General features: G+C 42.0%; 2 protein-coding genes across 3 annotated transcripts; both read right to left on the reverse strand.

Annotated features, from left to right (window-relative positions):
• Positions 1-2,701: 2,701 nt before the first annotated feature.
• tspan17 (tetraspanin 17) lies at positions 2,702-26,055 on the reverse strand. The gene is made up of 8 exons (XM_028415751.1): positions 25,453-26,055; positions 9,735-9,785; positions 8,141-8,287; positions 7,220-7,390; positions 6,668-6,793; positions 6,355-6,402; positions 4,774-4,890; positions 2,702-4,568 (listed from the first exon to the last, which is right to left on the reverse strand). The coding sequence occupies exons 1-8, from the start codon at positions 25,537-25,539 to the stop codon at positions 4,503-4,505; spliced, it is 813 nt and encodes a 270-aa protein (XP_028271552.1). The 5' UTR covers positions 25,540-26,055; the 3' UTR covers positions 2,702-4,502.
• An 883-nt stretch (positions 26,056-26,938) lies between these two features.
• synpo (synaptopodin) lies at positions 26,939-42,498 on the reverse strand. Of its 2 annotated transcripts, XM_028415678.1 has the most exons (4): positions 42,369-42,498; positions 37,556-38,628; positions 31,455-33,526; positions 26,939-29,846 (listed from the first exon to the last, which is right to left on the reverse strand). In XM_028415678.1, exons 2-4 carry the CDS (start codon positions 37,722-37,724, stop codon positions 28,569-28,571), a joined length of 3,519 nt encoding a protein of 1,172 aa, XP_028271479.1. In that variant the 5' UTR covers positions 37,725-38,628; positions 42,369-42,498; the 3' UTR covers positions 26,939-28,568. The 2 variants fall into 2 exon arrangements, 1 of the variants encoding a protein (XP_028271479.1); XR_003671328.1 differs by lacking the exons at positions 26,939-29,846; positions 37,556-38,628; positions 42,369-42,498 and adding an exon at positions 35,771-35,955 and having other exon boundaries at positions 33,391-33,526.
• Between the last annotated feature and the right edge of the window lie 17,538 nt (positions 42,499-60,036).

Raw genomic sequence — 60,036 nt, forward strand, 5'->3', positions numbered from 1 at the left:
ACCTCCATGCAGAGTCTGACCTCACATCAGTCCAGCACTGTGTTCATCAAATGTAACAAGTAACTACAAACACTGTAGAAATGTAGTGGAGTAGAAAGTACAGATAGCAGCTGCAGAATGGAATGGAGTAAAAGTATAAAGTATGCACTATTATTTTTAATTAAGTAAAGTATAAATACAATTACTTAAGTACAGTAACAAAGTACACATACTTAGTTACTTTCCACCACTGGCTATAAGTGTTTACATGGTCTTTTCTTCACATGAATTAGCTGGAAGGCTGCAGCAGCAGTGTCTGCACTCTGTCACTGTATGTCTCCCTCTGTTGGCCTAAGTCCTCAGTAATTATCTCAATTAAAGCGTTTTAAAACAGAAAACTTTACAATTTAGTAAGATCTGACATTTACATCACTGCTAATTTATGCAGATTGCACAAGCATGCTTGAGATAGATAGATAGATAGATAGATAGATAGATAGATAGATAGATAGACTTCAGTGATTGATTAAAAACCACAAACAATGCTGTTCTCATTAATCCTTTAATATATGAAAGAGGCATGTTCAAACAGACTATACAGTGTAACAGACCATGTCCCACAGTTTTTCATTTACAACAGTTCTTTACATGGTTACTCCCTCAGAGCAGCCATGAATAAAGTCAAGGAGTGGATAGATAATATGGTTTTGTTTGTCAACAAACCATTTTTTTGCTGCCCTTCTGAACAAAGATATCTATAGTGGTTCCTGTGTGGCTTCACTGATCACTACCTGTGTCCATAAGTGTGAGCTGAACTGTCAAAAGCTTCAATTTTATTTTTTTAAAAAAGCCTTTTTTATTATTATTTTCCTCTCACACTTCATGAAATGTCACAACCTGGTATGAAAACATCAGTACTAATTGCTATTAATATGCTCTCAAATGAGTCAATTATGCTGCTTGTCTGTGCTCTGATGTCCACACATGATGAGGTAAGACTTAAAATGTTTGATAAAAGAAAAAAGAAAAAAAAAGAAACCATTATCCATCTTGAAAGCTTAGAAAGACTTGCAGGATAGATTATCTGCCACAATTACAGGCATTTGTAGAAACAAATCAATTATCCAAGCTCGACAGACTTTTTAATGATATTTAGGAATCAGCCACATGTACAGCTACTGAACTTATACTTATAAAAAAAGATGCATTGTTGTAATGGTAACAAAATATTGTGATTGCATATTCAATGTCTTGTAGGTCTGCACCCACACATACACACACACTCTGGGAAACAGAAGAAATGGAATGCTCACCTGTTTTCATGCTCACTAACACATGTTTGGGAAAAAAAATGTAAAAAAAACCAACATCATCTAAGATGTCACTAACTCTGTATTCACATTCCTAAACTTCATTTTAGTGTGGTGCATTGCACTGCATAAGGGTAAAGGGACTTTAGAGAACTGAATGCAGTTGGAGCGTTAGGTCCATGCTGATAAAGACGTGTACATTCATGGTATGCATAAGGCTCCTCCTTGGGAATGATTTAAGTGCCCACGGGGGAAAGCAGAGAAATTAACAAGGTGTTTCATGATGCAAGGCCATCACGATAAAGGACAAAGCATAATTAGCAACATTCTCTCACTCCTACTTTCCCTACATTAAAGGAGCACAAAAGCAGAATTACAGAAGCCGTTAGAGCAAACACACTCCGGTGGGTCACCTCTGTAGTGTCTGCATATTAAAGTCCTGCCAGGAGGCTACTGCAAATGATTATGGCGTTATTATCCTTATTACCAAGGTGACTGATTATTGGCACTTCTGTCCAAACTTAGCAGTGGCAGCAGAGAGAGGAGAGTGCTCGCAGCAGAACTGGCACTCTTACTCTCCATCTGCCAAATCCTAAAAGGCAGCAGCCCTCCATTCTACTAACACAGAATTGCCTTACATGCAGGGGGAAAGGTGTGTTAAAGACCCTGAGCAAACATTTCCAATTAAGAGAGATAAAAAAAAAACACTTCAAAGAGTTGTTAATCTTTGTCATTTGCTAATTAATCATGCATTAGCTGCTTTAACCCACATGTCAGGAGATTAAACTTGAAAGGTGTGGAGAGAAAAAGCCACACTGGTTTGTTTCATCCCGATCTCCTAGGTTGGAGTGGGACAGATTGATTTACAACAGTTTGTGAAATGAAAGAAGCCCACACACATTTAGAATAAAAAGAAAAAGAAAAACATGCCACATCAAGGACATGTTGCAACTTTTGAGGGAGGATTTACATAACTGTACGTTTTTATCTTGTAAACAGCTCTATGATATTTACTGGAGGCTCTTACTCACTGATTACACCTAAAGTGCTGAAATAGATGAGCTTCTCCAATGGAAACACGTCCATTAAACTGAGAGAAGTCATTAAGGCTGCGTCGAACCGGTACAGAGGCATTGTGCTCCACTCGTGCATTTGTGACAGCTAAATTCAAATGGGTGTTTTTTTTTTCTTTTTCGTGTGTGTTTTCAAAGAGCCCAGTGTTTAAAAATACATCAAAATGGCTGGCTCTAAAAGAAGAGCACTCAGATCAGGTAGTTTTTGAAGAGGGAGTGTGTGGGCTGAAGCAACATGTGACATGTACACATGGCAGACAATCATAAGGTGCTGTTACCGAATGAACTACTATTTATATTCTACAGACGGACTCGGTGGAGCAGGAAAAGTTTTGGTGCACTTCGTGTATAAATATATATATATATATATATATATATATATATATGGACCTGTGTGCTGTAAAGTGAACCTAGTTTCATCAACTGCATTCACCACAATGATGGATGAAAAGAAAAAACAAAGGGCGACGTAAAACTGCATATAATGTAAACTTTAGAAGCAACACATCAGTTGACCATGGTTTTTCGAATGCCATCATGTGAGACTTTTTTGTTAGCTATCTGTACTACATATTAATATCTATTAAAAGTCAAAGCAGCATCCATGTTATATTGAGACAGTTGCTAATATTAAAAACAGCGTCTATTTACTATTCTATTTAAAAACCGATCCAAACCGAAGACACGACATTTAATTAAAGATAAAAGTGATACTGTAACATTTTTAGTTTGACTTCTCAGTTCAACTGGCACTTCCCACATAAAAGGACAATAAATTACAATTTGGTTTTTTATATTGTAGCCACACAAAAACCTTGGCAGTTAGCTCGTGGCCAGCTGATATTATTTGGTCTCCATTTTGACTGCTAACATCAATATGAAGGTATTTTGCAATTGACTGGATGGTTTAAAAGAGGTAAAGCAGGTGCCTGGTGAAGTCAAAGGATGAATGTGCATCTATAAGGGAAGGAGGAAAAATAAAAGGATGACAACAGACAGCTGCAGAAATATTATAAGACAGATGTGGTAACATAAGTCAAGTAAAAAGGCCCCAAACCAGCAATCCCATGTGCCTAAGGGATGCTCCAAGATAAACAATAATCTCTATCATAAAACCCTTTTTTTCCCCTGTCTATAGCACAACCTACGGTCCTATCCACATCAGGCCATTCCGTGTAATACAATACAACATCCTTCAGTGAATCAACAGATAATACAATCACTACAGAGTGACTCTCTAGAAACTGTCACTGTTTTCTGCGTTACATTAGTCTATCATAAACTTATGATATAAATCTATCTAAATTCAACAGACATGGATGGGAAAAATAGATATACTTTTACACCAGTGGCAGAAAGCCAGGCCCTGAGGTATTGGTGGGGAGCAGGCAGGATGCAGAAATTCTATGTAAAGAACAGGAAAAAAAACTGTCACTGTAAAATAATGGCACTTTGAACATTTCAAATGAAAATGATATCTCCTGAAATGACTTGCAGATGCGGACATGACCAGCCAGTATTCTGAGTTTTTTTTTTTCAGTGGTCATAAAAGGTCACGATGGAGAAAAATGACACAGAGGAGGACAGGTCTTTGTTAGCCAGCTGGCCGGCCAGCCACCATCCTCTGGATCAGGAAGTGGGGATAAGCACGTTCAAGATGTCTGTTTTTTTTTGGAGGAGCTGGACAAAGGCTCTGTGACAACATGACGCTTGATGTAAAAACAGAGACATCTTGCCACTTTTTTTTAGTTTTTTTTCTTTTCACAGTTACTTTCATTCATGGCTTTCATTCTCCCAGTTTCAAAGGAGTCCTTGTGCAACCGCGTGCCATAAATACATTTTTTCCCAAAATGTCTCTCAGAAGAAATACAAAAGAAGAGAATCTAATTGTGAAGTAGGCAGGACTCTCCTTGGTTTATTTCGGTTAGATCCCACCTGAACAGTAAACAATGTTTTGACTGTTTGGTTTGTGTGGATCATTGTTATTAAAAGTCTTCCAGTCTGTAGTGTGTATGTGCTGCTTAGCTCAGAGGCAAAGTAGAGTTGTTGGCTCTCCGTCTTCAGCAGGACGGAACTATGTGTGTTTGTGTGCGCTCAGTTGACCTGGCAAGGCCTGAGGGGTGGGGTTTCAACTCTCCTGTCACCAGTTGGCTTTAACGGCTTTGACGTCGCTCACCAGATTCTGAGCAAGGCAGATACCAAAAATCTGGGGAAAAAACATTCACACAGGATGGAACAGAGGTTATGCTGACAGAAGACGAGTTTACAGTTAAATCTGCTGTATTGCAGGGTTTGTTTGATGTTTTCACCACTAGATGGCAGTGATGACATAAAATCAGAACCCAGACGACCTGAAAGGCTTACCGAAGGATTCCAGCATTTTCAATAAAAACAATCAAATGACATATTACCTGTAAAAGTGCAATTCCAACAAAGATTCCAGCTACAATGATCAAGTTGTCTTGAAGCCACTTCTCAAACTGTCCCACACAGCCCTTGGTATAGATATATTTCTGTCGATCCAGCTCCTGTTTAAAAAAATAAAAAATGAATAGACATTTCTATGATAAAATTATCACCCCTCAGACAACACTGACCTTCTGGAGCTTTTAAACAATCACCTGAACTCTGACCTATGACTACATCGCGTGTTGCCTCCTTTACTGAACTGTGAGTGTCAAGACATTCTGGTGAATATCAGGGCATATATTTAGTTCCAAAGAGAACACTGTTCGGACTGAGCAAACAGGGAGAATCTGTTTCCTGTTACCGGACAGATGGCTGTCAGATTCAGCTGATGATGTACGTCCATTCACAGAGGGATATAAAGAAGGTGTAATTTACTGCGGCAGTGACACTAAAAACGCCTTAAGAATGGGGCTATCTCTACAATGCTTTCTTTGTTTCTCTTGACAAGACAAGTCAAGCAGGCAAAGCCTTTGTTCTTTTGCAAGACCTAAAAACTAGCGTACAACCAATGAGAGGTATAGAGATCCCCATGGTAGCCAATAAAAAAGCAGGAAACAGCATGTTGTTCAGGCTGTGAACTTCCTCTGAAGTTATTTCAGCCCTCAGCCTTTGTTGTTGTTCTTCTGTCCTCCCCTTGTCTCCTGCCCTTCCTCTTCCCCAGCCTGCGCTCCACAGACAAGCTACACAGGAACTTACTGCACATCTCTGATAGTTCAAAAATCTCAGTGGTCGGGGCGTTAGCATGAGAAAATTAATTCATACAACCTCAGTGGCAGGTGGTTCACTGTAGTGCAGTTCGCCTAGCAACAGCAATGTTTCTGACTGCAGTGCAGTGAGTTGTAACCACCACACCCACACACAGAGGAAAAGGCAACGGACTGGCATAACCCACTGAGTCGCCAATTACAGAGTGTAGTAAGGCTGCTCTCTAGGCTATAACTGGAACCTAATTATCCCTGTTAGGAGAACAATCTGTTATTAAGGCAGGAGGCATGCAGAGCAGTCTGTGTGCAACTTAACCCTGTATGTTCCCTGTATCAGGTATCTGTTTTTAGATACATGTTATACATGGAAGAATTTTAAATATGCCTTCTTCCTGACAATTCCTGTAAAGATAGAATAAATCTTGATGTGCTTGAGACAGTAATCAATCCCAAGACAACTGAGCTTGACTGCCACTCTACCCTAACACTGCATAGATTTCAAAGGGTTTGCAGGTTGTCAGTCAATTCGCCCTCAGGATATTCCACTCAGTTGCTCACTTAAACCAGAAAGACAGGCACTCCCTGCCTTGTTCCACTTCTGGGTGCTCCTGTGTTCTCTTTTGAATAAAAACTGGCTGAGTATCATATTGTTATTTGACTAAATAAATTGTCAATTTATCCGAAAGTCTTTAATACAATATTAATTCTCAGACAACCAGGCCCCAGAAGGAGATCAAGGAAGGTAACAAATAAAGTGCTGAGAAAACAGACAGCTCAAGAGATTCACGAGCGAAAAAGGCATAGCTTAGAGATACCAACCCCTTGAAGACGAACATCGTAACCACACTGTGTGTTGATGACATCCTCCTGCAAAAAAGAACACACAAAAATAGAAATCAGTGACTAGTCAGAGGGGTTGAAATGCTGGCAAATGAATATATGAAAGAAAAACTTCAGAGATCATTCATTCAGTCATTTTTCTTTCTCTTTAATCATCTTTTTGAGCTGACTCCATCCTACCTACATTCAGACATTGTGACACATACCCACAGTTACATGGCTCCAGGATTATAAATTCAAATGAAGGTCTGTGATTATGCACAGTTATTCATATTGTTAATGAGTGACTCACTGCAGGGTCTTTGACACAGCAGGAGAAGGGGACTCCACAGCGCTCCCTACTCGGATTCTTGTCAGTGCAGTTGAAGTAGATGTTCAGGTTCCAGTCGTCAGGGCCATGGGCTCCACAGCATGACCACTGTGACAGCAGCAACAACATGGAAGAGATTAAATGACCCTCACTAACAGGTGACTCTGGCTAGCAGATAGATATCCTCCCTCTGATTCTGTGTTAACTCAGGTCAGCTTGAGTGGTTACCCAGCTCACTGCAGTGAGTAGAGAGGGTGAGTAAGACAGCAGATCTAATCGCCTTTAAAATATGTCATGACAGAGCCCAGTGTTCACACACACAAACCAATTATCTAAACTGGTTCATTCATATAATTGGATAAGCACGGGAGGAAATACAATCACAAGATTTACAACTGCAGAGGCTGACACCTCTTTGCCCAGAACAAGAGTGACTCAGATCAATTACATTTCTTGAGAAGGGAGTGACTTCTTACAGCAAGGATCTTTTTAGTAATAGTAACCAACAGCGTCAGTCAGTGGTTGTGGACTCACATATTCCTGGGCAAAGTCAATGAGATTCTGCAAGTCAATGTCATCACGATAAGCCTTGACGTTATTGTTGATGAAAAAGTTAAGCTGGTCTTTGATCCAGTCCTTAAAGACGAAGGCAAGGATCCCCGCAGTCAGCTCCAAGAAGAAGATCAAACCCAAGAACACAGAGAACTGCAAAGTACATAACACACACAAACAAACACAAGACAATACGCCTGTCAGTTCAAACAGAGAATTTAGGCGGACCCAAGAAATATTTTTCCTGCTAGTGTTTTTAAAAAAAAAATCAAAAAGAAAAGCTCTGATGTATTGTGCCTGTGCACGGCAGGTCTGGTTGTAGGGTCTGATGATTGATTTGCTAAGTGAGAGTGTGGCAACAAAAACCGCAGTCCCATGGGTACCGTTATATCATCCCTTTACAGTAAATGTAGGGGGAGACAAGGCTGATGATAAATGCACAAAAGCCACATTAGCTCCTCACTCTGATGCCTGACTTACTGCTGCTAATGGACATCTGTGAGAGTTAATAGCCACTCACATCACAGCCAACAACAAGGTAAATTTGTCTCTGTCACATGTTACATGTTCTTCCTGTGTGTCCTAAAATGGCTGTGATGTTGCTTTGGCCCTTAGAAACATTTCAGCCTCTTTTGATCAAAATCAAACATAAGAAAATATTTCTCAACAAAGAAAAATGCTTTAGTGGATTAGGAGCCATGTCTCTGATCAGTACTTGCTGATGAATTAGGACTTGGTCGGTGATGAGATAACACATTTATGCCATGTAACCATTTGGCTCAGATGAGTCAAAGTAACACCTGCTATGCTGACAGCTTCAGTTCTGCTGTGAGCTGTAGATTTAATGTGGGTGTGAAGTGGTTCAAATGGTGTCAGTATTCAGAAAGTCAGGAGCTGGCTTACAAATTTAAGCAGGAAGGTGTTCTCTCTGAGTGCTCCAATACAGCCAGCAAAGCCCAGGACGAACATGACCCCTCCTACAACGATGAAGAGCCACACAGGGTCAAAGCCCCCTAGATCTGTGATGGATGATAGATTGGACAGCACACCCTGAAGTGAAAGGAAGACAGACAAAAGATGGGTTAACATTTGTACTACAATACTTAGTATAAATTCTCAGCAAAAATATCACTCTAAAACAAACCACATAGCTCATCTGTGACAAAGGAAAAAGTGAACATTTCCAACTGGCTCAGAGATGCAGAGGTTCAGCAAGGTTTACTATATAGAAATACTGTTATTTCATCAGATTTCTATCAGGTGTGCAGCTGTCTCAATAAGAGTTTTCTCCCAATTTATGTACAGCACTCTGGCAATTCTCTGTTAAGCCTATAAAACCAGTCATGTTTACCAGGAAAGGCAAAGTTCAGAGCCTCCTGAAAACATTCACAAACAGACATCTGTTCTTGCTCTCTGTGTATCCTGCCCTATAGCCCCACAGCCACAGTGTGGCCAGCATGTTCTTCTGTCAGTTTGTAGTGCTCATCATGACTTACATTGACAGAGAGTTCAAGAAAAGCCAAATATATTCATATTTTAAACTTTGATGCCACACAGTGGGCTCACTTAAAGTCACAAAATAGAATATATATATTACATGAGATACACAAAAACAAAAAAGCTGCACAAAAACCTTCAAATATCACGTGTGTTCTGGATTGTTCTTCTCTTTTCTTTCAATGTCCACAATTGAAATACTTACTCCTAAAGCTGATCACCCATACTGTTGATCTCCCTCTGAGCAAGAAGAAAACCTAGCTACAGAGGCAAAACTGCATTCTGATGTTTTTATGGAACTGGTGCATTATAAACTTCCTCCATTTGAATGTTAGCATGGGGCTCTAAAGCTGTAATGCAGTCTGGCTGCACGAAGTGGGTTTGAAACTAATCATCTTAGTCACTGAGACCCAAACTCACTATTACGCCTTTCCAGCAGCTGCTATTCATCATTCAGCCTAATCCCTTTAAATTATTCATGCTGTTCCACAAAGGTACTCGGGTGCAAGCCTATTTGCACTGAGTTCATGACCAGACGTTATTAATCAGTACACGCTGCCACATTGGTGCAGCATTTACTGAACTGACTGGTACACTTTCTGGCTAATTAATGAACAAATTGACTGTTAATTCAATTGGAGATAGTTTTGTTGCACATGAGAGGTTATTGTCCACACCTGTCTTTTGTAGTCTGTACAGTATGGACAATAAACAAAGACTGGTTTCCATGCACATGGACATGAGGTCATTCAGCTGCTGATGGGTGTGTTACAGAAGTATGTCATTTTAAACTTATCACTCATTTTGAGCACATCTTGTTATTTACCCATAGGACAAACATTGTGACCATTAGATTAGAAGATTTTTTCTCAGGGAAACATAATACTGGAGCTGTGACAGCATAACCCTAACCCTAGAACATACTTCCAGCTAATTACAGCTGGGATATTTGACTGTCATATACTTCAGCATGTGTTTGCACGAGTGTGTTTATACGTACCTTCTCCGCCCATGCCCACAGGCCTATGCCCAAGAATGCCGCTCCTAGTAACTGTAAAACAAAGCAAACAGAAGACAGGATGTGAAATGAAGGGTTTTTTTTTAACCACTTTCATTGGGGCAGGTGGCTAAAATATTTCACTTGATGCAGCATGTATAGGGTTCCAGGTATATCAGGGCTCTAGACTAACTTTTTGCACTGGTTGCACCGGTGCGCCTAACCTTTTTTTCTTGGGTGCACCGGCACAAAAGTTAGGTGCACCGCATCACACAGCCGTGTGATCAGGCCTTAAATTGACACCTATCCTAATGCAGAAGTTCTTTTCATCTTCTCTCATCATCTGCAGCTACATCCACTGTTTACCTGACGGCCTCGCAGGGCTGTAGCCAAAGTTTTAGAAATACTGAGGTCCAAAAATTGATCTCTAGGAAATATGAACGGGCTTAATAATGACATATCATCCTAAACTGACTTTGGACCTTGTTTAATGAACACAGGTAAATAAAAATAAATAAATACATGTACTGAGAGTACTCATTCAAATTATGGACAAACCAGCCAACAGGTCTGCCTGTCAGAAATCCATAATGAAGATTTAAAGTTACAGCACTCTTCAGTTCCCCGTTTGCTTTCTCTCTGTATTTTCTGGCTGTCGCTCCTCACTTATCTATCTGGCAATGGGAATTGAAAATTATTTAAATTATATACACCTTCATTTATTTAATAGTTGTGATTGAGATATATGTTTAGTTTTCTTCAACACGTTTCTAATGCAGCTACAGTATCTCTTCTCTCATCTTCCTCACCTCTCTTCCTCAGTGCCTCACTCTTCTCTCTTTCTAAAGCTGAGCTCCAGCTGACAGACTTTTCATTCTGTCTGTTACAGTTTAGCTGTATGCAGATATCATACTGGCAGACAATGCTCCACTATAGCAGGATAATAACAATACTTTTTAAATGGGCGTTCATCATGTAAACCATGTACTATTACTGCTTAAAACCAGCTGACTGTGGTCAGTCGGAGTGACTCAGCCTTCATGGATGAACCACGCAGGTCAGATGATACTGTCCGTCAGACCTGTTGTTCAGTCTGTTATAATACTACGAGCACGTCACGCCCCCTCCCTGAACATGACCGGCTCGTTATCGTCACTCATTCAGGTCAACAGCAAATTAGCAAAACCCGCATAGTAGCAACAAATCCTCCTCCTCCGCTGTATGTTCACTTAAACTGCGGTTTCTGCAGCGAAACGTCTTTAAACCCTGTCTGTCTGTGTGTGTGTGCGTGCTGCAGTCAGAGGGCCGTATGAATTTTGCACACACGTTTTAAAAAGTCCGGGCCGAAACGAACTTTGTTCTCGTCACCTTGGGAACACGAACAGATCTCTCCGTTATCGTGCAGTATGGAACAAGCTTTATCACACAGCATCCGCTCTGCGCAGCATATGTCCGCGTTCTTCTTCTGAATTTTCGGTCCCAGCTGACCGCAGCAGACACGTTTTCAAAGATACACACACGGAGGTCCCGCCCTTCACTGTCTCTGATTGGTTTAGACCACGATATGGGCCCGATGTGTGTCTGTTGTTGGAGACTTTTGAGAGTCGCGGAGAATGTATCTCCCTCTTACAGCTGGTCGTACCAGTGCGACCTCTGATATTTTTTGGTTGCACCTTTGAGAAATTAGGTCGCATGTGCGCCCAAAATGGTCGCACTCTAGAGCCCTGTATATGGTGCACTATAACAAAAGTGTTTCAAACCTATTGGTTGGTTGTTGGTACTAATTGTAATGTACCGTAGTCCCAACCGCCTCTAAAGTGCATTAAAAAGACAGAAGAAAGCTAGAGGAGTGTAAATAAACAGGAATGCCATCTTCTTCTATCAGCACTACTCTGGGTGTGGTATTGTTCATTTAATCCATGACATCATCTTTTTTTCAATAGCACTTTGCAGACATTACACACAGGGGAAAAGCTCAGACAATAAATACACAATGCTAACAAGGACTTTTCTAATCGTTTTGTGCGTTCACGAACCTATTACCCATGAAAAGAGGCTTCACTGAACAAAATGCCATTTAGTGCCTTAAAACAAAACCAACGTCTCAGAATGTCTTTTAACTTGCTGTGGGAAGGTTACTACTGCAGGATATAGACGTTACACTGGGATGCTTAAAAGGATGAAGGATCTGATACTCTGAGAGTTAAGAAAAATCCCTCTGGTGTTAGCCTATCATCCCAGAGAAGGATGAATGCTGGACTTGCAGTTTAAATATACCAAAAAAGCCTTGTGATGGCCACAATGCTAAAATTCAGACAAAAAAAAAACAAAGACCACAATTCAGACAAAAACAAAAGCAAAGCTTTGGGTTTTTACATATCTGACTGCATGTCAGAAAATTCATCTATTTCTGGTTGTGTGACAAAATGTCATTCATAAGAGATTTAGAGTGATAATGAACTTAACTGAGGCACACTATAATGGTTGAGCCTGAAATATAATAGCGCCATTGAATTTGTAAATCATTTTGTTGAGAAGCTGATTAAATCAGGGAGAACAGGTAAACTGATGGCAACCCATTACTGCACACAGGCCAACAACAAGACCAACAACGTGACAGCAAGCCGGCGCACAGCATTTAGCAGCTGACTAAATAATCCATGCAGATTAAAAACAACTCATTTTACACCATCAAGCTACTATATTCACTACCTCTAATACCCCAGATCACTCTTGCACTGCTGAACGTATTCACTGATTTAATGCAATATAAAGTAAGTTATACTGCAGTCTGCACACTGTGTTACTGTGTTTACAATCACCACAAATAAAATGGTGCTATGCCATTTCAATACAATGAATGACAAATGACAAAAAGTGTGAGTCTACTATTGAACACAGTCTAGGGCACTTGTTGCAAATATTGTTGTTTAGTGTGATTAAAAACTGAATGACTATGTAACTTTTGTAAAATTTACTTCAATCACACATGCTGGAACCAAGAGTAGGATGGTTACTTAAATACTATTGCATCAAAAATGTAAACACAATAAAAAAAAACATGTCTACTTCTGCTCTTCCCTTCGCCTCTGGTCTGCTCTCACATTGTGCTGAGCATTTAGGGCTGAGTACACTAACTTGATTTTTTTTGTATTGAGGATAAGCACTCTCACATAGCACAATAGAGCTGATGATTTTATTTAGCTTTTTTATATTTTTACTCATTGTTTTGTGCACAGCGATACACAATCATCTTACATTCCTTTCAATCAGTGGCAACAGCCTTTAGACACCCAAACATTCTTGAACTAAAATGTGCACTAATGAACTACTAATAGACGATGCTTGTTGCTTAATGTTAACATCATGGCTTTGAGGTCTGTGTTCGGGCATAAGCTCATCGACTAGTGGACCATACCTGAGCACACCTTTTCAAGCAGGCTTATTTTACATTAGGAGAACACTCTTGAGCACAGCAAATTATGGCTTCTGGTTAAACTGGTTCCATAATGTGTTTCTCCAAAATCTAAATTAAGTCAGAATGAGTCACATACTTCACTCTTTTAAACATAGACATAAAAATATGAACATACCAAAATGATGAGGCCTCGTCTTTCACACTGTTTCAGCACTTCAGTAGTGTGACATAAAAATGAGTGCAATGTGCTGACAAAAAAAGGCAGGTAGGAACATGACTGCTTGCTTGTAAATATCTATGCAAATCATGCATATTTCCATTCCATTCACACTCAATGGGGAACCTTTAAGCTGTGTTTGTTAGCAGTTAAGTTGACAGTGTTACACAGGACAAACAGTTGTCTAACTGTATTTTCAAGCTGCAAAATAAAATTATGTCTGGATGTTATTACATCAAGTGTCACCAGTCCTTGTGGGACAGAACAGCACCTGTTTGTGTTATATAACGGAGTGACTTTTTGGCTGCATTTTGTGGCTGTGGCTATTTTCTTATTCAAAATCTGGAACCTTTTAAGGACAAAGCCAAAGAATGACTCTCCTTGGGAGAACCGGAACGTTAAACAGAAGGTACGCCTTCATTCCTAACACAATGAAGCAGCCTGGCATGTATTACAGTTGCCTATAGCGTTACAAATATCAGGAGCAAGTCGTCCACAATAGATTCACAAAATAGTACAAATTTGAACACTCAGTAAAATCCGGCAATGATAGAAGGAAAGGAATGTGATGCCCTTATGTGTAGCTAGTGTCCTTAGGAAAGTTGCATCAATCTGCACCACCCATCACCATCATCTAGTTACATCCTTGGAATAGATTTAGAATTTGTCCCTATTAGAGAAGAAGAAAAATAAGATTTCGGTAGGAACATTAGTAGAATTTAGTACTGCGTCTTCATGGGGTGTGCATTAGGGCAACTATTTTGATACTCGAATACTCGCCAATTATTTTTGTGATTATTCAAGTACTCGGATCACACGTAATAAATCGTATATATATCTATATATCTATATATAGACATATATATATCTAAAACAGTATATATCTAAAAGTATATATCTATATCATATATCAGTAAAATCTATATAAGTATATATCTAAAACCAAAATCACAAATTCAAAAGTACTTCTAAAACATAAACTCATTCCTTTGTTTATTGAATACACTTTTGCAGAGCTTAGACCTACATTTGCTTTTCAGTAAGAACAGAAAGGTGTGAACACACTATGTAATTACATGATAATATTCTGAGAATTTCTATGATGTATTCTTACTTCACTTACTAAATCTTATCTGCCAACCACTACCCACATGGGACAATATGTTTTGGCTTGGTGTGATTTGACTGAATGCGTACATTGAAAAAGAACTGAACTAAACTTTGTACAGTGCTTGAATATTTCTTTTTTATCTGATTTTTCCACAGTGTAATGTGGGCAGCCAGTGTCAAATTCAGGTCAGTCTGTGGCAGTGAAACACACTTCCTGTGCTCAGATTTGTCAACACTCCTCTGAGAAAAAAAATTCTTCCAATAATCTTTTTTTATAGATTTCTTTTTATTTCCCAGTGCTGATTCTTTATTTGTTCTGGCCTTTACTTTGCATTTGTTTGTTTAGGAGCAAGACATTTGTTTGGATCACAGCCCATACCTGCAGCAGAGCACACTAAGATGTGCGTCCCAGAGCGAGGGTTTCCTCTCCATGTGGACAGAGAGATTATCAACACTTGAGAAGATGCCTCTGTAAGCCGGCTGATCCCATTAACCTCAACTAACTAGCAGACAAATCGAGCTCCTCATTTCCTGGACTCACACACACACAAATGCGGAGCGTATATGTTACGGCCCCCGGGCCGTTTGTATGATTTGTGGATTGTATGTGTGAACCTAATGAATGGACACTGAACAGGCTGAGCTGGAGCTGCATGGATTGGGGGGCTGAAGACCTGACGCTGCGTGATTGGGTTGCTCCTCAACCAATCACCAGGCTGCACTTCAGGAAGCCCATTGAAAAGGCGACGGAAACGACACACCGACGGGAAAAGACTTGGAGCCCTGTTTGGCATGAGTTCTCTCCCCCTCTCTCTCTCTGGCATAGCTTATTCGATTGCTTGCTTGTTGTGTGGAACAGTAAGAACTGGTTAATTGAGTTCGCCTCATTTGTACGTTCATTTGCAACTTGTTTTGTGGAAACCGCTTCTGTGTGAATCCTTTTGGTACGCGGTCCCTTTTTGTTTCGGTAGTAAGAAAGTCTTAGTATGTAATTCCAACCTCGTGGTTGTGATTTTTCGTTCTGGTACTATTTGTGTTAGTTTATCCGTATAAAAAAGTGTTGCATTGTATTTATTTTACCTTCCACCGGCCGATTATTTAGTGGCCTGTTTTATTCCACCTGTTACCGTAATCAGGTGTGTTCTTTTGTTTGTTCTTTTGTTTGATTTACCTTATACGGCTTTGACAGGGTTCCTGTCCACTTTTCGTTTCCTTTTGTATTGTAAATTATTGTAATGTGTTAAATTCTTGGTTATTATAATCACTTGCTGAATAATCAGTAAACAACTTTAAACCAATCTCTTTGTCCTGATTGGTCAATGTTCTCAACCCTCTCTCCCCTAGCGGAGGGTTGTAACAAATGGGGGCTCGTCCGTTTTGGATCATATGAATTACCTGGTTGTTTTCTGATTAAACAGTGGTGTGATTATTAGTTGAGTGAGTGCAGTTGCTTCCGCTTGTGTGTGCAAACTAGAATGGCGTCAGAGGAAATTGCTCATTTCCTTAGCGCTCCTTCTGTAGAGCAATTGGAAACATTTAAGAAGGAGAACTTGATCAAAATTGCTGCAGTTCTTAATATCACGCACCCTAAACAAATAATAAAGCGTGATATAAAAGGTTTGATTATAAACAAATTGGTGGAATTGAGACTCCTTCTGCCGGCGCAGGGTGAGCCTGTGGCCGAGACCGTCATGTCTGCACAGCAGAGTGACGAGGCTGGTAGCTGTGAGCAGGTGGCAGACGCTGCTGCTACCCCGAATGCTGCCCCGGTGAGCGGTAAGGTGGAGGTGAGTTATACTCCCTTCACGATTCCTCGTTTTGACCCTCACTCCCCAGAAAGCAGTGTGAGTTCCCGTGTACAAGCCCGGCTAAAAATGCGCCTGGCTAGGCTGCAGCTGGAGGCTCAACAGAAAACAGAGGAACGGCACTTTGAACTGGAGTTGAGGAGGATGCAAGTCGAGGCTGACAAAGCTGTGCGGCTGCGCCAAGTCGAGGTGGAAGCTCAGAACTGGGCGGTGTTGCCCGCGCCAGCCATTGATTCGGGTATGTCTCTTCCCATTCACCCTCCTACTGCATTTGATATAACCAAGTATATTGCTTTAGTGCCTGCCTTCAGAGAAGCTGAGGTAGACTGCTACTTTTCTACCTTTGAACGAATTGCTGTTGGATTACAGTGGCCGGAAGAATTTTGGACGCTCCTGCTGCAATGCAAATTAAATGGCAAAGCACAGGAAGTTGTGACTGCACTCTCTCTGAACGACAGTATGAATTACAAGGTTGTCAAAGCTGCTGTGCTAAAAGCTTATGAACTAGTGCCAGAGGCATACAGACAAAAATTCCGAAATCACAGACATGTTCTTACACAATCGTATTTAGAATTTGCCAGAGAGAAGAGTTCACTTTTCGATAGGTGGTGTGCCTCAGCAGATGTACATGATTTTGCCTCTGTGAGAGAGTTAATACTGCTTGAGGAGTTTAAGCGTTGTTTGCCTGAACGTATTGTTGTGTATATTAACGAACAGAAAGCAAATACACTCGCTGCCGCTGCTATGTTAGCAGAAGAGTTTAAACTTACTCACAAGTATTCCGCTGCTGAGTCTGATAGGCCCCGCACTGCCGGTGCCTCGTTTAGCTACAAAAAGCCACATTCTGATAAAGAAGTAAGAGAATGTTTCTATTGTCACCAAGTAGGGCATGTGATTGCAAACTGTTTAACGCTCAAACGAAAAGAGCGCACAACTCAGTCGCAGCATGTGAAAGCGGTTTCACTCATAACTAGAGCTCCGATTGCTGAGGAACCAAATTCTGATGGACGGCCTGATGCTTGTTTCAAGCCATTTTTGATGGATGGTTTTGTGTCACTTACTGGATCCCCGGAGGATCAGCATCCGGTACGCATACTCCGCGACACGGGAGGTTCTCAATCTTTGATTATCGCAGGTTGTCTAGCTTTCTCTAAATTGTCGGCCGCTGGCTACAGCGCCGTCATTCAGGGGGTTGAAATGAAATACGTGCCCCGAGCAGTGCATTTCGTGCATCTGAAGTCGGATTTAATTTCAGGAAAATTCCCTGTTGCAGTTTGTCCTGCACTCCCCGTGAAGGGAGTAACGATGCTCCTGTGTAATGACATTGCGGGAGGGAAGGTAATGCCTAGTCTAGAAATTCTAGATTCTCCTGTGGTTACTGAAGATAAATCGAATGAAACTCCAGATGACACGTTTCCAGTATGTGCAATTACTCGAGCTCAAGCTCGTAGAAGTGATAATGAAATCATATTGGGGGATGATTTGTTTGCTACCCTTGTCACTAATGATGTCTCTGAGCAGGTGGGAGAGACTCCGGAGGAGGTGGGACAGACCGACACACGTGCAGTCTCCGCTCCAAAGCACACTTCTCCTCCTGGTTCTTTTCCCCCTGTAAATCGTACTAAATTGTGGGAAGCTCAAAAGGCGGATTCAACACTACGTGAGTGTTTCTCCAAGGTGGTGAGTGACGACAATGTAAACAGTGACACTCCGACATTCTACATTGAAAACGAAATTCTGATGCGTAGATGGTGCAACTCGGTGGAAGCAGATTGGAATGCTGTCCACCAAATTGTCGTTCCAACCACGTACAGAGCACAAATTCTGTCCCTGGCTCATGAAAGCCCGTGGTCCGGACATTTGGGAATAAATAAAACGTATCAGCTAATTCTACGCCACTTCTTTTGGCCAGGCTTAAAGGGGGATGTCACCCGATATTGTCGCCGCTGCCACACTTGCCAAATTATGGGAAAACCAAATCAGAAAATTCCTGTCGCTCCTCTCCATCCAATTCCTGCACTGGGGGAGCCGTTCGAAAAAGTAATTATTGATTGTGTAGGCCCTTTACCACGCACACGCAGTGGAAACCAGTATCTACTTACTGTTATGTGCGCTGCCACCAGATTTCCCGAGGCTTTTCCTTTACGGAAAATCACCTCTAGCTCTGTTGCGAAAGCGTTAACGAAATTCTTTACTACATTTGGGCTACCGAAAACAATACAATCGGATCAAGGCGCCAACTTCACTTCCAAACTATTCAAGCAGGTACTTAACATGTTACACGTTCAACACATAACTTCTAGCCCGTATCACCCAGAGTCACAGGGTGCGTTAGAGCGCTGGCATCAGACGTTAAAGGCCATGCTGAGGAAATTCTGTTTTGAATCAGAGAAAAACTGGGATGAGGGAGTTCCCTTTGCTGTGTTCGCCGCACGGGAGGCGGTTCAGGAGTCACTAGGGTTTAGTCCAGCTGAGTTGATTTTTGGACACAACCTTCGCAGTCCACTTAAGGTATTACAGGAAAAGTTCCTGTCTGTGTCTGTTTCTCCCACGAATGCCGCAGACTATGTAAAACGACTCCGTGCTCATTTGTGTCGTGCACGCACACTGGCACACCAGTCACTTTCCTCTTCGCAAGAAAAGATGAAAATGAGATTTGATCGTTCGGCTGTATCACGAAACTTTAAAATTGGAGATAAAGTCTTAGCCCTGTTACCTTTTCCAGGCTCTGCGCTGTCTGCACGTTTTAGCGGGCCACATGAGGTGCTGGAACGCCTCTCTGAAACAACCTATGTTATTGGCACACCCGATCGCCGCAAGAAAACTCGAGTCTGTCACATCAACATGTTAAAGGAGTATCAGTGTAGTGAAACAGAGAGGAACCAAAACGATTCTCCCGTATCACCTGTATGCAGTGCCATCTTAGCACCCATAGAAGAATGTACTAAAGATTGTCCTTCAGTGCATATCGCTCCAACTACGGCTCGTCTTAAAAATTCCGCTGTCATAGCAACGCTACCGGACCACCTTAAATATCTCCCTGACGTTCAACGTGATGACGTAATAGGACTCATTCATAAATTTCCTGCTATAGTCAGTGATGTTCTCTCGTGTACCACGGTCATTGAACATGACATAGATGTCAGCAATGCAAAGCCTATAAAGCAGCATCCGTACCGTGCGAATCCAGTAAAACGACAAATGATGAAATCAGAAACCAATTATTTATTGGAAAATGGATTGGCTGTTCCCAGCTACAGTCCTTGGAGTTCTCCTTGCCTCCTGGAAATTAAACCGGACGGAACTCCCCGATTCATCACCGATTATCGAAAAGTAAATGCTGTAACAGTAGCTGACGCTTACCCATTACCTCGTATAGAGGATTGTGTGGATACTATTGGCACTTCGGCATTTGTGACAAAACTAGATTTGTTAAAAGGGTATTGGCAGGTGCCTCTCACCAAGCGTGCCTCTGAGATCTCGGCGTTCGTGACGCCTGACAATTTCCTACAGTATACAGTGATGGCATTTGGAATGTGCAATGCCCCAGCCACCTTCCAACGGCTCATTAACACCGTTCTGTGTGATCTTCCCAACTGTACTGCGTATTTAGATGATCTTGTTGTACACAGCTCCACTTGGGAAGAGCATATGCGTTTGTTAGAACAGGTGTTTACTCGATTGGCTTCTGCCTCACTCACATTAAATCTTGCTAAATGTGAATTCGGAAAAGCTACAGTCACCTATCTAGGAAGACAGGTTGGCCGAGGACAAGTTAAGCCGATTGACGCTAAGGTGGGGGCAATTCTTCATTTCCCTGCCCCGGAATCTAGAAAAGCTCTTCGCAGATTCCTCGGAATGGTAGGATACTATAGAAATTTCTGTAAGAATTTCTCTGCTGTGGTTTATCCACTAACTTGTTTGCTTAGCCCCAAGGTTGAATACCGATGGAGTTCAGAGTGTCAAACTGCCTTTGAAAGCGTGAAAGCTCTCCTTTGCAGTCCACCTGTTTTGGCCGCGCCGGATTATACACGTCCTTTCAAGATGGAAGTGGACGCCAGCGCTACGGCAGCTGGTGCGGTACTCCTCCAGGAGGATACTGACGGAGTAGATCGAGTTGTGAGTTACTATTCTCGTAAATTCTGCAAACATCAGTTGAACTATTCCACCATAGAGAAAGAAGCTCTAGCACTTTTATTAGCACTCCAACATTTTGAGGTATATGTCGGATCTAGCTCTGAACCTGTGTTAGTGTATACGGATCATAACCCTCTGGTTTTCCTTAGTCGCATGTATAATCACAACCAGCGGCTGATGAGATGGGCGACCATTGTGCAGGGTTATCATCTAAAAATTGCACATAAAAAGGGGAAAGAAAATGTCTTAGCCGATGCGCTGTCCCGTGTGTAAAATTGTTTACACCGGAATGGGCTTCCCTCTTAAGGGGGGGGGGTGTTACGGCCCCCGGGCCGTTTGTATGATTTGTGGATTGTATGTGTGAACCTAATGAATGGACACTGAACAGGCTGAGCTGGAGCTGCATGGATTGGGGGACTGAAGACCTGACGCTGCGTGATTGGGTTGCTCCTCAACCAATCACCAGGCTGCACTTCAGGAAGCCCATTGAAAAGGCGACGGAAACGACACACCGACGGGAAAAGACTTGGAGCCCTGTTTGGCATGAGTTCTCTCCCCCTCTCTCTCTCTGGCATAGCTTATTCGATTGCTTGCTTGTTGTGTGGAACAGTAAGAACTGGTTAATTGAGTTCGCCTCATTTGTACGTTCATTTGCAACTTGTTTTGTGGAAACCGCTTCTGTGTGAATCCTTTTGGTACGCGGTCCCTTTTTGTTTCGGTAGTAAGAAAGTCTTAGTATGTAATTCCAACCTCGTGGTTGTGATTTTTCGTTCTGGTACTATTTGTGTTAGTTTATCCGTATAAAAAAGTGTTGCATTGTATTTATTTTACCTTCCACCGGCCGATTATTTAGTGGCCTGTTTTATTCCACCTGTTACCGTAATCAGGTGTGTTCTTTTGTTTGTTCTTTTGTTTGATTTACCTTATACGGCTTTGACAGGGTTCCTGTCCACTTTTCGTTTCCTTTTGTATTGTAAATTATTGTAATGTGTTAAATTCTTGGTTATTATAATCACTTGCTGAATAATCAGTAAACAACTTTAAACCAATCTCTTTGTCCTGATTGGTCAATGTTCTCAACCCTCTCTCCCCTAGCGGAGGGTTGTAACAGTATAGATTTGTTCAAGCGTAACTGCCCTTTCCATGACTCCCTGAACAAAGCCTGATATCTAACGTGTCCGGCCGTGTGAATGCAGCCTTTCTTTATAATATGATATCAACAGCAGTGCCAACAGGGTGGACAAACACTTAAGCTTGTCTCACTGCACAACACTTCCATTCATTTTGCACTTTTTCTTCATACTACAATCAACGGATTAGCTTAAAACAAAACTCTGAAGTCATTCTCTACAATCTGACATCTGACTAGAGGACACTATGAGGGAGAGAATATTCTGTACTGTTCATGTCTATTAAATGATAGAGCTAAAAGATAAATTACATTTCATCACTAATGAGAAGTGGACAGAGCCTGCCTGGTCAAAGTTCATTTTATCTGTTTAACACAGGAGTGGAAAAATAGCTGCTATTTTGGCTCTTCTGCACTTAAATTTGGAGATTCTTTTAAGGTAGATCAACTTAAAAAAGGAGGTGTTTGCCAGAGTTTCCAACTAACAATACGGCTATTGGGAACATGCCAATTCACACATCATCTGTATATGTGAAGACAATACCAAAACAAAAACTGAATTTCCCCTTGGGGATTAATAAAGTATCTATCTATTTAACAACTAAAGCAAAAACTCGACTCCTTTCCTATTACCAGCAGACAGCCTATTAGTTGTTTTACCTTCCAAACGTATTTGCCTAAAGAACACCTACACCTACTGTAAGGCTGAGCAATAGGGTTAAAAAATAAAATCTAAGATTTGTTTTTTTCACATGAACCCCGATTTGCGATTATTGATTTCTTTCTGCTTACCTATACAACACATTTTCAAAAATGTTCTCCCAATGTAGGCTGGTGTTTAGCGGGTGACGGCTGCATGCCTCTGTTTGAGGTGCTAAAATAATCAAAGCAACATCTTGAAATTATGGGCAACTAGTCAAGTCTGTGTTTCATGGATAGGCTGTGGGCATCAAGGGTTTAATGTTAATTAGTCCATCTTTTGGACTTATGTTAGCAGACAGAACGACCCAGAGCACCAGCATCATGATTGAAGGACATTATATAAACACAGTGCGCAGCGAGACACGTTCACTCTTCAACCACATCCAGTCTCTCAGTCTGGCGTCAGACTACAGTCCTCTGTCTCTTGGCCCGCAGCATTCAGCTGCCTGTCGAGCTTGTTGACATGGCCCAAAAACTTGTGGTTTTTTTTTTGGGCCACTCCTTCAATTATTCATGCTACTACATACACACAAAAACACACAGTGACGCAGTGACGCGAACAGGAAAGAGTGAGTATAACATAACAATAGGATTAACACTGTAATTAAACCAGGATTAAAATAATCACAATTCTGTTTTCATCTTTACAACATGTATAGTGCCATCTTGTCTTAGAGGATATGGTAATGTCTGTTGGTGTGGAAGTACAACAGTAGCTAGCAATACCATGACAACTTTGACCGTGACTACCAAACTAAAAACAATACAAGAGAGGCCACTTAAATTTTGCCATGGATGTAGTACTAAATTTTTCAGTCAACAACATGGAAACATTGCCAACTTTCATGCTTTGTCTCTTAAGAAGTGAGAAGTTCGTTGGCAAGTAGCAGTGAAACAAGAGAACCCTCCTGTTAGCAGCAATGCTAGTCCAATGCGGCTCCCTTTGGGTTTGACTTCTACTAAGGCTGGGTGTACAGACTGTGTGACTATCAACTGGTAATGTAGATAGCTGTGGTCACTGTTAACAAATTAGGACAATATCAAAGATTGAGCACATTAGAGCTTCTGATCATAAAAGAAAAGTGTGCGGTTGACCTCAAAGGCACACTTAGCTATAAACTGTGTCTCAATTCAGGCGACCCATCTTACAAAGCACATAGTCTAGTCTATAGCAATCATGATGGGTGTAGATCCACTGTATTTTAGTTCTGTCTGCTAGTGAGCCATCACAAAAAATAGCAACCATAATAACATTGAATATCTGCAAACATACATCTTCCATTCAACTAGATGCATACTGCTGTTTGTACTATACAGCTGTCCACCTGTGAAGCCATTACTCCCTGTACATTTTACTGCCAAATGTAAACAGACATTTGGTGCAGTAGCTGGCTAATAACACTCTGCCTGAATCCAACCAACTCAGCAACTTGGTTACAGCCTAACAAGCTTTTAATTACAGCATGCAGAGCTTCCAAACATTTCAGCAGCTCAGGCAGAAAATGTGATTAATTAAGTGGATGCGAGGAATGTGTCTATTCTAGGGACTAGAGAAGGTGTGTTGTTTCTGGGTGAGAATGTCTGGCTGTCAACAGCAAGCTCCGGCGCTGGAGGAATTCACTGAGAACAGAAGCACTAGGGTGTATTGCTCCATTTTGTCCACAATATTTATGGCTTTACAAGCATTTTGTCTCAATTTAGGCAGCATTTTCAAGCCTGACAAGATCACTATAGGAAAGACAAATGGGTTGATTTGTGCAGACTAAATCCCATCTCTCTCCATTTCAGCAATGCACTAGCTTGTCTGTCAAATCCAGTTCCACAGCACACAGACAAGAGCAGAACATCTTCTAGTGATTATTAACGGAAACAGCCAGCGAGCTGGAACTTGTTCCATGGTCTCACAGAGAGCGATACAGGACTGTGAGCTGGGCCTCAGTGTCAAACAGCATGAAAGGACACAATATGAGTCAGACAACACTAAAGCCCTATGACTCAATATTTCCTGGTTCATCACTGACTCCACCAACTGAATTACAAAGTGTTTTTTATTGTAAAAAGCATTGCTCCTCTTGCCTTACAAATCTCTACTCCCTCCTCAATACAAGATAACAGAGATACGGTGTATTCAAAAACATTTTGAGGAGGAGTGTTAAGGAATGAGCAGATGGTGACGAACACTGTAGGAATGGAAACAGAGCCTGTTGCATGTACATCTCATGTACCTGAGGATAGAACAAGCATATGACAGAAGAGAAAACAAGAGAATCACACCCACTACCCACCACCAGGGCCTTTGTTTTCGACCCCCTCTTTGTGTGTTTGTGGGTGTGCGAGTGAAGACAAACAATGCTGTCCCGCAGAGCCCGAGTACTATAGACGTGGAGGGAGTAAAAAGGGGGGTGCTTGAAAAGAGAGGGCTGGGTGGTATTCAGGCCTTACAGCCTGCTCCTTCTAAATGTGTGTGGGAAGACCCTCTGAGGCGCACAGACACGCCATTCCTTCACCCACAGACACTATACCACACCAGGCACACAGAGGCCGTGCAGACTGCACAGACTGAGGAGGGCGGGGTGAGGGAGGCTGAACAGAGGAACTTTTCAGAGGAGGGATAAAGATGGAGGGGGTGTCGAGACGTGGGATCACTTGCCAATGCACCAACAATACAGATGTCGTTTCTCAAACTCAACTCAATGGTTCCAGCACTTACGACTGTGTCAGAAGCAAGATCTACTTCATCTATTGTCAGAGATTTCTTCACTTTTCAAGAGAATTTTAAAGTTGCCAGCTGCTAATAAACAAAAATGAATTTGACTAATTTAACAGCTGATAACTTTCTGTTATTTAACAGGCGATCAAAAATAAGTAGAGGTATGCAAAAAGAAGTTACTGTTGTTTTAAGATCAATTCAAAGCCCACACGCTCATTAAACAGCAATTATGTTTTCATCTAAACAAATTGTAGTAACAAGCTTTTGTGTTGTTCAAAACAAACATCACACCAGGCGACAACAGAAGCTGAATTAAACAAAGTCCCAGTTTCTTTATTTAAATAAAGCGAAATTATGACTCCAGTTAAAATGCCACTGGTGCTAACCTCAAGCTAACTTCAACAGAATATTTACTTCAACTTAAGACACATTAGACTAGGTTTTTCTGATTATATTGAGAGGCCGTCGGTACGACGCATGAATAATTACTTACCCAGAATATGATGTTGAATCCGAATAAGAAGTATTTCACGCAGCAGCTGACTTCTGCTCCTTTTAAATGCTGGTGTTTTCTACTCATTCTTCCAAGGATTGTGGTGGCTAACTGGGAAGCTAGTTAACTGCTACTACGGTTGATACTTCACAGGCTTAGTCAAAACAGTTTCTGAACAGCAAAAATAAACGTTAGCTGGCTCCATTAAGCTAAACAACACCGCGGTTACTCGGCAGACATATGATTAAATGAAACATATGTCACTAATTATCCGTTCCTCGCTTTAACGGTTAGCTTGCTAGGCCAGCTAGCATGCAACTTCTAGAGTTAGCATTAGCAGCTAACAACAACAAATCCTTGGAGACTTGGTAACTAAGGCACAGACATCTGCAGCTCTGTCGATATTCAGATTGCCTGGCGGTTTTTTCTCTCTCTCAGCACACACCAGGAGATCGAGATGAAGCTGGTGTGGCCTCTCAGCTAAACCTCTCTAATGTTGTTATCTCTGTGGCTGCATCGTCGCTTGCAGTCTTCATCCTTGTTGTTTTGTGCTGTAAAACAAGCCCCTGCTGTCAAAAGACAAAATCACTGCTGCCTTCCGCCCTCTTCACCTCAAGAGCGGCCTCTTGTGTCTCAAAGAAGGGTTTCATGGTACCTTTCTGAATCAAAGGGCGATCAAGTAACTAAGCATCCTAACTTGCCCTCAGCATGAGAATACTACTTAATGGATTCAGTAGGAAATGTCAAGGTTTATCATTTAATTCACAAAAAATGGAGCATAACCATTAAGAGAAATAAACAATTACACAATAAATTACAAAATACAAAAAAAATGTTTTTATTGCTGCTTGTAATATTGCAAACTGTATTGAAAAAAAGAACATGGACCAATAAATGTGCAGAATAAATGTAATGTTTAGAAACAGGAAGTGGAATTAAAAGTCCAGTGACGCTGTGCCATTTGAACTTCTGTGTGAAGTCCTACAGATGGCAGTCTATGAACCTGCTTTAGTTCTCTTTTTGTACCTCCGGGTGCTGCCAGGAACCTTAAAAATCACCATAAAAACATGTTGTATGCTGTACTGACAATGAAAACAACACGAGGCTGTAAAACCCAGGAGAAGAAACCCTCGGCTGCAGTGGTTGATCTCACAGAAGTTTGAACGCAGCAGCAGTTAAAACATTAAAGCTGGTCTTCTGCTTTAAAACGGCACACATCTAAAACTGCCTCACGATATGCCGACTACATTTTCATACAGTTTTAATGACGGGGCTGTTGAAGTGCTTTTAAGAGCCACATGGAATGTGCGTGTTTAGGTGGCTTTGTGTAGTACTCATTTCATCCTATGTGTGTGTCTGTGTATCATTGTTTCTGCATCTAGCGACTCACTTCATGTCATTTAGAAAACAAACTAATTAGGTAATTACTACTTCAGCTTACATTATGTTAAATTTCATTGGCAGCAATACACAAACAAAAACAATATTTAAATTGGTGTGTCATCAAACTTTATTTTGTTCTAATTCAGTCAGAAGGCATACAGCTGTGAAATGACATGAGTTGTTGTTAATTAAAGGCTGGCATGCAGTCATAAAGCCAAAAAAAATAAGAAAACAAAAGTGTTTTCAAACTCAGACGATTATTCTCTGTGTTTGAGACTGAGTCTGTGCAGCGGTGACCCTGCAGGTTGAAACCAATCCACGACAGCGATAGGCTTAATCCTGCTGAAGGAGCGAGGTCATCATGAAGCAGGAGTGCCTGTCACTCAAAGGACACGCCGAGTAAATGTTTAGAAATGTGCTGATGCTTTTGGCCGGCGTGTCGGGGAACGAAGGAATGATGCGTTGTGTCCCGGTGCAAAGGGATGATAAACACTAACACTTGCTGCTAAATGCCATTATCATGTCAACATGTTACATTACAGTGGTGAGGAACACCTCAAGTTTGTTTTTTATTTAAAAAAAAAGGTCTCAGCCCTTGCAATGGAATGAACAGAAGTGCAAATCAAGTACAAACAGAAACTTTAGAAGTTAAAGAGACGACATTATTTTAGTTTTATATGTATTTGACATACATATCATTCCTCTGCTATTCTTCTCAGAAACACTTCACGACATACAATATTCATCTGGCCTTGCACCTCCTCCCTTCACATAATCTGTTCCACATGAAAGACCTTACCGATACAAAAAAAATCACCACTGTCTGTGGTCAGCAAAAACAAGTGTTTGATTGATCATGTGTATCAATGCCCTGTCTCTCTTCCATATATCTCTTCATATCCAACACTTATTCTGTCAGTCTACATAAAGCTTACATTCATTTTTAGCAAATTCAGTACATAGAGCAGCATATATATATATATATATATACACACACTGTGTTAAACTGATTATTGCACTGCCATAATGATGCATAATGATTAAAACTGATATTTTCACATGACTGTGCTTTTGTCATGTGATGCATTTTAACCAGTACTCTACAGTAAGTCAAGAGTCATCAGTTCATCTCAAACGTGTATATTTTTCATGAGGCTTTGAGCTGCTATTTGTCCACCTAGATTGTTTTGCTGCGAGCTGATGACACAATATCTCAAAAATGCGCATCAAAACAATCCAGCTGGATAACAACACTGCAGGTCCAAGGAAAGACAAGAATATCTGATTTTGGGGTGAACTGACACACTCAATGTAATCATTCAAGAACCAAAGCTCTGTCCATTGAGATAAATATTTACATAATACTTTTGTCCACGTGTCCCTTCTATGCCTTGGAATGTATACGCCTTTTTCCATTTTGGCTTAAAACAGACCAACAAATATGATGATTTATGAGTTACATTTAAAACTGATATCCCTCTAAACACTGTTTAACTGTTGACTCTGTTTGGTGTAAGAAACATTATATATAAAGTGAATTAATATATCTTTGGAGATTTTACACTTTTGGTTGATACAAAGCGTACAAGCCATAACAACTGTGTTTAGTAAAAAGCTTGTTCTTGTCAGTTCATAATATGAGTGTGAGTCATATAAAGTACTAAAAGTGCCTCGATACACCGTTGTCTAGGATCAATGACACCAGTCCAATATTAACAAGTTATTTAACATCCTTACAGGTCAGTGGACACAGTGCTCCTCTTCACCCTCAGGCTGCCACCCCAGCCACGAGGACAGGTGTTGTAGGACTGCAGTCCAGGCGACCGGAGGCCTGAGTCTTCAGACTCAACAGAGGCATCAGAGTCGGTCAGGGAGCGAGTGTTGTAGAGCCTCACAGGTGAGCAGATTCTCTGAGTTGGAGTGGGAGGAGGACTGGTAAATGTGGGTGACTGGGCCCCCAGAGCCCGTGACTGGAAAGGGCTGATGGGTGGTTTGTGACAGTCGTAACCATGATGGGAGTTCCCCATAGGTGAGATGGGGAGGCTGTGACCGCTCAGTGCACCAGGGGAGGGGCTGTTTTTACGTTTGGCTGCATTGATGATATTCTTGGCCAGGAGGCGATGGTTCGCTTTAGAGTCTGGGTTACTGACTGTAGGGGACATGCAGCGATTGTCTTTGGGCAGGGAAACAGGAGAGCTGGCGGAGGATGTGTACAGAGGTTTAGGGGCAGGGAAGGACAAACTGCTGTGAAGGAGTGCAGGAGACTGAGAGCGTGAGCCCCATGAAGGAGAGATTGGAGATGTGGCAGTAGATGTTTGGGAGGGTCTGAAGGCACTGGAGGACTGGGTGTTCTGGCCTACCAATGGTGATTGGCATCTTGATCCCCACGGAGAAGTAGTTGTAGAAGTTCGGGAAGGTCTGGGTGTGGAAATAGAGGAAGACTGGGTATTCTGGTTTACTGCTGGTGACTGGCATCTTGATCCCCATGGAGGAGAGCAGGGAGATGCAACTGTAGATGTTTGGAGAGGTCTGGATATAGAAAAGCAGGGAGCAGTGGAAGACTTGTTATTCTGGCTCACTACTGGGGACTGGCATCTTGCACTCCAAGGTGGGGACACAGGAGAAGTCGTTGTTGTGGTTTGAGAAGGTCTGAAAGCAGGAGTGGAGGAGGACTGGCTGACCATTGGGGACTGGCATCTTGAACTCCAAGGAGGAGAACATGGGGAGATGGCTGTGGATGTTTGGGAGGGCCTGGAGGTGGAACTGGAGGCAACAGTGGAAAATTTGAGATTCTGACTTGCCAGAGGGGACTGGCATCTTGTACTGCTTGGTGAGCACACAGGGGACGTGACTGAGCGGATGGAGCTGGAAGAGGGGTTTGTTTGGAGGCTGGAGGTCCAGGTTCCAGCAGCCGGGCCATCAGGGCTGCTGAAACGCCTGGTAAGGCTAGGTGTCCTGGTTGGTGTGGTTGTCTCAGTAGGAACGTCAGAAAGGCTGGACTCCTTTGGTGTCTGTTTGACAACAAGAAATAACAAGTTTTACTCTTGGAACCTAAATACAGCATAAATTTATATATTCATAAAATGATAGAAAAGTAGCAGAGTGCTTGTACTACTACAGCATAAATAATCCTTATTAAGTATTTTTATTATCTGGATTTGACTAAATGCTTTATTCATAAACACAGTGTCGACAAAATAAAGTTTATATAGTTAGTGCATCAGCAGCATTCAGGTCATCTCTGTGTGTCTAGGCATGTTTCTTCAGTACACATTGGCCCAGTGTTTAGTGTCTCTCTCAGGTTACTGTCATCTGCCCTCCTGAGGTGGTTAACCTTTGCAGGGATATGAAGTTACTCGACTGAAGCAAGGTTTGCATTTCATCTTATGCCCTTACCAATTAGGAACTAACTACCTCTACTCAGGATGATAATGAAGGCTTATAAACTGGACTGCAAGCAGTTACAGTCTTATAAGATAAATGTTAGCGGCCATATTTCTGACATTCAGGGTTTGGACCCACGTCAAATGTAGTACCATTTGTCTGAATGTATAAATGCCTCAAGACCTTCAAGGCTAAGCGTCTGCACACAGACACATAACTCAAATACTTTACATGCACAGTGTAGTGTAAGATATAGTGAAATGAAAAGCTTAACTAATTATTAGTGTGTTTAAAGGCTCAGAGTGATTGCACGAAAAAGGAGGGAAAGTAAAACAACAGTTTAATTACAGGCTTAAGGAAGCCAGTAAAGGAAGATGTCAGGAAACAAGGAAAAAAGAGAAGAAAGAGGGTGTTAGCATAAAGCTTTAATCAGGGAAAGAAAGATTCAGTCTTACACAAAACATCAGTTATAACAGAGAAGAAAAGAAGTGATTTATGAAATGAAATAAAGCCAAACTCTGCAGACAGAAACAACAGTGACTGAAGATGGAATTAACGCTTTAAGTTAAGAACACAGTATATATATCTACATATAGGTCCATGATATAAAACAGGATTCAGCCTGCAAATCTGATACACAGAAGAATCCAAGCACACACCATATATTTAGGTAGAGCATGCAGGGAGGCAGAGTGAATTACCCCTGAAGACATAAAGACATAAAAGGAGTCCTCTTACTGCAACTTCCATGTCAGTGAGCAGCATTAAATTGCAAATCCTAGATCATAAAGCAGATGCTAGACCATCTGTTAAAGTGCTTTGTGAAGCAGCATCACCCTGGTGGTTGCCCAGTGGAAAAAAGCGTGAGGTTGTTTCTCATCAGATTTTAAAACGTACTGAAAATAAAAGCCTGTGAGTGCTGATGTGCTTAGAGTCTCTGGGACTGGCAGCTGATTTTGATTACACAGGGGCACAGTTTTAGTTTTCTACAAATAATTACTGCCGTTTGGATTGTATTACTGTGGGAAATAATCCATTATATATCCACTGAAGAATTAGGATGCGTTTAGAGAAAATGTTAAGAGAAACGTAAAAAAAGATTCCGCCCCGCTAGACCTCAGAGGTTTAACAACATGTGCAGTGACTGTCATTTTCTGTTTAAAATTCAGTTTCAGTTTTGCAGCCATCCTCTTTGGCATAAACATTTTCTAAAAATACAGAGAGGGTCTCCACACCTGTGGTGTAATCCCTGCCTTCTTGGCAGAGAATGTGGGCCTCGGTGCCTGCGCTCCTGACCTGGGAGAGGATACCCGCTCTGGAGAAAAGGCAGACACAGGAGACGTGATCCCTGAATACCCAGGGGCAGGATTTGATGGGCACTCCGGTCCTCCTGTGGGGCTGAGAGGCAGCCGAGGAGACATACATTGGGTACTGAAGTGAGAGGGAGGACTGTTAGGTAAGGAAATCTGTCTGGAGAAATGTTGAGTGGAGGTCAGGTTCCTGGCCTGCGGTGCCCCTCTGGGTAGGGTACAAATTGGGTCTTTGACTGGATTAAAAGTAAAGAGAGAGGAGTTGATCTGGTAGGGCCGGTGCCTTGACAAGTCCATCTCTATTTTGGAGCACCCATTCTCTAAGGGAGGGGGCTCTGGAACCGGCTCTGGTGCTGGGGCTTTAGGCTTTGGTTTTTGCTTAACTGCTTGTTGGGCCTTCAGAGTTTGTGAAAGCTGAGCGCTCATGTCGGAGTTCTTAGCGATGGCTTTAACCCTCCCAGGCATGTTTGATGGGTAAACCCAAGATGGTGGCAGAGACATTGTAGGAGAAGGAGACCTCATCTGGCCTGGATTTTGATTCTCAACAACATATTTCTCCATCCTGGACTGACGTTTGGCAAACAGCTCGGCCCCTTTTCCAGACACATTGGTAAGGTTTTGCTCTGGCCGGTGCTCTTCTCGTGGTCGGGTTCTTGAGCTCTTAAGACAGGAGGCCCACTCTGGAGCTCGTGCACCTTCTGCCTTGTCCGCTTCTTTGGCAAGAAAGTTGGAAGCCTCTGCTCCCAGAGCCAGTAACTCTTCTTCAGGTGCAGGTTCAGGCACAGGTCTGTGTCCATGTTTCTTTTTTTCATCCACCCCCTGCACTAGAGAGAGCAGGTCAGGGTTTGGAGGTATCACTTGCTTCTCTTTGAACGTGAACATTGACTTCTTAGTTGCCCTCCTGGCAGCACCCTCCTCAAGTATTCCTGTTTTGATTGGTGCTCCCAGCTTCCTCTCTCCAGCAGGCTGAGGAATGATTTTGGTGGGCTTCGGGGCTGCCGGGGGGCCATAATGGGGCATGGGTGGGTACTGAGACACTGGGAAATTAGATGGCGGAGGAGAGGAAGGAGACATGACAGCAGACATTGCGGGTGAGCTGGAGCAGTAGGTCTGTGGAGGTTGATTTGTGAAGGCTGGTAGAGGAGGTGTTGGATATGATGGAGGCGGAGGTGGAGGCGAGAACACCGCAGGTTGGGGGACAGTGAAAGCAGGGAGAGGAGGAGTGGAGTACGAAGGAGGAGGGGGGATGTCCATGACAGGACTGGCTGCCTCTGGAGACTGCACTGTGGGAGGAGAGAAAAAGGGCCTGGCAGTTCTATTGATGAAGGTGGTTGTCTGCTTGGTTGTGGGTAAAGACGCCCTCTCGGGTGCAGAGGTACTGTGACAGCCATTAAGGAGCTTTCCAGCAGGAACTGGCCCTGCGTGGCCTCCATTTATCTCTGCTTCCCCTTCAGCATGTCCCATCACGACTGTATCAGTGTTATTACTCTCTGGGGGAATATCCTGCTTGAAGTTGTCCTCTGGCTCCTGGTGGATTTCATCTCTTCCCTCTTCCTCTTCCTCCTGCTCTTCTTTTACCGGAAGGAAATGCCTCTCCTTGATAACACTGTCCTCCATGTCTTCTTCTTTGTGGAAATCTTTACCCGGCTCGTCCATGATATCACCTGCTGAATGTACCCTTCCACGTGGAGAGAAGAGTGGCTTAGTGGTGCTATTCTTAAAGTTCAGATCTCTATCTTTTTCCTCACTGCTTCTCTCTGCCCATGATAGTTTATTGGAGGAGGGGTTTGTTTTCACATTCTCAGCTCTGTCCTCCTCTGACCCCTCTCCGCAGCTTTCAAGTGTGAAGGCGTTGACTCTCTGCTTGCGTCGATTGAAGAGCTGTACGCCCCTAGAGCAGGAGTTGGATGGGATAGTGAGCTGAGCGGTGATGATCTGACTCCTGACGCGAGCCTCTTTGAGCTCTTTCTCTGATAAACTGGCACTCCTGGTCAGATCTGAAAATGACACAGAAAGGGAGAGAGATGACAGACAGTTCAATGAGATGAACAATGTCTCACACAGATGTTTGATTTATGATAAAAAAGTAACTCAAAGTTTTGCTGCTGCTCTGCAAAAGCAACTCCCTCAACATCTAATTAAAAGCTGCTTTTATGTACAAATTCAGAGAACCAGCAAGGACACATTTGAAACAAGTCTGGGATTGAATATTCCTTTTAAAACCCACATAATTGTCTCTGCACCATGTGGTTTCGATTGTTCTTTGCAGCACTTTTGATTCCAACCAATGTAGCGAAAAAAAACAAGGCTTTGTGGACATTTGACTCAGCAGAGCAGAGCTGTAGACAATGAGTGACGCTTGTAGGCAGAGAAAGATCTGAAACAAACATGTTAATAGAGAGACACAGCTTGCTGACTGAAGTTAATAAAACAGATGTAGGTCAATGTCTGCCAAAAGAAACTGCTGTCAGTCAGAGTTTTACACTGATTCTGCAGGTTTTGCTGATTACTTTGAAATTATGAGATTAAACGCTGCTGTGTTAAAATTGATAGTTTGTTTTCTGAGCTTAAGAGCTCCATTCCAAGCAACGGAGCTATTTCCTCTGCCATCTGCAGTAGTCCCTCCCTGAGCATTCCTGCACCGCTGAGAAAACTCCCTGCCTGCGCTTCCAGCATGCCTTTGGTTTCTCTCTGTAGTTCATTTGTGCAATACTGCATCTCAAACCCTTAATAGACACATTTTTACAATCTAAAGCTTCCAAAATGACTTTTTTTTCACTGCTGTCTATAAACACACTATACAATCAAGTGTTCCCATCTTAAATATAGTGGCTTCATCATTCTTTGGAATTCATGAGAGGAAAATCAGACCCACTTCTTTGTTTTTCTTTAGGAGAATAAAAGCCTGTGAGACTCTTTGATGGATGTTTTAAAGGAGAAACAAGTCGTCATGGTGACACATCTGGTAGATTATTCACAATTTGAATGTTACTTTGAATGATGAGAGACATTTCATGTCCCTCCAGGATGTGTCTCAGACAGCTGGCACCACAGACATGAGTTTTATTTCCTTGAATTTAATAATGTAATGGATCCAGACAGCTACCTTATTTGATGTAATGATGTGCCAATCACAATAATTAGGTATAAATCAATCATTTTAAAGGTGCCCTGTAGAGCTTATTCTGCATGCACTTTTTCCTGGCGTGGATTACATGTTCATTCTGCCAGAAAAAAAAGGCATCACATGCATCTGTCATTGATTTTACTGACTTAAAGTCTGCCCTCACGGTAATTAAATTATCTCGCTGTGAGGTAACCTTGAGTTCGTCTTAGCTTAGCAGATATTTAATATCTTATTGTTTTTGTGCACTTTACGACCTATTTGGATTGCAGTGCGATAACACACACACACACACACACACACACACAACACCACCCTTTAATGATGGTGCTGCTTACGTCTGCAAAGAAATGCACCATTATCTGCCATGTTAGATCACTCACAGTGCAGATATAGCAACCACTTTATATATATATATTTGTGGCTGTATAACAAGGATGAATGTATTATCATACAGCCCCTTAAACAAGCAGTCCTCTCAACACCACTGGCACCAGCATAAATCACCTTCTTTTATAGCATGAGACATGAGCGAACCTATCACACTGGTACTTACAGTGGAGTCAGTGCATTTTTTCATCAGTGTTGTCAATTTGAATTGAAACACCAGCGCCAGGTCTCAGTAATGACTTTTATTAACTGCTCTATTTACTGTTTAGAATTCATGTTACCTGAATAGAGCAGAGCAGCGAGGCTTGAAATGAACTGTCCTCACTATAAACATCTACCTTGAGATGGAGCCAGCTCTGTTATCAAGTAACACACAGGTGCAAATCCTATCAGTGACCAAAATACAGGCAAGACTCGCTATTAAATGTGGAGCTTATTCATCAAGTTCTTCTGTTGTTTAAAGGCAGCTTAAAGACAGATTTATGTACATTAAATGTAAGTGAATACACACTAAAGAGAATTATTTGATTTTACAGTGCAGATTACAAATTATATCACCAAAAGCTCCATAGACCCGACAGCAAGACTTGATACTAACTACACATTGCCAGTAACAACTCATCACAAAGACGAGCACAAGTTGCTCCTCAGTCACAATTTGAAAATATAAACTGTGCTTTAGGGTTTTAGAAAGTTCCATTATTCAGTCTAGTGCCTGGTGCCTTACCTTTTTCAAGTCAAAACTCAGAGCTCCACTGTTTTGCTGTACTTCCACCAGAGTTTTCAATTTAACTGTGTCTGATAGCTTCACACCCCCTTTCTGGAGTGAGACGCTAGATCGGATTTCTTTTCCTCTGCAGTCCGCCACAGAGACAGGCAAGGGAGGGAAGGCGGGAGGGAGGGACGGGGTCTGTAGCTGGAGGCTGTACTGTCTGTCACTCAGCCCCCAGCTTTGTTTCACTTTTTTTGTGCATCTGCTGCACCACCTCCTCCTACTCCGAATCCTTTTCACAAAAACTGAGACATTATCTGTTGTGAAAGTATTGATGTAACCGCCCGCAGCTGTGCAGAGACTACACTTTGTTTTGACAGTTCTGAGAAGGTGTCCAATCAATGGTAAGTATTGAACAGCTTATCTCTGTCTAATGTTCTGTGATAGCAGACAAGTGTCTGACCCTTGTTGCCATCTTTGAAGTACAAGCCAGAGACACTCCAGCTAATGTTCATATGGATTAGACCACTGAGACTCCAGCAAATAACCCCTGCTGCCCTCCATGTCTGTTGGGATATCACCATGTGTGTGTTGACTGTGCATTCTCTCCAACCAAGCATCTGCCCTCTCTGAACCCTTTGGTCTATAAGCTCCAAAGTGCAAGGGCAGGATCGGAATTTCCTGTCCTCCAATAGAGACTAAACTCAGCCTTCTCCTGTGATGCAAGAGTCTCTACATCATATTGTCTACTCCTTTCTCCTCTACTTTCTCTACCTCATCTGTCCCATCCCCTCATGATCCCTGCGTGGTTGAGAGCAGACAGGAAAACTCCCCCACAGCAGCAGGATTTAAGTCAGGGGAGGCCAACCCTGCATTTGTGTATCAAAGGTCAGATTACCCTGTCGGATGTTATCTTTCTGCGGGTGATGGCTGCGGGTTGAGCGGGATGACAGCACCAGCCCCCGTGGGTGAAGTGTGAAGTGGTATGGAAAGACAAGGATTAACAAAGGTCCTGGGATCTTACCAGACTGAATGTGAGCTAAACTCTCAGGAGATCCCATGGGAGAAATAAAAGGCCAGCTCAGAGGTGGAAAGCAAGCTCCACTGCTCATATTGTTACTTTGGTGCATTACAAAAGGTCTCAGCAGAGGAGTAGTCAACTTTTATCAGCTCATCTGTTGTTTTCTGTGACCTGTTCCATTTGAGGAAACTAATTAGCAAGTAATGAGTGATGGGAAGGGTGATGGAAGTACACAGACTATAGATCTGTATCAGAAGTAGTTATTTGATGGCCATGACCTTCTGTTACAATGCACAATGTCTGACAGGCTCTAAAGTAGTTATCTTGCTTTAATGTTAACTACTTTTACTGTTATTATAGTGAACACTTTCCTTTGTAAGTTGACAGGTAAAAACGCAAAGTTTCCAAACAGCTTTTCCCACAAGTGAGCCTGTTATTTTCAGCGTTGTATATTAAGACTTTAGCAGTGATGCATGATTGCATTTCCATTGCTGCTTCGGCAGCCTGTATTTTTATGGCAGGGAAACAGATGTTTCACAGAGTTTTTCACTGTGTCAGGTTGCACTGAACCTGAGTCTGGACTGCCTGTTTGTTCTATATGCTGTCTCCCCTTCTCAGCTATAGATTTTCTGAGAATGATCATACAGTGTAATCCAGCCACACTGTAGCATTAAAGCAGCATGACCCCGAACCCACTGCCAATGTGTTTACAGATATTTCTGATACTGCCCTCACTGCTTCTTAGGCTTCCAGAAGACGCCAAATAAACAAACACTTACTTGTTTTCCGGCTCATGTGTTCTTTGTTGACTCCTGTCGTCTCCCATGATGCATCGTAGTCTGTCCCAGGGGTGGACATATCTTGCGTTAGCTGGAGAGGTTTTCTCAGTCCACCTGGACTCCAGCTCACCCCTCTCCTGACAGATGTGTGTCCTTTCTCCACCTCCATCACTTCCCACAATAGGATGTTTCTGTTCCAGTTAGCTCAGTCTTCTGAAATCAGTCAGTCCGGTTGGAAGATGGAAGTGTTATCTCTCACTGCCAGGCAGTAAATAAGTTTCAAGAGAACATACACAAAAAAATGAAAAGGTGGTTCCTCTTTTTAAGCGATAATCCATCCAAACATTGTCCTGTAGTCAGCCGAGATGTGATGGAAGAAGCGTGCTCTTACTCCGGTCTCGATGAAGTATTATGCTCTGTCTAACAGGACCTCCCAGGAGGGTCAGTGTGAATGTGCCTTGGATGGGTTCCCATGGACATCTGCCACGAAAATTGCACAAGTTTGTTGTGCTGTGTTAAAAAGTTGGCAACAAGCACCAAGAAACAGTCCAATCTTCTCTATTTGCATCTCATATGCCTTTGTTCTTTCCCAGATGTTGCTCTTCCTCCTTTTCTATTTTGGTCACAAAAACACGCTTTTCGTCTGTGTATCCCAGCCTGCAGCCCACAGATTACTTTTCTTTCAAAGAAAAGGATCTGCCCTTTATCTTAGAGATCATAACTCTGTGGTGACGTGAAGGGGAGCTGTGTATATGGCAGCTTCCTGCTGTTTAGGTGTGTGTGAGGAATTACATTTCACTGTGGAAAGGTCATTCCACTGACTTGATTGTATTCAGTCTTCAAAAGCATTCAATTAGAGTTTCTTGATTCTGGCGTGCTGTGTTATATCTCACAAATAAAAGCCAGGAAAATCTATTTCTTTCTTCTGTTTGTTCTTCGACTTTTGGTCCTTCTGGAAACAATTCAGTGTGTTCTGGTTGTTTAGCCAGTCTGTTAAAAAAGACTGGAGGTCACTGGCAGGTCACTGTGATCATTTCCAATTCAATCATTCCTCATGTTCAGGGAAGAGAATCCTGCAAAAGGGAAATATGAGGGTTAAAATACAGTTATGTAAAAGCTAACATAAAACAGCATACATGTGTTGTAACATAAAAACAGCCTGTCAAAAATCTTTTGTTAGTAATTCAGCAAACTACAAAGTAAGTGACATTTTTGCCTCCTTAACACTGGGTTGAGTGGACATCTTTCAGCTACATGTGATTCATTTTAAACCCCAAAAACTGCTTTGGGCAGTAAATTGGCTAGCATGCTGTTTTACAAATGAACAGCTCACAACAGCCGGATCCATGCCATGTTTGCTGGCTAATGTCATCTCCAGATAAAAACTGTCTGAGTGGATAATGCTAGCTTGCCATTTCATTCACTGATTAACATTATCCATGATGCAAATTCATTCATAATGCACATGTGAATGAGGCCATTGGTGCACAGCATGAATTTTTAAGGTGACACAGTAACAATACATCACGAAAAAGTCAAATCCATGGCTTTGGACTTGATAGGTTCATTATATGGAAAGGATTTCAATTAAGTCAGCCAATTTATTGACCATATTAGATCCACTAGTTTGGTTAGTTAACTGACAATATTTCGCAATATTATGATAAGAAGAGAGTCAAACTCATATTGTCATATTGAGCCACTAATACTCAAGTCACAATAAAGGCTGCTAGGTCCCCTGTTTGTCACATATGCACAAAAAGAGGTCTTTCCTTACATTTAGAGCAGTAAAACTATTATCCAGGATGTTTTCAAGAAAGTAGTCCAAAAGCCCTGACCTTAATGTCGACAGAGAGTCTGCTGTTTTTATGTTTTTTTTGAGAAATCGGTCTGAAGAATATTTTAATATGCTCAGCTTGGCTCATCTACAGCAATAATTCAGATGAGCAGTGGTTTACTTCCACAAAAGCATAAATCTGAACTCATGTCCAAGTCTAATCTCTCTCTGTCAACACAGATAAAGATCAGCTTCTCAACAAGAGCTGTAGTCAGGCTAAATGGGTGGAGAAGGAAATGAGGAGACGCCTTTATAAAAGTCTGAATGTGATGAACTCTGCGTTGTCTCCACAGAAGGCAGGAAGGTCACAGTTCGTGCAAGTTGGAGTGTTGAAACTTTGTATTAAACATGCCAAAAAGTAGCTGCCTCAGGGTGGGTGATGTGATACAGCACACTGGGAAATGATTTTAGATTTCTGTGCGGCATGCAGCACAGAGACAAGGATTTGAGTGTCCTACAGTGACATCCCCTCTCATCCTATAAGGTATTTCATTAGATCAGCCGTGTCATGTTCCCGCTTCAAAGCCACTGGCAAACTTGGTAATGATAAACCAGTGTTTGCACATCCCTGTCCTTGATCAGACTTGCCTCTCCTTGAAGCAGATCAGAATTGTTTTTGGTTGTCACTACTGTTAACACTCCAGAGTGGGAGGCCAGTACACACTGCAATTATCCTTTAAAATGTCTTTTCATGACATTCCTCAGTGACTGATTGGCATTTCTTTTCTTCAGGTGTGCAGGAACCGTAAATTTGTTTGAATCCCTTGAAGTGCAGACACACAGCTGAGTCATGACAGTCTGTAGGAGGACCGTGAACAGCCCAAACAAAACACTGCCTCAGCTCCCTGCTGTGAAAAAACAAAAATGCTCCACAAACTAACTTACTGGTGTGATCGTGTCAAGTGAAAGGAGATGAATGCCGGATTTGTTTGGACATTTTGACAATAGCCCTTTGATTCCTCCAGATGTGTGACCCACGTTTGGATCAGTCTCACTGTGGAACACGTGTCTCCAACACATCAATTTGTTTTCTTCATTCACACTTATTGTTCCAAATGTTACTGTTTACTGTAATTAGTGAAAACAGAGCTGAACCAGTTGTGGATGTACCAGATTGATTTGAATCATGCTTTGATTCTAATCTTTGGTTATGTTTGCAGATACTTACACTGACAAAGCACAGATGTAGGACACCCCACAGGCCACTTGGCTGACATATCACAACACATGGACTGTTGATATCATAATCATAATATTTTATTTTATTTTTAATTATTCTAATATGAAGCTCATGTGGTTATAATATCTAGCCTTGCTCCATCTCCTATCCTCCCTGACATTCCTGTTGGTCTGATGTCACCTCCGCCTCCAACACCAAAAGACATTTCACAGCGCCCACCTGGAATCCTGCTTGGATTTCATTGCAACCCACTGACCTCCACCATCACAATCCAGCATATAATTTACAGGTTTGCCTGTAGGCCACTTCAGTGTGTAATCACAGAGATCCTGTGCATCATCAACACACAATGTGGATGCAAACGCACAGATGTAACTACTCTGGCAGTTGCATGGATCCCAATTATTCATTTGTCCCTCGTGGCCTTTGTAGCCAGTTTGTAGAAAGCATGTCGACCACCTCATAACTCACACTCGCATGCATATTCTCCTGGCATCTGCACATCATCAGTGGCTCTAGGCGCACATGTGTTGAGGTATGTAAGTATGTGTGGATGTCAGGTGAGTGTGCATTCCTTCTACAGTATCAGTTATTGAGCGTATTATGAGGCATCTGGTCACAACGTTGACCGGAGAACCTTTATGATTGAACCCCTTCAGGGGCAGAGCTGTGAGCTGTGATCTGTGAGCTATCTCCTGCCTGGAGCCTTTACAGTTGGGCATGCACAAATCACTCAGCTGTAAATGCTAAAGGCATTAGCAGGGCCCTTTGCTCCCTCGCTCTCTTGCTCAGACAAAGAGCCATTCAAAAGCCCAAGCAGCACTGCAAAATAATTTTTGGGTAGCACTCCAAAACGGGCATTCCTAGTTCATAATTCCGCAGGAGGCTGTGATAGCTAACATGCCTCTGCTTGTGACATCTAAAACATTACAAAGTACCATCTCCGGTAAAACTCACACACCCCCTCTATTTATCTTGCTTTTATTTTCTTTTTAGTAGGATTTCTGCGGGTGCAATCATAAATCATGCCGTTTTAAACCTTGTAATGAAAAGTGGGCTCATCCTACTCTTACAGTCACAGGTGGAGAACTTCAAGAGGCAAAGACAAATACTTCAAGTAGGTGAGTATGATCCTGTGCCAAGAGGGAGGAACTTTCTAAAACAATAAGTCATGATCGGAAAGACAACTAGCACCTTTGAGAATGTAGAATGTATGCAGGTGTTATCAATAATTGACTTATCCTGTTCACATAAAGACATTTACCAAAGCAGCTCTCTACAGTTTCAAAGCATCATCCGTCACATCACAAGTAAAAGGATATCATTTACTAATATTAGAACAACATATGGCTGAACAAAACCTCCTGTTGCTGTCATGTAAAACAGTTAATGGGCCTCACCTGTTGTGTTAACAGGAAGCAATTACTTATATATGTAAGTCGATACAGTCTTCAACAGGGACTTTAACTGGATATACCCTCTAATGTTACACAGTCTATAACATGGCTACACAGCAGGCTCCCCACTGCCAGGACAAAAGGCATGGATATCAGTGACCACACTGCCTAATGCAGCCAGGCGGCCACCCGTCCTCCCCCCATCCACCGTCTACCTCTGCAAGCCTGCAGCCTGCACCAAGGGGAAAACCAGCAGCCACAGATGTTTGTCATCTACTCAAACAAAGACTTTCAAAGTTTCCCTCCTCTTCTGCTCCAGTTCACTGCACACCCCATGCCTGTTTTCTCACTCTCTCCCTCTCTCTCTCCCTCTTTCTCCAAACAAAGATGGTGTCTTACCCCGTAAGAGATAAATAGAGTACAGGTGACTGCAGCAGTCACGCTCTCGCAGATAAAATTCCTCCCTGCTTGGTGCTGCTCACCTGTGCTCCGGTGGGTCTGGCTGTGTGAGGAAGACGAGGGTGTGTACTGCCCCTTTTCAGTTCCTACAACTCTGCACACACACCTCCCCTTTTTACCTCCTCTCTCTCTCCCTCTCTCTCTCCCTCTCTCTCTCTCTGAGGCAGACGAAGGATGGAGGCAGTAGGGAGGGGGAGACTGAGGGGGTCAGTTGGAACACAGTAGGCTCTTTGTCTGGGATCTTTTCATATGGTTTCCTTCAAGCTTGCATACTGAACACATTATGCTATAATATATTTTCATATTCAACACAGGGATGTTGAGGGACCAGCGGGCCCCACTCTGTTCTCTCCCCCCTCCATCTTTCCTTTCTTTCTTGACCCATTTTCCTGCCGTGCACTCAACAGACAGGAAAATCCAAATAAAGAGTGAAAACTGTGAAAAGAAGAAATGTTAATATTAAGTTCCTGCTAATCTCACATAATTTGTTGATACAGATCTTCGGTATTTCAAAAAATAAATAAATAAAAAACTAAAACACAGAAAGTAATTTTCTCTCTTCAAAGTTTTTTATTATGTGAGTTAGGGGGCATGCTAATATTACAAAATTAGCTATTTTTGTAGAGATATGCTTAAATGTACTAAACTAATTTTTAAAATTCTTTATACCAGAAGAAAAAAAATGGAAGTCCTCAGTGGGAAGAGGACTGGCTGTGGGTCCTGGGTTGTTGGATGCATGCAGTGGGGGCAGCATGTGCTGGAAAAAATGTAAGTTGAACAGCTGCCAGGCTTTAGGAGTAACATCTCCATCACCCTTGAGCCATAGGACAAGCTAACTTTACATTATTCTGTTTGTGGCTCACCACTTTTATAGGTTCACACAAAGTTTGGCCAAAAGGCAAACGTCCCTGAATCAGTTTGAATTATAAACACATCGCACAAATCTGAAAATGTGTTCCGGCATCTTTTGTTATTCTGAAGGTGTTGTCGGTGGTGATTTCAGAGTGGCATGTTTTTCTTTTCTTAACCTGACAGATGGTCCTGTCAGGCAGCTCAGACAATCTATCACCTGGAGGCTCCTTCAGCGCTGCCATTTCTCCTCCTTCAGCACCCCTTTCCTGTTCAGAGTCTCCTTATTCCTTATCATTTTCATCTCTTTTCTCACACATCCGTCACCTCAGATTGATCTCCCCTTTGCTTTCTTTATAGTCCCACTCTAGGCTACTTATTCTAATTTTTCCAGCTTCTCTTCACCACCGTTCCTGCATGCTCTCTCCTTTGACCCAGCCTCTCCTGACATATTTATATGTGTAAGACCCCATGCGGCTGGGAGAGCAGCCATTAGTTGCTGTGTCTCTTCTTTCGTTCTTTCTTTCTTCTCCCTCTCCTGCCTCTCATAGCAGCTCTGCTTTGCTGGCGTGACTTTCTGAAGGGCAGCTGTGTGTGTGTGTGGGAGAGCATGAAGTTGAGGGGAAATGTTAACGCACATTCCTTCAAAAGAGGGACATTTGCTGCAAACAGACCATCGTGGAATTTCCTAAATGATCTGGTTTGTATTCCCTCTCAAGCTATATTCATTTACAGAAGTTATGGAGCACGTTTACAATGGCCGAGGCCTGAACTGATTAGAATCATACGCAGGACCCTCTCCTTTCCCTTTCTTGCTCACCAGAGCAGCCCTCGGTATACACCCCTCTGGATGTAATGGGATACAGCTATGGGGCTGTTCAAAGGCACAGCTTCAGTATAAACACACTGCAAGACAGATAATTCACCATGCTCCGTGATTGTGAGGCACAACTCACATGGTGCCATACTTCATACAAACCGGGTTGATTACCAGTGTTCAAGGACATGGTGTGTATGCAGAACTAATTTGGTTAACGCACTCACATGTTTCAATGCTGCCTCTGTTTATTTTCAGGCAGGGAGACATCTGTATTTCTTATGAGCTACCACAGAGGGTGTTGTGGTCTGAAGAAAAGATGAGCAAAGCCTGGTAGAATCTGGGTGTGTCCACTTGTGGTTTGATGATGTACACTACTGTTAGGGCACATTAAAAAGAAACAGTCTGAAATAGTCTAATTCTGTTAGTGTCAGAGCATAGTAACAAGCACATTTTAAGTGATGCCAGTCTGGCGCCTGCTAAAACATTAAAATTCACACAAAGTTTCCAAATCCAATATACTATACACTAAATATACTACGTGGCACAGGTCCCACTACGACTTAGTTTTGTGGTGTAATTACTTCCACAGACTGGGCAGGGCTACTGAGATGCTAGCGGACCCTGGAGTGCTATTCTGCTTTCATTTCATTTATAAACTGTACATGTGCGCACAGACTTGGACCCACAGCATATGGTGAGAGCCCCGGTGCACTAATACACTGACTACAGCCCAAAACCACAATCAGCTGGCTCAGTGGGTCTGTCTGTCTGGGTAATGTCGAAATCACACAGAGCCAACAGAGCTATTTAACACATAAGAAAAAACAAATCAGGCTATATGGCAACCCTGCCTGCTTCTTTAATATGTCCTTGGCAACAGCACTACCTAGACATAAGGGAATCAGACATAATTGCAAATGAATCTCAGGGGTTTGCCCTGGACACAATCACTGTTTCCTTTCACTGCCAACTCGCCTGCTTTAGATTTTGATTCATTTTAATGTGATAAATTTCTGGCGTTATCCGCCTTAGAATCACACTCATCAGTGTTCACATGGCTGCAGCAGCCAAAACAAACAAACACCGGATGTTGCAAAGAAGAAGTTTGGTCAGTCTGATTTAGTCTGCGTTTATTAGGGGGAAGAGCAAACACATTCCATGTGAGGACAATGCACCACCAAACAGACCTAGAAGGAAGCCGAGGTGTGAGGGCCACTACAAGTCTTTCACATGCAGGTTGTAATCTGCACAGGACATTACTTAATTCAGTGGAATGTCATGCAACACTTTTACTCCTGCTAGGTGATAAAGAATTAGGGGAAATGGGCGGTAGCTTAAGGACTTCAATGCACTATACTAAAACTCGTCACTGCTGCTATAACACATTCTATTTTCTATGCGGCATCCTTTCCAGTCAATCAGATTTAAACAGCAAAACCAAGCATTAAAGCAGAATACATCTGACCCTTTAAATGAGCTCACTGTACACACAAGCTTATGGATTAATTGATGTGACATTCTGTCCTGTCCCATTCTGTTTGATTCAGCCCATTTCCATCTAAATGCCTTTCTGCTTTGTAGCTGGGCCTCTCCGCAGATGGGACAGGAACAAGGCCGGAATTATTCTCCCCAACAAGAGGCTCACTCTTTGTTTGGATCTACGCTCTGCAGAATGTAATCAAAATTTACAAGGAGAAAAAAACAAAATGCCAAACACTGATCTAGTTCACCGCCTCGCAAGCTAAGGACTTAATCGGTGTCACACAGTGCGAGGTCCTGACAAAATATTTATTCAACTTCCAGCCTGCAAATGAAATTAGACCATAAGCCAAAAATATCTGCCACAGTCACTGTAAAAGTGTAATGTAGTGGAAAATGACAGGACAGTGGCAGAGCGTGCACGAAGGAGAGAGAGAACGAGAGAGTGCATGAAGTGAGTTTACACATATGAACATGCAAAGTCTGATGGGGTGATGTATTGTTTCTCTTCCAAGTGATAATGAGCAGTCATGTTTGCGTGTTTGGTTGCAGTCAGAATGCCCTGTCAGGGTATAAACAAACTTAAACTGTTAACTGTACAGTCTCAGCTGTTGTGTCAACTCTGACTCTATTCATGTGTCCGACAGTAAACAATGTCTTGGCCCAGATATCCCAAAACATTACACTATGAGGGTCAGACATCAGACGATACCCGATGGGCCAACTTTTTAGAAATATATTAAGACTTTAAATTCTGCACAGATGTGGACAAAATCCAAAACTCATGCACAGCTCAGCTCCACCCACACTCCACCTCTTTGCCTGTATTGATAGTTCATCGGGAATCTCCCACTGGGACTCAAAGGGGCTCTTCAAAAACGTCTTGATGATTGATGATGTCACAAAAACTTCATTCCAATGTGTGTATATAGATAGAAATATAGACAGATATATTTGATTGATCCTGGAAGGAGAATTGTTATTTCACTACTGCTACACTGCTGTCCAGTAGAAGCCATGTGGATTAATCAAGCAATGATTCAGAACCACAACACGCTGCAGCTTCTTCAAACATACTGTATTTCTTGCAAATATATAAGAAGAACAAGATGTTTTTTTTACATTATCATGCATCATGTTTTAGTCTTATTATGCAGAGTGTAAAGTTATAAACTGTTTCAGTTATGGATAATTGAAAATTACAGCCCTGAGTTTTAATTGATTGATTCACTTGATGAAACTGACTAATTACTGAGAATATATTCTCTGCGTATGAATTTAGAGATGGATTTATGAATAGCAGGTGCTAGCCACTAAAATGATGGTGACTTTAGTAGCAAGCTGTCATCAAGCTGACTCAGTGTTTCACTCTACTGCAGAACTAACCAAAAATGATTTAAACACCAGATTCCAAGTTTCTCTTCTCTTTTTGAACAATTAACACTTTTAACATAGATTTTGGGTCAGTGCTCAGAGTGATGGGGCTGCTCGTACCTTTGGCCTAATAAATTTGAGCCCAAACATTCTAAGGTGACTTGCAATAATATTCATCAGACGTCTCCCAGGGTGTGTTTGTGCAGCTACAGTACCTTATATTCCCCTCATCTGTTTGCATCCTGTCTGGAAGCAATTAAATTCATACCTTTATACCTCCTGCCATCTGGGCTCTGCACGGCTTTCTCACTGACTCTCTGAATTAAGAGACTGTGTTGAATCTTTTTTCCAGTCTGCAAGCTCACAGTTATTCTCAGTACACTGGATGCTTTGTTGGTTCGTTTTTTTTTTTTTTGCCTTGTTCGACATTTCTCAGTGTAAATAAAGCCACTGAGGAAGGTTCCAATCTCTCACTGGGGAATAACTTACTGTAACAAGATTTGCTGAGTTACTGTACAAAAAAAGCTGCAAAAACATTCATGTTCAATTATGTCATTAATATGAGCCCTTGATGGAATAATTCCATTCATAATGCGATGTTGGCTGGGACCAAAGAACAAAACCTAAAGCTCAGTGGCATTTCAGGTCCCAGGGGGTTTTGCCAAACTAGCAAGTCTCCACTGTATGCTTTGCACATCCCTGCCATTTCACAAGTTTGATGGTCTTTCACTGACATTACTCTGAGGTACCTGAACATACTGGCAAGGACAGAACTATTCCATTAACGTGCTAAAAGGCTGATGAACAGGTCACGGCCAAGCAGTCTTTATCGGCTTTGGCCGGGCTCGAAGGACCACAGGAGGACGCCTGTTTCTGACGAGGACCTCTCAGAGCTGTCCACCTGGCTGCCTGACAGATGGCACAAACAGCAGGTCCAATGGCCTCACCTCACTCATCTTGATGCATTTTAAGCTTTTTTTTCTGCAGGTCAACTTATGTCTAGTAATGCCTAGTAATTTACTAAAGGGTTAGGGCAGGGCTAAGGACAGGAGTAAGTGGTCCGTCAATGACAGGGACACTGTCAAAACACAAAATGCTACAAACCTGAATATAGAGTGCCATTTCTTACTAACTTTCCTTGTTCAAAGAGTATAAAAAGAGGTTGCAAGGGCAGGTTTATATGTTATTCCAATGTTAAAAATGATATTTTTCATGCATAAAATAACCATTTTTACTATCTACAACATCCTTCTCCACCTATTTTTTGGCTGCCATTGTGTTAAGTTTCAACCTCATCCTTAACTAATGTATGTACAACCATGTGCGATATTAAAAAGGGGTAAAGGTATAGTAATATATATATATAGTACTATATTACTATGACTATATATTGCTACCTTTACCCCTTTTTGTATATTTTTTGTATATTAAAAAAGATATATTCAGCTTTTACAATCAGTTACATACATGACCCGGGTGCATACGTAAACATTGTTTTTTTTTTTAATTGCCTTATACCACAGAAGTCATTTTTCTGGTGAGTAGCTACAGGCTCAATATACAGATTCATAATTGGGATGTGCAGTTGTTGGAAATGTCCTGGTACTTCCCACAAGCAGTGGGAACACCGTAAGTCTTTTTATGGTTCTCAGTGACTGGTCCATTTCACCACAACAACTTATTCAATGATGGATTGTGCACCAGTAAAACAGATTTAGAAATCCTCAGAAAGAGCTATAGGAAAGAATGTCCTCTGTGAAAGTAACAGGCAACTTGATCACATTTGTACGTCAGGGAAAGTTCTGACACTTCCATCAGAGTTCACATGCAAAGCAAATCTGTGTGAACAGCAACCTGAAAAAAGGGAGAGACATTTCCAGGTTTTAGGGGACTCCTACAGGAATACTGAGGCTCATTGTGGAAGGAAGAGGGCAACCACATTGTCAGGGTTGGGGGTTTAGAATGTGTGTGTGTATGGAGTGAAAATAAATGGCTAAATATTAGTGTTTTTTCATTGATAGTTAAGAGGCTCTGTTTTACAGTGATTATCTTTGTAAGAGCTGGCTCATGGTCTATTATTTCATCCCAGAATATCTGTTTGGTTAATCTGATTTACTAGGTGGCTAATCAGCTTTGTATGCCTCAGTGTTTTGGGAGGCGATATTACTGTCATCTCATGCCGAGAGGGATCAGCTTATGTGGCGTTCAGTGTCCTCCAGACTTTTTTTCAGAGCTCGTCGGTCGTGTTAGCACTGCATGGCATCGTAATCTTAATCATCCCACAGATACAGTTCCTCATTTATTTGAGTCGTTAACAGACTGTGCATATTAACATGTTAATAGGGTTATTAAATGTTATCTGCAGGCATGTTTACAAATGAGTACAATGACATGATATCATTGTTGCAGGCTACTGCAGAGTGAATTGTCAACTATCTGGCTGCTACGCCTCCCTCTGTTTGACTCAATGCTATGTGTATTTGAGACCAGGCGGTGTAGAAGTGCACAAAATTCTTTAAATCTGGCACAAACATTCACTAAAAAAACTATAAACTAGTGGTGGTCAAAGGTCAAAGGTAAATAATTTATATGACAATTATAGTAAGTAGTGATGTGTGTTGGGTGGGATGAGGTTCATTATCTTCATGCTGATGTCATATGATGGTAATCTTTTGAGATCAAGTTCTGTCTCTTGCTCTTATTAAACTACTAGTGTTGGTAATCTGAGGTTAAAACAGCAGATTTTCCACAGCATTGCCTCACATCCAATATTTTGTGCACCCCTACTGTGAACAATGTAACAACAGCATTGTTCCAACTATTCAGGTGTGTAATAAGAATCACAATCCTCCCAGGGCTGCACGGTGACAGATTTTTAAGTATTTTTTCCCCGCTCATATAAAGAAAGAGGCTTTTTTTTTGGTTCTTCTCCATCAACTGTGACTGTTAATGACGCATAAATCCTAAAACTGCTCTCCTGGGAAACTAAATACTAGACAGGACCGAAAACATTCTTTAATACCACAGGTGGGTGATTCAGTCTCTGAGAGCACAATGCAGATGCACGTTAACCGTTTGATGCTGGTACACCACTCTTCACTGTACCCTTGTGTGCTATCTTATCTGGCTCTGTGATTCACTTGACTGGAGCTTCAGTCTGCACCGTGAAGACCTGCTTGAACATGCACACACACACACACACACTCTAAGCAGAACTGTTAAATCAGACTCAGGTGTGTTCAGCCTGCTGCCCCATGCTGACAACAGCAGACGTGGCCTCAGCCGGATGTCTGGAAGAGGACACTACAGCGCTGACATCACTGTCTCGTCCCATAAACACCAGATCCTCCATCGTGTTTACTCTTAAGCACCTGACCCCTAGCAGCCACTTAGCAAGGCAGAACAATGTGGAATCAATACCCAAATTATTCACTCAGTGTGCAGAGGAAGTGTCCTTTCCAGTTTAAAGTAAACTCATTTGTTATTGTAAAGAGGAGGCTGCACCATAGGCCCTCGAGTAGTTTAGCCTGTGAATACCAGCCCGGTTTAATCCCATCTGCGCAGCACATGGGGTTGAAAACTCTTTACAATGACCAATTAAGAAAACATGTTTTTTCACCTGATACCATTTGTAATGGAAAACCCATCTATGCCTGCAGAAAAGCTTTCATCCACTACTGTTGCCAGCCACCCACCTGGATGGTACATCATGCTTAGAAATGCAGAGTGGGTTAAATAAAAACAGATACAAGAGCCTCTTTTTTACTTTACTGCTGAATACCCTCAACTCTCTCATGTGTAGATTCCCCAGCCTGCAGTTCCATTCATTATAGCTCTTCCAGTAAGGCATTCCAGGCAGCAATATGGGTGTGTAGTAAATAGACAAAACATGCTGCAACAGGCTTCTATCCTGGTCTCCTCTTTTAGCGACAGTTTCTTTCTTAATTTTTGACGTTGTTCAAGTTTTTTTCTGTTCCTACTTTATTAGTAGTCTGAAGACCACAGCTATTCTCTGCGGACCAAACCAGTTTGGTTCAGAAAATGGACTGCAATGGAAATGTCCTTTTATAATAGAGCCAAGGCTTGAGCAGTTAGTGGGAGTTGAAGAGTCTGCGCTGCTTTCCCATGAGCTCGTTGTGCATGACCTAGGGTTATTTTATGTTAATGGGAGTTAAAATCACAGCTGCCAGAGCTCTGTGGTTTGTGTGTCTGTGAGAGTTATCGGTGAGGGTTCAAGCTTCAGAAACAGTAAGAGTCACCACAGAAGACCCCACAGACTGGCAGATGAGTGACATGGCAGATATATGGTAGGTTAAAGATGTTTGCTGCATTTCTGTCAAACCATATGTGTAAATCTTAAAGTATGCTTTCTTTCTTTCTTTCTGTCTTTCTTTTCTGTCTGCAGTTAATTGTGTGTACTCACAGGCATGCGTACACACACTGTGTGCCTTTTTGTGAGCAAGAGTGTTTAGTCTAGAGGCAGAGGAAAAGGAGCTTGTGGTCTGACAAAGACAAATAGCAGCGTTTGTTCCTCTCCTATGAACTGAACGCGCACATGACATCATCGCCTCCATTTCCACGCTGGTGGTCAACATGCTCGGCTCAGCACTCACACATACAGTATAAAAAGTCGGGTGCACAACTGAAGAACAGAGGGGGGAGAGAAAAGAGAAAGGTCGCGTGCAGTGGCTGATTAGATAGGTGGTATGCCGTTGTCACAGGCCACAGCTAGCAACCGTGGTAATGCCAGACATGTGCAACATCAGCGCAAAATTATGCTGAGCAGCAGTAACAGTTTACTTTGTGGAAAGAAAAAGTTGCAATAAAAATAAAACACAAATAGTACAGTAATGGAAAACCGGAGCTTTGAATGTAAATGTCATTGCTGTAAACATATACACCAAAACTATGACACAGAGCTGTATTAGTTTCTGTAGCTTTAAATGCAAATGAGCTGCCTACAACCCCTTTCATGACTGATTCCAATGATACCTAAATTAAAAACAACCAACATGGCTGGATCAACACAACACTAACTGTATGCAGCAATTAGAGCCATTGAAGGGTACCAGAAAATAACCAAAATGTTGTCTTCTCTTAGCTGTTCAGATTTTCATACACTGTGTCACTGGCATACAAATGTTAGTGTTACAAATGAAGGTGAGCTACATGAGAAAGTCTTGGTGACTTTAAAGAAACTGTGTATTGGGTTTAGTGGCATGTAGTTGTGGAACTGCAGATTGCAACCAGATGAATACCTCAGTGCTACCCATTCATTAAAGGGAATTGCAAAATCTGCAATGGTCAGTCTTTCCATATTGGGCTACTGTAGATCCAAGGTGGCACAATAAAGTGCGCCCTGTGTGGAGATAAGAGGAACTCATTCTAAGGTAATATAAACACAACAGCGTTTAAGGCAACATCATTTTGAGTACTCCTGTCAGTTTCATTTCTAATGACAGATACATCCTGTCCTGTACACTGTACTTGGTCTCACTCATGTAGTCCTCATGTCGACCTGCAGCCAAAAGACCAACTTCTTGCCAGATTTATTTAAATGAGGTACTTTACACATAAAGTTGGACAAACACCACAAACTTCCTGGCACTAGATGTGCACAAACATCTGATAAAACTTTAGACTCTGTATATTTTGTGCATAATTTCATAGTAATATATGCCATCCTACTATGCATAGTCATTTTCATTTTGAAAGTTTTTATTATAGTTGATTTAAACAGTTACATTAGAAGATTTAATGTGCACTGCTAACATGCCTGGATGCACGTACCATAATAACCACTACACAAAGATGTACAGCCTGTTCTTGGCTTACGAGCTGTTTTGTCTTTACTCCCATAATGTACAACACCTCATAAATGGCATTTAAACAGCACCATGTGACCACATTCACAGTGGAGGTAAAATCAACCCAGGGACTACAGTGAATTTGTGAGTTGGCTCTGAAGTCAAGAAGTGTCATGAGTTAGAGTTGTTTGAATCTTATCACAGTTACTTTAGTCTCGTTTCTCCTTGCTTGGGCTCACTAACATTTCCCGCCATATTCCTTTGATTAAGAGCACATCTGACTCCCATTAAAACTTCCACATTCAGATCCAGGAGCAGCTCTGGAGCTGGATGGAAAAGTTTTTTTTTCCTCCCTCTCTTCTTTTTTTTTCATCCATCCAGAGGCCAAGTTGAGGCTTTAGTAAAGACAGCAGTATCTGGCTCACTGTGAATGTCAGGGTGCTGAGAGAAAGTGTCGGGGAAACTGTTTTCTCATTAACACATTCCAGTTTTACTGACACGTGCCAGGCTTTTCACTCAAAGTTGAACTCACCATCAAATGAGCAAGTAAAAGCTTCTCTGGTTCAACCAGCACCATATATGGTTTTGAAAAATCGTTGGATACGAGTTGTCTCCCTTAGGCCACACAATAAAGTCCTCAGCCAAATGCCATTCAAAGCCTGGGAATTATGTTAAAATGAATGACAGTTCCAATGCACTCACATTACACAATTTAATTTTCCGACAGTTAAAGGGGAAAGGAAAAAGGAAAGCAAAGAAGATATTGTTCCTGACAGTAGTGGACATGTGCTGACCGTGGCACAACTGGCCTTAAATGAAGCCATATGAGCTACAGCCAAGTGGGCCACTGCCTGGCAAGCGCAATAGGAAGTGATATGACTAATCCACAGATTCCAGTGAGGAAATGATATTCTGTGGAAAGTCTCAGAGGCCTTAAGACCCACAAGAAGAGCAGCGATGTGTAGTCCACGCCTGAATGCCAGTTCACAAACTATAGTCCAGCTAGTCAGATTGTTCCTCTGGTGAGCAAATGAATGTTGATGTTCACTCAAGCCCCTTCAACACCGAACAAGAAAGTCATAACACCTATTAACATTTGGTACGATTTGGACTCATTCTGGGCAAATAACTGCTGTAGTCATGGATATTCACCGGGCCCAGCTCCGGCCAGCAGCAGAGCAAATATGTCAGATGGACACAGTGATCTTCTCCCCCTCTCCAGCACACCTCTGTGTGTAGCTTCTGCAGCCTGCCAGCCTCCATGCTGCTTTCTACTTGACACAGACTAGCAAATTCATCTACTGGCAATGGGAAAGGAATCAATAATATAATAATAATAATATCATAATTTGACACAAAAATGTTTGAAATACATTTCCCAGAGTTTTTTAGTGGATTGGACGTTGTCAAGCCCACAACCAAAGCAACTGTGGTGTCCACTGCAGGCTGAGCTACAGTGCCAGATCCCACTGAACAGTTCTCTGACTGAATTCCATGTTTGTTAAGTTAGACTCATTATATATAAATCTGAGGCAAAAAAACATAATGATTCAGTGTTTGTACCAGTGAAACTGTAACCTGGCAATAACAGAAGCCTTTTCTTGAAATCATATTACAGAGAATATAACCTTTCTGAACAAACGAAATAATTACATGCTTTAAAGAATGTATTTCTGCTGTCAGCTCAAACGTTCTAAAGGGTCGATGATTTACCCATGACTTGTGAATATTTCCAAACTTTTGTCTGCAGTATGCATGTGTGTGATCTGTGTTTATTCATATATCTATAATAAATCGGAACAGAAGTCTGTAGAGCAGCATATGGGATGTATTAACATTCATGCCCTGTTTCATATTGGCTACATTTTATAGCAGATTCATGGCACTGACAGGCCAGCTATTTCAGGTCATGGACCCCTGCCACGGCAACCCGAGTGTGTTGTAATTTGAGCATGTCGCCAGGAATTAATTGTCTGTGTTTTTCTCCAGAAAACATAAATCAGTTGTCTACATCCTTTCAGTGTCAGCCCTCTTGTTGCACAGCGAGAGGCAGCCTGACAATTATAACGCTGAGGTGGGCCATAAGTGACCGTGAAATCAGCCGTTCAGGATGCTCAGACAACAAAAGGTGAAGGTGAAGGTCAAAACCTCCACACCATTCGGAATGAGCTAATAGGAACAGATGGGAAATGGTGGGAAAATATGGCATATTTTCTCCAGTTATCAACCCTATCTGTTGATTAAACTTCATGTCAGGGTGAGCAGAGATAACATCTGGACACACAATCAATAGTAACATTTTTCTAATGAATGAGTTCAACATAGTAATAATAATAATGCTGGACCCGTTGCTTGTTTTCTTAAGATCCTATTTCCTGCAGGTCTGGCTCTTTTCTGGGATTAGCTAAGTGTTTGGAAAGGTCCAACTAAAACAAAGATGACGTTGGTAGCTCGAGTACTGCCCTGAACCACCACCCGATCTATCTGCTGATCTCAGCCTAGATCCTGTCCAGACAATGCCCCGCTTCCCCCTGCTGCACCAATCAAAACACATGCCATTATACAGCAGCCGGGTGAGAGGCCTGTAGATGAAAAACAAGGAGAGAGAAGAGGGAAGGTGACAGAGAAGAAAAATGGAGTAGGCATAAAGACAACAGTGTTAGATGAAAAGAAGCTTTTGTGTCTATTTTGACTACCCTCTCCACCTCTGTTTGATTCTGCTGACTGTGTTGTTTCAACTCTCCAGTGCTCTTACAAAAAACCCTTGTGTGGGATTAAGAGCAGTCCTCAGTGGATGGCACTCTGCTCTATAGGGACTGGAAGTGCTGGTTGGGGGCAGTGACCATGGTCCTCCTCTGGTGCTCCCTAACAGAGTCTCTAATCCATTTAGGTTGAGTCCTGGCAGAGATTCGGTCTGACAAAGCGCAGCTCTGTCTCTGTGATCCAGCCCACTGAGTTTTAAGCTTTTGCAGATGTGTGGAGAAAGTGGGCATGAAGCTGGCCTGGGCTGGGAGGGCCAACTAACTGGACTCAGGGTGCTAAATCTGCCTTTCAACAACAGGCCTGATGAATCCTTCACGTCTGCTTCACAGCTCAGACCGACCCAACACACACACAGAACCCAGACAGCCGGGACCTAATGGGTTTTTCCAAAACTGATATGACAAAATTATACATGTGAGGATATCTAATGTTCTTTTTGTTGTTGTGTACAGGGAAGGCAGCCAAGCTTCTTATCAGCCCTGATGTTGTCTCTCTTGGTTTCATTCCAAGTGCTTTCCAGAAGGAGAGGAGGGACTGATGAAGAATGTAATTCCTTCTGACTCAAATTTCCACTCATGATCAGCTATCACGCTTCTGCCATCAAACAAACCACTGGAAAATATGGAAAAAAGTAACTTCTCTCCAATCAGATAAGTCATAGCAGAAGCCATTATGCCAAAAAGATACACAGTACATCAAAGCAGACAGATGATGGGCAATACATCTAGATTATGTTATGGCAGATGAATACAGAAAGATTGATTCAACATGATGCTGAAACAGATGTCAGCAGTGCACGTTGCCATGTGAATGCCCTTTTGTTTCCTTTTCCAGTCAAGAAAATAAGCTACGGGCTGTCATGGTGAATCACTGCGCCACAACCCCCCCATCCAAAATGTTCTTTGAATCACTTTTCTTTAGCTCTGATCAAAACCAAATGCAAACTTGGAAAGACAAGGCACATAATGAATCCATTAGAAGGTGAAGGAATGAAAACAGCATCCTCTACTGTACTGTACTGTAAAATTGTGCCAATCAGATACATGAGCAGGACTGAGAGTGGGACCCACTACAATGGAAGGGTTATATCAGGGTGAGCGTAGGTGAGGTATGAATGTATGACACAGTAATTTCACTTGAACCGGAAAAAATGCACTGTGGGTCTAAAAGGGATGACAGACTGTGTGTGTGTGTGTGGACAGGCATGAAGATGTGATAACTGGCTGAATAAAATGGGTGTGTGTGATGGCAGCACTTTTCCTGTGCCATTTCCTGACCACCTGTTTGCCAGTGAGCATGAATAGGAAGGTACTGTGCTTCTCTGTGTGTTAACATCTCCAACAACACCCTCTCCTCCTCCTGCTCCCATATGCTCATGGCAGACTAGGTCAGACTCCATTTGAGGAAAACAGAAAACCACTCTTTAGCCAAACATTGCTATAAAAATGGAGCAAGGTTTGAATGATGTGTGGGCTGTCCACTGCATGCCTGTAGCCAGCTATGAAGTCACAGTCAGTTCTGGCCATTTAAACTTAGCTAAAAATAAAGTGAAGCTATTAGGAATACAAAACCAAATCAGAGGTTAAGAATTTCTCCAAGATTAGTGTCTGAATTCCAATTAAATTTGTTTCTTAGTGCTAATAATATTGTATGAAGTATGATCATAACTTACTTAAATTTCTATAAAAGATGATTTCATCCACTGGCACTGGAGCATCTTCTTATATTAAAATGAATATAAGACCATAATGCCACATTTCCCTACACATAAACACCAGAATAGACTGATTGTTACTGACTGTATGATGTCATTGTCAGCCAGATGGCCAATTAGCCTAAAATGCAATTGAAACAGGGACGACACTATGACTATAACGATGAACCAACAGGAGGAAGGAAGGTGGTGGATAATACAGTCCACCCACAATCAATCTGCAATACGCTTCTGTGGCACTGATTTGGTTACCATGGTGTTTACCAAAGACATTAGAAGTAAATAAAAAACCCTAAATACTCATTTTTTTAGCCTAAGAGAAGGAAAGGAACTGCTATCTCGTCTTTATCCAGCAACAAATGTAATTTTTAAAGCATGGTGTAATATTTTTCAAACTGTTACACTACACACTACTCTGTTTGGTATGCAAGGTGCTCGGCAGCACTGCATGACACAATGCAAAGCAACAATGATATTATTATCTGCAGAATCAATGAAAGGGTTGGATCATTTGTTTTCTGGGATTTCATCCAGACCAACAATTTACTTCCTACAGCACGTCTGAGTCAGTGCTGGCTTTCCATCGGCAGGTCTAATTACTGGCTGCAGCATGGGGTTAACTGACAGTTTGGGTTCTACCAAATTTCCCCTCATAAACCCTTAGTAATGAAAGGCAACACCGCAAAAGCCATTAAAACAAGTGGAGAAAAAGTATGTGACAAATGTCTCTTTTTGGAGGAACTGCACACCCACAGGTTGAACGGGCCGGGGAGCACATTCCAACAGGAGAAGGGGTCAGCTCAGGATATTTTCCTGCAAAAAAAATTTGTTGTAAGCAGCTGCACACAATGCTGTGATGTTTTGATGATCATTTACATGTATAAATGTGCCAAGAGGAAACTTAAAATCTGGAAAACGTCTTCCAGTCCATCAAAGTCCTCTAAAAATAAACAATGGTGTAATTATTCAAATAAATAAATGATATAAAAAAGATCTTATGAAACATCTCTGGCGTTGCAGTGCTATGTGTAAACTCATCAGGTATTGATATAACAACCATGTAAAATATCCCTGGAGACACAACCAAATATAAACAGGCTGAAATACATGCCTGTCAATCCGGCCAGCAGCAACCATCTGGGCCTATATCCGGTTACAGTGCTGAATAAGAAAATGAGAAAATAAACAGCTAGCAGTTCTAAGTTCCTGCCTGGACCCACTCTACAAAACCACTACATTCTGTTCCAGCCTATAGGCGATCAAGCCAGTGTGAGAGCTCGCTAATAAATTCACCAGCACATTCAATGAGGCACCTGGGATTTGAGGGGCTCTTGATTGAGGAGGATGTTTGACCTTCTGAGTGGATTCTTGGTTCTACACAGGCCGGGAGCTCTGAGCCTCCAGAGGGCAGTTTTTAAGCACTAAAAAGTTGCATAGAGTTTCAGTTCCAAGACCCATTGAGAGGTTATGTGGTACCAAATGTGCCAAAAGTGTTTCTCATCTGGCAGCAAACCTGCTTTGCTCGACTCCTGGTCTGCGTAAGCTTATTTTTACTCCTGCCTAATTAGAGGCTGGGTGGGGACAGAGAAAGGAAAGATATTCAGAGAAACGCAGAAAGGGAAGTATGAGGAAGATGTTAGAAGGGAGGGAGGACTAAGATGGAGATAATTTTCATTCCTTGAAGGAGGAGAAGGAATGTTTTGTTCATCTCTTCATGAGGTCATGCTATGATAACCCTCAGCAGGAACATATTTATGAACTCAGTGAAATGAAGGGGAAAAGGAACCTTAATAACAGACGCTAAAGTTCCTCCTAACAATGTTGTGCAAGCTAACACCAGAAACATGAAGTCACTGCCGTCCTGAGGCTTGTACACCCACATGTTGTTTTACTCATACTCTGAGTTTTAAAGGACTATCTCAACAGCAACATAAAATTCTCCATGTGACTCTAATCTGTGTGAAGCTACACCTCAGAGGTGGTCCCGCTTTCAACATTCAGCCAACGGAAAGTTTTCTGTCAGAGCCATGTTGATCCAGTGGGGAATGTGTTGCTCTTGCTTCAGGGTGAACAGTGTCAAGTACTTGGGGGTCAAACTCGTCCATCCTCCAGCAAATGGAAAGATGTCGGGCATGTACTACTACTACTACTACTACCATAGTATCTGTAGCTGTGGGCAGACAGCAGTGACTTTGCTGCCCTGCTGAAGCTGACGTTATTGCAGATCGAAGTAAATTAGCATTCAGTCCGAACACAAATGACAGACGCATTATGGAAAGAAGGCTCACGTGTGGCACAAGAAGTGAGATCCTTTGAGGAGTCTAAACTGTTACCAGAGGATGTTACACAGAAAAGGAGTGACAGATGCTTCAGATTGGTCCCAGACCAAAAAAAAATCCCTTCCTTTGAAGACATATTTTGTTCCCTCCGGACCCCTTTTCTCCCTCCCGTCCTCCATCTTCATTATTTCTCCTCTTTTCTCTTTGACCTTCTCCTTGCTGCATCCAGGCTGAGGCTAAAATCATCTCAAAGACCAGATAAAGAAAAACTGATTTCAACTGTTGGCTATAAAAAAAAATGAATTATGATACCTCATTAATTAAGATTATCTCTAAAATGTATCATGTGCTGAAACTCACACTGATGCTCACCCTCTCTCAGCAAGTCTTGTCAAAGCTAAATTATGGAATCATAAACAACAGATGTGAAAATCAAGTGAGGCCTGAACTCCAGCAGTGAAGGTGGAGGGTGGCGGTGGAGGGGGGGCTATAGAGTCTAAAGATAAAGCTGAATGAAGTGAAG

This window comes from Parambassis ranga, chromosome 10 (assembly GCF_900634625.1).
Source record: "Parambassis ranga chromosome 10, fParRan2.1, whole genome shotgun sequence".
Lineage (NCBI taxonomy): Eukaryota > Metazoa > Chordata > Actinopteri > Ambassidae > Parambassis > Parambassis ranga.

Bases quoted from the DNA above. Each gene is read 5' to 3' on its own strand.
- synpo (XM_028415678.1), bottom strand. From the start codon at position 37,724: ATGGAGGTGGAGAAAGGACACACATCTGTCAGGAGAGGGGTGAGCTGG. The intron at 33,527-37,555 runs GTAAGTGTTTGT...TGTCATTTTCAG, and splicing joins ACACATGAGCCGGAAAACAA to ATCTGACCAGGAGTGCCAGT. The intron at 29,847-31,454 runs GTGTGGAGACCC...GTTGTCAAACAG, and splicing joins AGGCAGGGATTACACCACAG to ACACCAAAGGAGTCCAGCCT.
- tspan17 (XM_028415751.1), bottom strand. From the start codon at position 25,539: ATGAGTAGAAAACACCAGCATTTAAAAGGAGCAGAAGTCAGCTGCTGC. The intron at 4,891-6,354 runs GTTGGTATCTCT...TTTTTTAAACAG, and splicing joins ACGATGTTCGTCTTCAAGGG to GAGCTGGATCGACAGAAATA. The intron at 4,569-4,773 runs GTAATATGTCAT...TTTTTTCCCCAG, and splicing joins TTGGAATTGCACTTTTACAG to ATTTTTGGTATCTGCCTTGC.